General features: G+C 44.9%; 1 protein-coding gene and 1 long non-coding RNA gene across 4 annotated transcripts; one reads left to right on the top strand and one right to left on the bottom strand.

Moving 5' to 3' along the window:
* Positions 1-12,637: 12,637 nt before the first annotated feature.
* SLC38A1 (solute carrier family 38 member 1) lies at positions 12,638-54,294 on the bottom strand. 3 transcript variants are annotated; one of them, XR_008235451.1, is made up of 17 exons: positions 54,115-54,294; positions 45,448-45,660; positions 38,089-38,164; positions 37,400-37,515; positions 32,339-32,412; positions 30,630-30,722; positions 30,271-30,352; positions 28,986-29,068; positions 28,021-28,079; positions 27,763-27,888; positions 25,494-25,573; positions 24,210-24,310; positions 20,887-21,005; positions 20,198-20,339; positions 19,992-20,089; positions 18,813-18,995; positions 12,638-15,575 (listed from the first exon to the last, which is right to left on the bottom strand). XR_008235451.1 is itself a non-coding variant. In XM_052788742.1 (16 exons), exons 2-16 carry the CDS (start codon positions 45,564-45,566, stop codon positions 18,894-18,896), a joined length of 1,470 nt encoding a protein of 489 aa, XP_052644702.1. In that variant the 5' UTR covers positions 45,567-45,660; positions 54,115-54,294; the 3' UTR covers positions 12,638-18,893. The 3 variants fall into 3 exon arrangements, 2 of the variants coding, with proteins under 2 accessions (XP_052644702.1, XP_052644703.1); XM_052788742.1 differs by having other exon boundaries at positions 12,638-18,995; XM_052788743.1 differs by lacking the exon at positions 54,115-54,294 and adding an exon at positions 53,924-53,943 and having other exon boundaries at positions 12,638-18,995.
* LOC128142605 (uncharacterized) lies at positions 53,905-64,601 on the top strand. The gene is made up of 3 exons (XR_008235452.1): positions 53,905-54,183; positions 54,649-62,387; positions 64,040-64,601. It is a non-coding gene; the product is annotated as an uncharacterized LOC128142605 (long non-coding RNA).
* Positions 64,602-71,361: the final 6,760 nt, after the last annotated feature.

Below are 71,361 nucleotides of genomic sequence, written 5' to 3'. Positions count from 1 at the left end.
TTTAATTTTCTAGATGCTTGAACATTGTGGCTAATTTCCACCTGAAAAAGTATTTCATCAGGATCTCAAACACAGCTTGTGACTCGGAATAAGGCTGTGATTATTTCTGCGGACACTACTAGCTGCGAATGGGAAATGTAACTGAACAGCGGCATCCTGTATTTCCAGCAGAAAAAAAAAGATTGCTGCAATAACTCCTTTCAGACAACTTTCCTGGTCACTGCGATGAAACCGGTTCAAAATTAATTATCAAGCAAGTATTGATTAGCCACATCATTTGAAGGAGGTGCTGGGATTTATTGCTCCCGATGGGTCTTCCCACTAGCCGGGCAGGAGAACCCGGCGAGCCGCTGCCCGCCGGGCCCCAAAGCAGTAGGTTGCAGCACATCACCCTTTGAGAGGACGGTTTGGTGGCTGGGAACTCCGATTCATAACCGAGCTGGTTAGGAGAGACCACAGGCTCTGCAGAGACGCCGCTTTTATGTCACATTGCGATCTCCCTCCCTCCAGCAGTCCTGTCCTCTACGGGCTATAAATTACCTGCCCCTGGCTTTCGCCGCCAGATAACCACTTATTCGCCCCCTTCCTTCCCGCCCCCTCACAAACACCTCATTGTACGGCAGCAACAGCATTTGGTTTTGCTGTAATTTTATCCCAGTTATCCTTTTTAGAGAGGGCTAAAGGCGGCAAGCTGTGATTGAGCACCATGACTGTCCCTTAGGGAATGGGATGGCCAGAGATGTTAGTTCCTATTAAGCGGCGATGCCAGAACTTCACAGGATCAGGCTTTATATGACCGGACATATTTAGCATTTTAGCAGTACTGTAAGTGAGGATGTGCATCGTTTCCTGGGATTGTCAAGCCTTTGATGGAACTCTTGGTATGCAGTGAATAATATTATTACAATACTGTACTTTCTTAAACATAGCGGGCGTAATTAAAGTCCCACCCGCAGAGGTCAGATCCATCTGACTCACTATTGTTAAGAGTTAAGAGACTTCCATTTATTTTAACAATGGCTTGTTTAGAATATGAAGTCAATGAATTTCTTGTCTTTGTGGAAGGTGTCATTTTACTGTGCCAGGGACAATGTGGAGTTCTGGAGTAAAGCTAAAACCAGAGGACCGATACTGTTGGGTCTGTTTGTTTGTCACTTAACGAAAATTAAAGCCGCTTTGATTAAATCAGTGAAATTATTATTTGCATCAGTGTACCGTCTGATCCTGTATGTTTAAAAATGGGTCTATACCTTTAAAGGTAGGATTGCTAAACCAATAATATTGTAGATTATATGAAGCAATAACACTTTTAAAAATTCAGTATTTTTAGCTATTCTGCTTGCTCGTTTTATCACAGTGAACTAGTTCAGACAAAAAATTATATTTCTTATTTTTATGTTAGTTTTACCACCTGGAGCTTTTGCAGAAGCACAGAACCAGTGCACTGTATTTGTAGCGAGCATTGCGTTGGAACATTTAAGGGGATCCCATCAGGAGAAAAATAGTTTGAAGTACTGTCACCAATTACAGCAAAATAATCATTAATGAAAGCAATTTGCAAAAAGCAATCTCTGGTTTTTTTAGCTGATTAGTCTATGCATTTGATAGCCCTCTGTGTATAATTAGTTTCGTGGTTTTACTGATATGGCCTCTTAGACCCAGATCTTCAGAGGCATTTCAGTTTGGAAATCTAGGGCAAGCCTGGCACCCGTGTTTATTATCAGGAGCCTAAATAACTTTGTGGAGTCAGACATTAGTCCTGATAACGGAAACACATTAATCTATACCTAAATCTGTTACTGTGAACAGTCTGGTTGTCAAGCTCGGAAAGAAAAACAATGAGAAATGAAACTTCTTTCTCACTCTTTCAATAAGGAAAGCAGGCAGAAAGCTTACATCCAGCAGCGGGGGAGATGCCAGCTGAGTCCCTGGTGGGTGGCTTTCTGCACGGCAGCTCCCGCTGCCGCGGATCCTTTCCGAGGGCAGCCTGCCCGAGGCGTGGGGAAGGGCAGGACGGCCGGCAGCGGGCAGCCCTCCTCGCCTCTCGGTGAGAGGAGCGTGCTGGAACCACCTCACGAAGCGGCGAGACGGGATTGCGATTCCAGGCAATGCCTCTTCTGCCTTTCTTAAGGCGAACAACCGGCGTACCGCAGAGGACCGGCATCTCTGAAGGAGACGTCTCTGCAACGCTGCAAGCCCAGCCTGCTCCGCTTCCCACCGTGTGCCACCCCCATGGTCACCCCGGGAGAGCTTAGGGCTGGGTGCGCTTGTCCCCGTGGTCACCACGTGCTCGGTGGGCAAACCATCACCTTGCCCGAGTCCAGATTTCCTCATCACTGGAGCGGACTTAATCGGCTGGGGCTGCAAGTGTACGTTGTACTACTTTTCTTTCATACTTGCATGAGAGAAACACATCGGCACGCATTGCTGCATGTGGTACTGATGAATGTGCTGGATAACCGAAGCAAAAGTTGCCGGCAGCATCTGGCAGCGTGAACAGCCGAGCTGGAAAGGAGTAGGAGGGACAGTGCCTGAAAGCCGCTTCTCAAATCATTGTACAGATCTCCGCAATTTTTCTCCTCAAGCTCAAGGGGAGAGGGCAGGGTTCAACACAGCACTGGAATGAGTCTAAATTTTGTTCGTGATTGATTTTGCTGTCTTGCTTACATAACCCACCTAATCCTGCCTCTCAGCTTGGTAAATTGCAGCCCTCTGCCCTCTTCTTAGGCATCAACCCAGAGGATCATGATGAAAAGCAAATCTCGTTACCCATCAGCCGTGCAAGCCATAGAGAATGGAAAGTAAAGAGAATTATAATGTTGCCACCTAGATTGAATCAGTTTTATCTTCATTTTTATCCAGTATTAATTCTTAGACACACAAAAACCGTTGTGCCAGGGGGTTGGGGAATGAAGTAGGAATTAGACTACAGGATTGTCCGTGACCAGAGGAGTCTGGATCTCATGCTGAAGGTGTGGGATTAGGGAGTCAGGGACCATGCTTATTCCAGCATCCCCAGTTAAGCCCTCAAATGAGTAGTCAGGATTTACAACGAGATACTGAACTCTCTAGAAAAGCGCTCTCACTGAGTTATCCTGGCCAGTAATAGCAATGTGAGGCACTTCTTAAAAATATGCTCTTATTTGTTGACCTAAGCAGGAGCTGAGCAATTCTGGCAGTTTATCCCCAGTGGGGAGACCGAGCGTCTGGGATATCTGACCTTGCACACCCTCCCTTGGTACCAGGGAGGTGCAGTTTTGTCTTTCGTTCTTCATGTGCAAAACCTAGGGCAGTGCTGAAAGTATTCGGGGAGGGCAAGGGTGACCCCTAATTCAGTCACTGCCACCTTGAAAAAGGTTGGGGTTTTACATGAGTAACTTGGGTCTTGTTTCTTCAGATGGTTGTTTTTTTCTTAAGGTAAATTTGCTCTTTGCTGAGCCTGAAATAAGAAGGTATGGTCAACGGGCACACCGGGAGGAAGGGGAAGGGGGAGCAGAAGGAGGCATTAGTGGGGCAGTCATTCGCAGGGGTCTTTATTCCTCGGAGTGTTTGGGGAAGTGGTGCTAGCTAGATATCTGCTGTCCTCCAACCGTCTGCGCCTGGAAAACTGTTCTCCTGGGGGAAGGGCCAAGCTCGGTGTTCAAACCAGCGCCTGCAGACTTCAAGGATGAAGTAAAGGAGGGTCTCCTGGTGAGACGGCACCGTCTTTCCTAAGCCATCCTTCACCGAGAGCTTAATCCAGCCCCCGGCAGAGCAGGGACACGGGATCATTGCTCCAGCCCGCAAATGGCGGATGGAGGCGATGCTGTCAGAGTGCGCACGGCCCCGTCTCTCTTTGACCAGCTCTGGTTAGGAACCTTGTGTTTTGCAGCGGTAGCAGAACACATGCAATCAGGAAGGCCACGTGAAATCAATTTCTGTTTAATTATTCATTGCGTATCTCTACCCTGTACTGAGGAAATCATTCCAAACCCTATAGTACCCAGCTACTTTCAACTGCCTTCCTGAAGGTAAGTGTGTGACTCTGGTTTCGATTGCTACTGTAAATATACAATTATTTATAAACTGCCTCACAGGGACCATATGGTCCCCTTTTGAATAAAAATGCACAGACAGAACTGGAAAAAAAATCTGTGAAAGAGAGGCATAGTAAATTGATACATAGCATACCATCTGCTTCCATGTGCGAGTGATGTTATAACAAACTGCAGGAGGCACAGCTAAGACAACTGTAGAGAGCCAACTCCTTCGTGGTGTTTGCAGATCTTCTGCTGGTCTTCTAGTATCAATTTTGTGTTGTCGTTTGCTGCAGCAATATACCAGGAAAGCCATATTAGCTAACTAACTTCCACATGCTTGGGACTAACAGCCCTCTGTGGTTTCCCCTGCATATCCCTATCCAGTGAACACCCCTTAATTTGATTTCAATTGCTTTGAGTTTTGCTAGGTTTATGAAACACATTGAGTATCACCAGTCAACAGGGCTAAAGTTAAAATGCTTCTGACACGGTTTGTTTTGTAAAACAGCAAGAAAACTGATGTAGAACTTCTCATTTATTGAAATATTTTCCATACAGGACCAAAACTTACTACAGATTTGCTTGGATGATGTTAGAATAATGTTTGTGTTAGTTCTCAGTTATTAAAAAGGAGCTGTGAAAACTGCAGAGATCTGTTTTTTATTATTGTTGTTGTAATATCAGGATGCTGTAAGTAAGGGTGCCAAGTGGAAGCATCGTTGATGCCACTCAGGTTACGGCACAGCGGTGCGAACCCTTGAACGGGTCGCTGGCTCCGCGGGGAGAGGGTTGCTCCGTACCGGCAAAAGGGCAGCGTAGGTGGTTATGGGTGTGAGCACGTTGTCCCCGTGCTTTGCTCCGTTCAGCGTTACAGGAGCCAGGCTGCCGGCGGTCCCTCGAAAGCACAAAAGGCAATGACTGAAAAAAATTACGGGTTTATTATGGCAAGAAAAGAATGGGCTGGATGAGAGGTGGGACGGCCAGTCCTAGCACCGACCCCATGAGCTTGGGAATGGTTCAGCGAGCCTGTCTGGCACACGCGGTGAGTTACTTTTGCTCTCCCGTGGTTTGGCAACTCGGCCGGGGGCCAAGAAGGCGGCTCTGCCCTTCCTGCCCGGCCCCTAAGAGCAGGCAGGCAGAGAGCGAGGGTCCCCGGGTCGCCCGGTGCGTGGGGAAGGGGAGCCTCGGGTCTGAGCTGCCCCCGCACGAAAATCCAGCTGTGGCTACACCGCCTGGGCGAGGGGCAGAGGGGAGGCAGGATCTTTGTAAAAACTCAAGGAAAAGATAATTTTCAATAAAAAGGCAGAGGGAATGCACATTTTAAGGATATAAACTGCGCATTTTCTGAATTATTATAATTATAATAATGTAACAATATTATGAATAGTACTACTACTAATATTATTAAAATGCATTCAAATTGCTCATGTTTTGACACTGAAATTCCAACCACAGGGCAGAGGCTGAATCAGGCAGAAAAGGACAGAAGCAGCAAAAAGGGAGTTATAAATAACTGAGCTGCCTTGTTGTCCTCCCCTGTCCTCCTGGAGCCCCTCAAATGCAGGACAGCAGCGAACAGACCTTCTGGCCAGCGTCTCCTCGCAGGGCCAGCTCTGCGGGGGTGTTGGGTCTCTTGTGTGCACTTTCTTCCCTTGCGGCTTGTTTTGTGCCTTTCTGCAGAATACACTGCACAGAGACTTCACCATCTCGACTGGTTGTGCGCTGGGGGCAGTTTGAGACTCTCTCCTGAGAAACAGCGGGATAAAATGCTGAGATGAGAGAGTAGCACATTACTAAAAATGAAAGCATGGCTCATCGAGGGACCTGTGTTTTCACACAAAGCTTTCTGACCCTCTGTCAGTCTTTCCTTTAACCAGTATTGAGGTTATGTGTGCAACCTTTTCCTTTTACTCCCCTTCAAGGCTTCCCAGGTGCCCTGCAGCTTGCTGGAGCATCGCTTTATGGGGCTTACCCAACTCCTTTGGCTTTAAATCAGCCAAGATGAAGACAGTCCTTCCCAAAGCACCATCTGCTGACTTGAAACAGAAAAAGCAGCAGGCACCCAGTGTCTTGCAGATAGGTTAAGGCTGTCACAAGCAACGTGAGCTGGGCTGCTGAACGACACGTACGCATTAGCATCGTGGTATGACTATTTTTTTTCAGGTGTTGAAACAAAACGTGAGGTATCTGTCTTTATCCCAAACCTAACCCTGTGAAAAATGCTGTGAGTCCCAGTAAGGCTTGTGGTTGCCCTTCGTTTCCTTGCCGGGTGAGGTGGATTTGTTTCACGGGTCATCAGGAGCTTGTACACTGGAGTAACACTTCAGTTTCTGTGTGTCCAGATATAAAACAACAGTGCAGGAGGAAATATTTTTGGTGACCCAGTTTCACCAGAGTTGAGAGCAGATGTATTTTCTATAGCATGCAGTTCTGCTGCAGAGCCTGTTGGTTTAGTGCTAAACGGCTGGTGTCCATGCTGATTTACCTCTTGACTTGGATAAGAATGATAAATTTGTATCAGGAATTAGTCTGCACATGTAGCCCACAAAGAGAAATCACATAGCTAATGATGTTATTGCTCAACTGACTATGGAGATGAGGAAAAAGAGCAGCAACAGCTAAAGACACACTTAGAAATACAAATGCCTATGCAAACTAATGTTGCCACAGGAGCAGAGAAGACTCTGGTGCCCAGCTGTGCCATTCTCAATAGCCATCACTAGCCATGTTGGCTAGCTCCTCACAGCGTGGGCCTCCCGCATTAGATGGGGTTTCGCTGAGCTTTACACCCACACTTGCACTTGCCTTTCATTTTTTTTATTCTCAGCTGAGATTTGCAATAATGTTGCCCTAAAAACCTGGAGCTCCTGCAACTCCAATGCGGTAGTTTTCATTCCTTAAAATGTTTTCCTTGGCAGTGCAACACTGGCATCCTTTGCTGTTTATTTTCCTGGGGTTTTATTGTTTCTCCACATCTTTTACGGAGTTTGTTTAGATAATTTTTCATTTCTTACCAAGGTTGGAACCAATAAGATATAAATCCTATATCAGCAATAAAAGACATAGAGACTTGAAGCCTACCTAGCATTTCTCTTGTCCCCTTCACCCCCCCAAAGCAATTCACGAATAACTTAGTATCTTAGTAGAGCCCCATTAAGGCAGTTCTTCAGCTTGTGAAAGTCTAAGACATTTTATCAGATTATATAAATCTAAGGCTAATTCCATTGACCACAGTGGACCTCAACCATTTCACAGCAGGCTGTGAACCTTGGGAAGTCTGTGGAAGTAATGCCTGGGAATAGCTCTGTGTATCTAATTAGTAAATTAGTCTGGTCCTTTTCAGTAGTGTTCCCACCACTTAGCGGTGGCTGCTAGTGACCTTTGTTGAAATAAGCTCTGTACCAACTCAAGATCTTTGTGCCTAAATTTCTTTGCTTCTAAAACTTGGCACTCTAAATGGCATCCTTGTGAGCCATTAATTAACTCTTAATTCTTCGAAAATGCACAGCATTTGTATATGGGTGCTGTCTGGCTAATCTGGTCTGTTGTAACTGGACTGTGGGTTTTCTGCCTTGGGCTCATCCAGATCTTCCTGGAAGGTCCCTGGGATTGAAAATTTGCTGGGGAGATCCATGGCAAGGACACATGAAATCTCTTTTGCAGCTTTGAGCCATAGGACATCCCAAAGTTAGTACTTCCCCAGTGAGGTAGCAGAGGTGTCACCAGCTGTGTGCTGGGACAATACTGCCTTTGGTGGAGCACTTGGGGAGGTCCACTGAGCCAGCACTTGTAAAGTAGCAGGGCTGGAAACACTGCATGTTCTTCTTGTGGGTAAAAATGCCCTCGTCCCGTCTGTGACCTTGTGAAAAGTACACCTCTCAGAGCCAGCTTCGATGAATCCTGCTCTTTGTGAGTGTTGTTTTCATTGCTCAGCTGTGCTAACCATGGTGTTTCCTCAGAGGTAGGTGGGTAGGTAAAGATCGTGTTGCAAGAGTTGTTTTCTAGCTATTAGTTTTGACCTATTTTGTTTACTGGCATCTGGACTGTTTGTAACTACCAAAATAAAAAAAAGCTTTCCAATTTTAGACAACTGTCCTGAGCCCTTACAGTGGTGTTCAGATGCCCTCAGAGGAAGTATGGGTTATTTCTGCAGCAAACAGGACTATGGTCTCTTGTGCTTGATAGTTGTAAAGATAGACATGTTCTTACTTGAATGAACTGATTTATAATTGTCCTCTCTTTTAGGATAATGAGATGGTCCCCAGAGAAGTCAAGGTGTCGGTGATGTGTTTGCCTGGGGTGTCGTAGTGTCACCCCACTCGCTCGGTGCTTTAGCTGCCTGCATGGGGTTTGCAAACTGCGTGGGGTGCATCTTGTGCTTGGTGGGACTCATGCTCTGGTCAGCCATGAGGACGAGCTTCCTCTTCCCACCAAGAGCTGAGTTTGCCGCCGTGTAATCTGGAGCAGGCAGGGACGTGCTGGAACACTGGGCAAAGGAAGATAATTAGATAGCACACGTGTGTCTGAGCACACTTTCCACTCCCGAGAGAGTACTCTGCATCTTGGTGGGCACTGGCAGCCCCGTACAAAAGATTTCAGGCCATTCTTTACTCCTCGACCCAGAGCAGAGGCGAGAGTATCATCCCCTGTCTGGGTTAGGTTGGTCCTAAACAGTACAGTCACATCTTACACTAGGAAATCAGCATCCCCTGTGAAGATGACACATCTGCTTTTGTAGTGATACTGAGTGTGTGTTGAAGCCATCAGCATAGCTAGGAGTCAGTTATTCAGGCTTTTTTGTCAACCGGGTTTTATTGTTTTCACTACCAGAACTCTTGAAGAAAATTAACAATTCCTGCATCTCTTAGTAGCCACATTCCTGGGTTTTATTCCATTAACTGCAGGGACTGCGGATTCTGGTTAAAATAATCTGCCTCTGAAAAGCGGAGAAGTTGACCCTGTTTGTTCTGCCCGGAAAGATGCCAATTAGTGCTCCACTCGAGTCAAAATTTAACAAAGGCTTGAATGTTCCTGTGCCTGTTGCTCAACAAGATTGTTTATCAATTTACAGGGAGGCCACGCTGCCTTTTCAGAAGTGCTGCTGGAGGCCTGCCAGCGGTAGTAACAGAGACTGCACTCATTGTTTAAATGCCACTGGATGTGAGAATGGCAGACTGATGCCTGTTTTCCTTTCATTTTATGATGATCTAATTGCAAGAGATATATAATTCCTCGTTATGTCAGGGAAGTTGTTTCTCCAGCATCTGGTACTTCTCTGATTATCTACAAACGGTATCTGAAAATTAATAGGAGATCCAGCTTTCATGTGAGAAATACAAGTGGGAACCGTTGCCTGCACCAAGCCCGAGGAGACTTCAGAGTCTGCAGGAACTGGCTTTGTCAGTGAACGTATAATCTTCTTTCTTTTCTTTTCTTTTTTTTTTTTAACATCCTAGTAAATTACAGGCTTTGGTTATGGTTTGAAGAAATGTATTCTACAAATGTTGTAGCATCTGTATGCTGCTGTTTTTACTGCAGCCGTTGTACAGGTCATTAATCTGATCTCACGTCGTAAAAATTTCTCCACCCTCTTCATGAGTTTCTTTGTTATCATAACACTTTCCAATACCTTGGCGCCTAACTCCACTACGCTCCCTTATAATTACCCGGGGTAGAACAACTGCTTTTTTATCCTCGATGTGCTCGGCTCCTGTGGCGGTGCTGCCGAGCCCCGCGCTCGCCGCATCTCTGCGGTGGACTGCGCATCCAGGAGCTCTCGAGGGCTGGTCCTGGGCACCAGGAAGACATCTGGCCAACAGACCCTCTCCTCTCATCCTCATCGGCTGCTCGCCACCGCAAGCTCATGGCACGAGCCTGGAGAAGGGAAACAGCAGCCACGGATGGTCCTGCATCCGAGACTTGGTTTTCACCTCTCTAATCACTGTCAGACACCTCTGCGCAAGGGTTGTTGCCGTCCAGTGCTGTGCAAGGGGAATGGTTGAGCAAACCCCTCCTAAGCGAGGTGAGGGGAGCCAGCAGCTTTGCCTGGGCTATGGGGCAGGTTTTTGTAACAGGCAATAACGGGGATGCTCCAGCTGTTGCAAAGCTTACGTGACGTGAGCACTGCTGGGAAAACAACGGGGTTTGGAAAGAACCGCTTTTGGGCGCTTAGCTGAGCATGGGTCCCAGAAGGTGTCTGGGAAGGAAGAGCTCATGGGAGCGTGTCATGGGCACGGGCAGGGCCTGGTACATTCAAAGTGTGTAGTCTGAAGTAACGATCGCCACCAAAACCGAGGTGAATTTTGCCAGCTTTTCGTAACCGGCAAGAGGACAGTGCTTCAGGTTTGCTGCCCACTGGGCAAACAGAGACTTGGGAGACCCAAGGGGACGTAGCAGGCAGGAGGAGGGGGGTCTGGTTACCTCTGGGAAAAGGACCCGAACCTTTAAGCCAGGTGGCATTTTCCAAGGAGGGGATGTGGATTTTGTCTCCGGAGTACATGCCGACTCCTGTTGATGATAGTCTTCCCTCTATTTTTCCAGGGTGGCAGGCTCCGTGGGGCCATAGCACGGGGATCTCAAAGAGGGCGGCAGTCCACCAGGCACCCCCATCAGCCTCACAAGGTGGCTTTGCTCTGCAGGTTGGCTCTCAGACAGGGCTGGCCTGTGCCACCCCGGCCCATCGCAGTTTACTTTCCTAGCCCTATTGTCTAAGCCTCGGCCGAACTACAGCTTTTTCCAAGAATCCAAATAACCTCATGTTTTTCAAGCAGTGAGCCATGGCAAGGCTGAAGCGCACTAAGCCAGCAGCACCGGCCCTTGCCAGCACTGTGGCATTTAGCAGTGCAACACCAACAGCTTTTAAGAGTCTCCATTTTCTGTAAGTTGAAAGAGAAATGCATGGCACTTAATATTTGCAAAACACAGATACCTAGCTGCCTAAAAACTTCTGTCTAACCGCACTGGGATCTGTGTTAAGAAGTATTTCAGCGAGAGATTGCTAACACAACCGACTGTAAAGCAAGTGGTGCTGCTGCCCTGCATGGGTCTGAGGAGAACAGGGTGTAAGAAGCGAAGACCACGTTCAGTTTACCGTGGGTTTGTGGTTAGAAAGGCTTGGAAATGGACTTACCATTTCTCCCTGCTCCTACCGTCTCCACTTACTCCACACTTCTTAAAGTTGACATGAGTCCTTACTTCCAGCTCTTGGTGTAGTGGGTAATGAGACGTCTTAACAGTGACCTGAATTTGGGCTTCAGCCTGAAGACTAACTGCTATTTCACATGAACTTAAGTCAAGCCAAGACCCCACTTGAACCATATGGGGGAATCTCTTCCTTCAGACAGTGCTGCATCCCTTGCCCTGGGAAATAGTAATTTTCCTTTTCTTTCTACCCCAAGGTAGGGACTGGTCAGATGAACTCAGAGATCTGGCTGACTTTGGGGATACAAGAAGACCATGCCAAGCCAAAGGTAGAAGTGTGTAGCTGGAAAGGAGGTTGGTGGTTTTCCCTTTGGCTGTGTGGTTTTAGGTGAGCTTCGGTTTTAGGTGAAGCTGTCAGACTGCACTGCAGAAGGCGACAGATGTTTGTTGTCACGGAAAAAAAGAACTATAGCTTCTCCTCTTTTTTCCCCCACTCCACAACCCATGTTTCTATGTCTTAAGGTATGGCTGTGAGATGATTAAACTTGGCTGGGTAGAGAAGTGGGTGCAAATGGTATGCCAAACAGGAGAGACTATTAGACCACGTCAGTGCAGAAGCTTGTACCTCTGTGCTCCCAGGATTATGGCTTTGAGACATTTCCCTGGGCTTGGGGACTGGACAAAGGCTTGCCAAGGACCCTCTGGTACATAAATCCTCCCCATCACTTCTCCTGCAGAGGGGCCCGGGGAGCTGTGCCACCGAGGTGTTGGCTGTACTCATCCTGTTCATCAGGTGAGTTCTTCGGTCATATGGCTGGGACTCTAGCCAAGAGGTCTTTCTGTAAGTGGTTACTACAACCTGAGCACTGGTAAAATCAGTGGTCGAAGGCAAAAAATTCACATTTTCCTCAAAGCCCTCTAAGGCTTTGACAGAGGCACTTTGGCAGATTGAGCTGGGAATGCTTAAGACATTACTGTCTTTGGGTATCCTCCTTATCCATCTGCTAATGGCTTCTGCTCCCATAGCAGAGAAGGTCCGGCAGGAGTTTAGCCACTCCAGGCACCAGTTTGGCATCTGAACTCAAACCCAACTCTTAACAGCAGCCCTTAAAGCTAAACTGCCTGACTTGACCCTGAAACAGACTGGCAGGCACTGGGATGCTCTTCAAGGAGCAGCCAGAAACAAGCACTGTGCTTGAGAAACACTGTCATCTTCAGCAACCCCAGCCTGTGGTGACCATATGACCTGGCTTCAGGTCCCTCTAAAACTGTATCAGAAACTTTAACATTAATGCTCCCTAGCCATTTATTGATGTTTTGCTCTATATACTGCACCGAGTCTAGTATAGTTGGCTTTGCAAGAGCTGCATGCCCCGAGTTCTGTGAAAATAATTGCATAAGAGCAGGGAGCACGTGCTGTTTAAGGCATTATAATGATATATAGTCATCCCTTTGAAAGAATGAGTATGGCCCCAACATTAGTTTAGATCACAATTTTAATGTTTAAAAACTATAGAGGTAACAGAGAGATTATAGAACTTAATACATTTTTTTTTTTTATTTACACACAGAAACTGAAAAACTGCATCGTTTATTTGGATATGAGCAGCACAAAGTATGGTGATGTTAGCAGGAGCAAAATATTACCAATGACTCACTTCGACAATCTATTAGAGATGAGCTCGTATCAAGCATACATCATTCAAACAGTATTGTTTATACTAGATCGGGGTGAGCCTTAACATACCTTGGGACACTAAAAACAGGTTTCTATAAAGAAGTTAAAGTTCAAGTCTTGTGGAAAAATACCTTTACAGTTTATATTTTGTTGGCTATAACACTGAAAACAAAATGTACACTTGTATTAATTTGAAAAGCTCTGTAGAAGTGACTGCATGTAGTTTTTTTCCCTCAAATTTGTGCTCACGGTGAAAGCAAATGTTATTTCAAGTTTCATTTTCATCCAAGACCATAAAGTAAACATGGAAAAAAAATACAATTATTTTTAGATCCATTTTTCAACCTCCGTTTTTCAGCAATCCTGAAAAAACATGTTTTCGGGCTTTACCAGCAAGAAAGTCTAGGCAAGGCTCTTGCCAGAGGCACTCTCAGGACGTATACAACCCTCCCCTCCCGTCATCCTCACCCCAGCCACGCAGCTATCCCACGACAAAAACTAGTGGCCTCTGCCCGTTCAGAGGGTGGGATGCGCACGCAGTCCCCGTTCGGGGATGCTCTCGTCAGCCTCGGGTGCTCGCGTTTTGGTCGTAGGATAGCGGCGTGCTGGGATCTGCGTCGGAGGAGCAGCCGCGGGACTCTGCAGGAAGGGAGTGGGCTAGAAATGGCACGAATTGCTCCGGTTGCTGCCCGCCCCTGGCTTGTAGCGCTTTTTTTCTGAACTATGGGCATTTCTGGTGGCTGCAAATGGAAATGCGGAAGTCCTGCCCTGACTTCTGTTTGTACTAGTTAGGTAAATAGGTGCCTGGATACAACATGGCATAATGCTGGGTCAGATTGCTAGCTGCAGTTTGCTCTGGTTTCTGCATAAAGCCTTTTCGGCATTTTACTACCACCTGACCTCGGCTGAGGAGGTAAGAGGTGTCTGGGTACCAAAGGGGCCCTTTACAAGGGAGATGTTTTACCCAGCAGGAAGACTGGCTAACTTGCTGTTGAGAAAACAGGGAGTCACGCACTGGAATTAATCCTAGCAATTTCACTGGACCTTTTGTTTCTTTTTTTCTTGTTACATTAGCGATGTAATTATAATTTCAAGTTTAGGATTTAACTGTTGAACTCTTGGGAGAAAGGAAAGGATATACATTTTGCTAAGTCAGAAGCTAAAGTATTTGTATTTCTATTAAAATTATTCTTAATATGCAGAGCCTATCTCAACACTTCTATATCATAGGGGATAAACAACTGCAAAAATATACAGCATCCTATTTATTTACAATATATATATGTACATAAAAATGAAATTTCCTACAATACAACACAACTGCATAGATTTGTCTTCAGAAACATAGGCATGTGTACAATTTGTGAATTCTAGACCTTTCCAGCCCTGTACTTTTTATTAATTCATTATCTTTTTTTTTTTCACAGTTTGTTACAGAAATCCTTACATTAGATACAAATAAAACATTCTTTGTGTAAGTTACAGGAAATAAGGATTTTCCTGACACCAAGGGCTCTGGGGAATTGTTTAAGAAAGGACCCTGGTGCCAGGTGATAAAGCCATCTCGTGGAGCTGCTGATGGAGCTGAGTACATTCTGCTGTGCCTTTCTCCTACAGGCACTGGGGTGGGACAGTAGGACTGGAGGTGGGACACCACCACGTGGAAAGAGTTTTGTTTTGACCAAGATGCTCTTTAGCCTTAATGTAAGGTTCAAGCAAAGAAATGTATTCATTTAAAGATAAGCTAGAGATACTGTTAATTGTTACTGTTAATACTCAATATCAGAGAGAGCTCTGGTGCTTATGCATTGTAAGGCAGATGTACAGACACAACCCATATATCATCCAACCTGCATTTGCACGTGTGACCTATTGCAAGTGGAGCACAGGCTCGGTCGGTGTGTGGCTCGGGAAAAAGCAGCCCTCGGGAGCGGACAGGCATCCCCATCCCTGACCTTGCAGGATGAGACCGGCCGTTCTGCCCTGGGCCGGTACACGGGCCGGGCACCACTCAGTCCCTATCAGCCCTACAAAAGGTCCGTGCTGGTGCGCGGATTTGGCATCGGCCCTCTGACCAGGAGCAAGCATCATCCAGAGAGGTCACTGCTCCCGAGCTACTGTTCCCGAATAACAATTTACTGTGTTTTACTTACTAGGCATGTTTGCCGTCGGACAGAGAAGGGCAGCTGTATTCTGCAACTGTAAGGGTGCTTTAAGCTCATGACTATTTTCTTTGCAATGTGCTGTGGACCAGGAGAGGCAGCAAGGCCGTCTTTTAAGTGTAGGATTAACTCCTACGATCTTATTAGGAGCCCCTGCTTCTAATTAGTCCTTCCTTGTCCCTCATCACTCAATTGTTGCTATTACACAAATGAGAATTTTAAAGTATTTTGTTGTAGTTATTAGGAGCAATTTTGCATCCAGTCTATGACATTTGCAGTGCTCACAATAGTGATAAACTCTCTATGAAAAGAAAGCACGCTACCACCTACTAAGTAGATACGGTACTCTGGATCCTATTAATTTAACAACAGAGAAACTCCTACAGCATTTCACTGTGCTCTTAAAATCCTAGCTAAAATGTGGGACTCGTACATCGTTGGCTACAAGTTCACTATTCCAAATGAACTGAATAACAGCAGTACATTTTACAGATAACCTCATACAAATATTGTCATCCATCACTGATGTTGACAGTTACAGCAGGGTCTATTGCATTCTGTTAAGAATGTATAAACCTGATGAGAAAACAAAAAGCACGTTATTTCACGTTCATTACCACAGACATCAATAAACACATGATTCCTTTCCATAAATATCTATAAATATGATGCCAGTAAATCAGTCTAAGCAAAATTCCCTCTTTTTTTTTTTTTTTTTTTTTTTTTTCCAGAGACCCAGAAACAAAGTCTGTTTAAAGACTCAATATTTTGGGTATCTATTTTTCAGTATCTAAGATGTGCTTTGATGGTCCAGTACCTCGGGTAATTTCACTCTGTGCACACACCCAGCTCATTCTTCTCCCTATTTATCCAGTAAAACTCCAGTATACAAACAAACTGGGAAAAAGAAGGCAGCAGAATAGCAAAGAGGAGGGAGAGGGGTAGTGATGGAGGAGATCTGGGAAGATGCAAGGAGCAATCAGTCACCCAACAGCCCTTCAAGTCGAAGGAAGCTGGGTGCCAAAACTCAACGGTTGGTATTTTAAACACGAGACTACTGACTATTTGGGGGTCTGGGGGGGGGGGGAGGGAGATGTCGCAGTTGTGACCTTGCTGGGACCCCATGCAGCAGATCCGACCTCTAGCTCATACCCGGGTACTTGAAAGTGGCTCCCAGGATCCCCTGTCTCACAACCCCCCGATGCACAGAGCCACACTGCTCAGAAATCGGTAGCAGAAGGATAAAGCGGGGAGGAAAGCAGGAGAGCCCTGGAGCATCTTGAGAATAACACTGTACAGCATTCTCAGGTCTGAGTTAGGTTTTTTAGGATAAGATCCAGAGAGATTATAAGGCACCTCAAAACCTGAAATGCCATCCCAGCAAGCTGAGTCAGAGAACGGAGTGAGATGCTGGGCTCCTGCTGCAGTGACCGGGGAGGGCTGGGTGCCTGCAAAAGGCGAGCCACAAACTTACATCCCGAGCTGGGAAGATGCCTGGAATGAGCTGCGAGGAGTTAGGAACCAAGCATAGGTTCTTCTCCAGTTAGAGCTTGACTAACACCTGGGCTTGTAGGCTGTGGTATGGACTTTTCCGTGAGCAAGGGAAGGGATCAGTCTCGCGAAGAGATGGCACGGAGAGAACTGGTGACCCGCGCCATCACAGGCAAAGGTTTGAGACCACCCGCAGGAAAGCATGAGTGAGCTCAGCCCGGGGGTCCTGGGTCGCTCAGCGGTTCTTGTGTTAAATGCTGGGCTGGGGGATACTGGGCAGGAAGGAGGCTGCACTGGAGACCTTGCTGGGAGCCTGTGAGTGAAGGTCTGAGGGGCCAGGAGGAAGACAGAATAAAGGAACCCCGCTCTGCAGTCTAGCAGGTCGTGTTGCCCAGTGGGAGGAGGCTTCCCATTTTGTTCTTGCTGCTGGGCTACTCCGAGGACTTGGACAGCTGGCGCATTCCACTCTGCCTTGGTTCTGGATCACAGTGGAGTATCGGCAGAGCCGGGTACCTCACTGCCTAGGCTGAGGTACAGGTCCAGAAGTCTGGGTTTAGTAGGCTTGGTTTCTGCAGCATGAATGCTCTGCACCTCGATGCCCAAATTCTGGGGAAGGCCCCAAACTAATCTCTCTGGATGTTACCCTTAGAAACCAACTCTCAAGGTCCTGAGAAATGCTCTGGGGTCTCCACTCTCAGTGACTTCAAGCCGTGTGGGACAAGGCAATGGCAACTGAGGCCATTCCATAGCTCACAGAAATCCCACGATCCCGAATTCTCCATCCCTAACCTTAAAAAGAGCAAGCTGCAGTGGCAGGTTCCCCACCGCTGGTGACAGTCTCCTTCCACAGTTACAACGGGGAGTCGGCGATGAACCGGCTACTGGGAACAAGAGGGTCGCTGCTTACTGACAGGTATGGCTCGAGCATACCGAGGGCATCACTCAGCCCTTGGCCGTGAAGCGGGGCTCCCTTTAGCCATCGGTTCTTTCGGTGGGAGCCGGGTTCGTATTTTGAGATGCTTTTTAGCTCACATGGTGAATGACACAAAGTGAACATGTTTATGCTGCTGGCAATGCACTAATAGAAGATGTCTGCTCAGGATGGTTAACGATCACCTGCTTAGCGTTTTGAGTCTCTACAAGTAGTTCTCTACACCAGCTATAAGGCATTAGGCAAATGCTTGTTTTGTGGACAACAGATGCAAGTTACAGTGTTTCTGCTAGTAGTAATTGAATGTCTTTTCTTTCACTGTCATGGAGAATTGATGGGAAATGTAAATGAACCATGTTAAATATCAAAAGTGTTTCTGTTTGTTTAAAGACATGTTACAGATTTCGATTTCTATTAGAAATCCAGTAGTTTGGCAGGGTGAGTCAAATCCTGCTCCCACTGCTGTCCAAAACCCCGCTGACTTCAGTGGGAGGAGGATAAGACACAAGAGAGGAGCCGGTCTCTACAAGGTATGTACAAATAAACCCCAGAATGGAAAAGGCATGAGGTATGATTAAATGCTTAGGTTTTGATAAAACTGGAGCTTGGGTTTTTTTTTAATGAGAGAAGTGGGCCATTAGTAAACAGTTTAACGCTGAAGAAAACGCAGACTTCCTACGGAAATCCCCAAGCGTCTGCTTCTCTTCAGGCTCAAGTACTCATGGTTTGGGGTCAAGTCTAGTTCTGGTCGGGCACCAACTGAAATGTGCCAGGGGAACGGCGGCTGGTGGTAGTGGCCGTCCTTCTCCTGCTCTCTGGGGCTGGCTTCTCCACCAGAACATCAGAGAGAAGCACCACATTTAGGACCTACGCTTCTACAACACTCATTTAAGCTCTCACGGTGCTTTTCGTGCCTGTATCCAGAATGCTACACTTAAACCAGTGAGGCAAATGGTGCACAAAACAGCAACAGAACAAACAAACAAAACAACAAGCCGGATGCGTACAACTGGAGAACAGAGTTTTGGCTAAAAGACGGGGAGGAGGAAGGGTGTGGACTGACATCACTCCAGTCGGGGTTGATAACAACAGGCGCTGCTGCCCTAAAGGAGCAGAGCTTACGGTTGAAGGGCTAAGGATAATAACGGAACAATGCAATTCATGGGTGGAAGAGGGGAAACAAATTAATTGTGATGAATTCCTATGAGCAACACTCTATATAGTCTCACAGACAAATAACACAGTCTTAGCGCTGATCTGATAACTCAGTATCGGGGGACAGAGTGATTTCCTGTTGGAAAAATGAGTCTGTTTTCTGCAAGAAAATACACCCATAACAGTATTTTCAGTACTGGATAATCATTATTTGGATTTGATTTGAGTAAACTCACAAAAGATGGAACAGATAACAGAACGGATGGTTGCGATTTTGGTGTGTAGCAAACAGGGGTGTCTTCAGAAGGAGGTGAACTTCAGTGGCCTTCGGCACTGCCTCCTGATTGTACCCAGTCATAGATGACCAAGGGAATGCTCACTAGGGAAAACATTATCCCCAGTGCCAAGAAAAGAGAAGCCTGGAACAAAAAGGAGAGAAAATTAATGAATAAGAAGAAAACACAATTAATTCAAGTATGCTAACTTCTCCTCTTAAGGAGATTTACGAGGTGATGTATCAAAGTTATCAGCTAAAACGGGATAGCACTTCTGGTAAAGACAAGACCCATAGATAATTAAACAGATTAGCGTCATTAATAATTACGCGCTGAACACCAAAACCAATTTTTTTCTCCTTTCAATTCACTTCTTAAACACTGATCATCCCTAAAGAGGATTAAGTGAGTGTGTTTTTAGGACCAATCGGGTTTGCTCTTTTCAAAGCCTCACGGAAATAAGTATACTCTTCCCATCAGATACGTGTCCATCGAAGTTCAGCCCTTTCGTCTCGGGGCCTGTGGATGGAGCCACAAATGAAACACGGGTTTCCCGCCTCTCTGCTCAGAGCAGGAAAGTCTGACCTTACAATGCTTCCAGCGCACACCCCGTCAGACTGGGAATACACAGGAGTGTTGCATCTTTTCAGCTGCAGCTCTTTCTGGGGCTCACTGAAAATCTTTCCAAGGCCCATTCCCATCTGCTCACGCATGCCAAAGGGCTAACATTTCAGCTGGCTGCTTCTGGCAGAAGCACCCTAAATCTGACTCGGGCCCATTAAAACCACGAGGAATACTGCAAACGGAGCGCTTTGCACGCTTTCTGGATCAACGTGCTGAAACGGAGAAAGTTTGCTGGGCTGAAAGGTTTGCTGAAGCCAGCCAGGGGAAGAGCCCCTCGCCCCGCAGAGAAGGGCACCCCCAAACACAAGGTGCCCTGCGTGGTACGGCCCCTCCACCCCGAGACCCCCAGGGTAAGCAAAGGAGAAGGGCAAGCACGGCTGCCGACTAACTGAAGCAAGGAGGGAAAGCAACGTAAAGAAGCTCACACACGCGTTCAGATTGGGTACACTTCGCATCTAGCGCATTGTAAGGAATGACAAGATGAAAGTGTTGCACGGGTGGGAAAGGAATGCATACCCAAATCCTCTGAGTCAACTTTGATCCATCCTGCTGTGTAATTTTTAAATACAGCGATGAAGGAAGAATGAAAATCAGCATGTTGGCAGAAGTGACCCCTGCAAAATTCAAATAAATGAGTTTTGTTAGCTGTCAGCAACAGCTAATTATTGTGTTGCTGATTAGCAACAGTCTTTTATTAGCAGTACAAAACCAGGATACTGTACCTACAACTCCAAAAATATCCTTCATGGACGGGATAAAAATGACTAACAGGTTGATGATAACCAAAAGAACAAAAGTAACCAAAACATGACGGCATAAGTCAAATTTTGTTTTTTTAGCCAGCTCAAATAACGATGAACGCACCTGGAGGAAGAGAGAGAGTTCTCTGTCAGGAATAGTCTATAATCCAATTCAAAGCTTCCCATGTTTATTTTAACCGGCTCTTTATGTGACAACAAGCACTGTATAGATCTGTCAGAAATTTTGGGGTCTTTGATGTAATGGCCTTTGAAATAATCCTTCAAATTGATTTTGATATTTCAAAACTGTAGGTATACATGCATCTGCAGTAGGATATTCCTCTCTTTCTAACATGCCTTTTGGGATCCTTCTGCACTTAAAAATGAACTTCACCTCTGAGCCTGCTCCAGTGAAATAATGTGAAGAAAGAGAGGGCCCTTGTGGATTCAATTTAAAACAGATTTAAGACCAAAAGCGATTAATTTATTTCCTGCAGGGAGAACTTCTCCAGAAGTTAGTGGGAGTCTGGTGTGGGAAAAGACCGATCCAAGCTCAAGGGCTTTTTGTAGCTGCAACATCACTGTCTTGGCGACTGCTGGACTGTGGTTTGAAGAAACGTGCCACGTCCAGCTGTTACTGACTTCCAAACCGTGGGGAGCAGTTTACTTACGGTGAAAAACAGCACCGGCACCGTGAGTATCACTGCAACGATCACAGCCAAGCGCACGGTCAGGATGAGGATGTCATCTTTGCTCTGGTACTTGTGAAGCAGATCCGACTGCACATTGTCTATGGAAAAGACAGTAAGATAAGTGTTCTGGCAAACAGGCAATTCGTTCACAAAAATTATTGCTTAACAACAGCCTTCTTGAACAACAAGTGATTTATCTGCAAACAAAAGAGTATGGAATGAAACATTCTTGAGTTAAAACAGCGCTTTGAACCAAATCCTAATGATCCCATTATTCCAGATTAATCCTTTGGAGGCCTGATTTAGGAATGCATCCTAATTCAAGAGAGCACATGCCTAAGTCTAAGGTAATTTTCACTGTAGGAAAGACAACAGTGAGACATGCATGAAAGCTTGCTTACATATATATAAAAAAATAAGTAAAGTGAAATAAGCTATTTCTAATTGGTTCCGTGGGCTTTTTTTTTTTTTAAAAAGTTTCAAATGATATAAAAATAACCATATGCACTGCAATGGCTGAACTTAATATAAACGACAAGGTTTTGAGCTAAATTGGTTTAAAGAGCAAATAAACTTCCAGCAAAAAGCAGTGCCCCTGTTCTCAACCAAGAACAAAGCCTATCTTGGGTCAGCTCTCAGTGGGACGCTCTGACATTTGCACTCAAATCCCTCGGCAGCTCCTCCGAGGGCTGCCCTGATGGTTTTTTCTCTTGAACCTGCCACCCCCCAGGCAGTGCCTGCAGCTTGGCCCCACGCCGGCCGCGGCCCCGGCAGCCAAGACAAATCACTGGGGGGTGCCTAACGGGGAGGCAGGCACTGGCCGTATTTTAAGACAACCTCCTGCAAAAGTGTTTCCTTGAAGCTGTGATAAATAGCGCAGAGCGGGTCTGCCTGTGCTAACCAACAGGAAAACCGAGTTGCTGAGGGACCTACGTGTTTGCTTTGCAACTTTTAAATATCTAGGAGCAATAACCTAAGGGGGTGGCTGATTAAGCGCACCACAAAACGTACTCGCTGCCCCTTTTTAGGCTCATGTTTTGTTTCTGCCTGCTAATCTTAGAAAGCTGGTGGTAAAACGTTAACAGCTCCTAAACCAAAGTCCTTAAAGGGAACTCTGCAGCCACATCTAATTTAAAATCTTTGGCACTTGGTAAAACCTCGTATATTCCTGGAGGCAGAGGGATCTGTCCTGCGGCGAAATGCCTGCGCTCCCCCCAGGACACCCTTCTGGGGAGAGACCACGGGTCAACACCACCTCCGCAGTGCTTGAATCCCCACCAGGAGAAAGAAAACGCTCTCCCACCTCCCTGCAGATTAGGAGTGGGGTTTTCAAGCCGGGCACATGCACAGCTTCTGCGACACAGAGCTTACTCTGCTCCTGCAAGCACAGACTGCAACTTCTGTACCGCTCACGGACTGCAGCCAGGTAGGAAGTGAAGGGCAAGGCTTACAGTTGAAGGTCTGTTTTCCTTTCAGCTAGATACACCACAGAGCCCAACCACAGTGTGACCTTTTAGGGGAAGAAAAACACCTCTTTTCTGTAATTCTGCAATGTAAATATAGTCATCACTGCAACACTTTCGAGAACACAGCAAACAGACAAGTACTATTGGTGTAAAGAAGAAATGGCCACAATACAAACGCTGTTCTTACCCAGGTAAGGGTAGCGAAGAGGGTTAGAAAACTCTGAGCGAACATAGGAAAGGTGAGGTTTTGTCAGTCTCAAGGGGAAGAAGGATCAAAGTGGAGGAATTCTGTATTCTCTCAGTGTCCCTTTTGCTGCCTGTCACGGCACTGACCCTTGCAGGAGCCCCGGCAGAGCCACACAGCTTCCACCCGCGGGCTCTTGGCGCCGGGGAGCAGGGACGCCTGACGTGGGGAGAAGGCACACGAGACACCCCAGGGATTCCTCCGCCATTCCCCCTCGGGAGGGCCAGAAGGACGCAGCCCCTACCTCCTCCATGGACTCCAGACCCTCGTCCTTGAGGGGTGTGGGAGATTCCCAGAGAGGAGCGCCACGGATCTGCCTCCTCAGATCCCTGGGGCAATCACATCAGAATCTCCTCCCTGCCAAAGCGAAGGGGTCCGTGCTGATTTACACCCACTTGCTCCCTGGGGCTGCTAGTCTGATGCATTTCTATGAAAATGTGTTAGACGGGAGCAGTTGGATGAGAACGGCTGTTGCTGTTGTCACTTGCAGCGTATTGGCGGTTTTATTGGGAAAATGGGAACAGGTGACCTCAAGTTACTTCAACACATGCAGACTCAAGGCCTCATAATCTGAATGAGTGCCTGAGAAAACAAATATGAGATAGGTGCACCTTTGGAAAAAAAAAAATGCCACATTTCATATTTACTTATTTTCTTTCTCTTGCAATACATGGCATACAGGGAATGGTATCGTGAATGAGGAGACTGTAACAAAAAGGTCACTTGGAATAGGGTGGAGAAGACCAATGACCTTTTGGTGGCTGAGGTAAAAGGCAAACATCAGTTTTGTCATCTGTCTTGTAACCCCTTAATGGTCCATGGAAAAAGACACTACTTTTCAGCATTCCCGTTATACCGGAACATGGGAGTAGCTTCCTGGGCAACATTCATATTTTATCCTACTTTACTTAATAATTGTGCCTTTAGGGCACACGTGTTGTATCCTTTAGCGATACAGCATAGTTTGTTTGTTTGTTTAAGTGAACTGTTGTGCATGAAAAGAGACAGGGTGCAAGTCTCAAACACTGAAATAACCATCCTTTGGCGGCTGAGCTGGGACAACACGCGAAGCTTCCCCACCTTCACTGCCACTTTACTTAACTGAGACCTGAAGAGGTCAGCTCTAGGGACACAGGGAAAACATTTGGTCCTTCGCCTCTATGATGAAAGCATCAATAAGAAAATGAAAAAGCTGCGATGGCTGATTTGATACTCATTTCCTAGGACCTGCTCTCAAATCTGTCTCATTTTATGCAGATATGCACACTTCAGTCATTACTAATGTACACAACATTCAGGTGAGGACCTTGGAATGCAAATCTTAGTGGGGCCCAGCTAATCCCCAATTCAGTTAAACAAATATCTCCCTCATATTTTGAATATGCCTTTTGCAAATAATACTTTCACTTGTGCTTTTCATCCACAGGGGAAAAGGAGGAAAGGATTTGTACCTTCCATATGAAAACATTAAGCAAAATTACTTGAAAAATTATTTTAATATAAGTGGATGGGACTTTCCTTTCCAGCTGGGATACGCTATTGATTTCACATGTATTCCCTTTCTACTTTGATCAGTAAAACTGCATACTTACCATAGAAAGTCAAATAGCCAAATATGGCAGTCATAAAGTACATCACAAACATGGCAAAAAATGAGATATTTGAAACCAACTGCATTTTTTTCTGTGAACGGCTGGAGAAAGAAGAAAAAAAGAACACATAAAAATGGTTGGGCGGGATTTTTCAATAGCTGTTTAAAAATGTATTAAGTCTTTGCATAAACATAGTAATTCTGGGGAGGCTCATGAATGCATTTTCATTTAGAACAGGAATTCATTGACAGCTGCACAAAGAAGAGAAGGACTGGGGAAACAGACCCTACTTGGGGCTTAGGTCAAGAAGTGGTGGGTCTGCCCCATGGGTCTGCTCCCTGGCCATACCCGCGTAAACAGAGTGAAGGGTGAAGCCGAGTGGAGAGGGGCGGCCCTTAAACACTTCAGTAACTTATTTAAAAGGTCAAAATAAAGGAAGAGTGAAATTACACAAAGGGAAAAAAAACCCCAAACGTTCTGAACGTTTGCAGAGAAACATTTGTGTCCCCGTGGGTGGAAAATAATGAAGGTATGCAGACCACTATAGACCTGTAAAATAGGTTCAGTGTAAACATTTCATTTTTAGATATTTGATCTGAAATATTCACACTCCGGTACCTAAACTTAGACTTTGTAAATCCGCACGGGGATGCCCTAAATAGGCACCTGGGAACCTGCTGAAGTCGCTTAAAACTCAAAGCACCCAGCAAGTGGCCGGGACCTGAGGGCACCCATGGGTCTGACCGACCCCGACCTCTCCCCTGGGTCTCCCCCCATGGCCCAGGACCCCATTGCGGCCCCCGGGGGCCACCAGCCATGTGGCAGCAGGGCTGGTCTCCAGCTCCCCACAGCCCTGCCCAGCCAGAGGCGTCAGCAAAACAGCAAAGGTCTTTTAGTACAGGCGAGGCTGAAAGTACTTTTTTTCCTGGTACCGCAACAGATTTTTAGTTGCACTGGAACAAATGCCGTTAGCTGAACACACGCCCCTCTCCTATGCCAAATAACGAACGGCACAGTTTGGCTCTCCCCAGGCTGCCGTGTACTTCCAGAGAAAACTCCCCAAGTATTGCATTATCCTCAACCTCCCTCACCCCCGCCCCAGCGGCATGCCTGGGAGGCCAGATTTCCTAGCTGACAGCCATGCTCGTTGGCTTGTTGGGTGTTATTAAAGCACATCTCCTCTGAATGGCACGAATGACTCAGAGCACCTCTGCACTAACATTTTCCATGTAAGGCAGTTCAAAACAATCGACTGGGAAAAAAAAAAAAAAGAGAAAGGCTTACTCTTTAAGTTCGCTGTAAATCGGGAGGACTGACGGGTGGCACACAAACGCAAAAGCAATGGTGGGCAAAGCGTACACGGTCTGTTCGGAGAGAATTTCAGGAAAGAAGTTAAGAAGACATATTTCCCCCAGCGGCATGAAGAAATGATCCGTGTTCAACTACCTCAGCTCCCAACTCTCTGGACTTTTCAACCGAACGTTGAGAGCCTTCAGAGAAGGCAGACGACCTGTCAATTAGCACGTACTTAATGAAATATGGAGAGCAGCGCTCTTTCAACAGGAGGACAAAGTCTTCGCGTTGGTCACGCGAGCACAGCCCTGACTCTGCTCGCAGAGCGCAGCTGCTGGTTTTGCTCCCTGGGATGGGTTTCCCTGCCCAGCTACTGCACACTGTCACGCGTAAAAGGGACGTGTGGTGGGTCACCGCTACGCTACCCTGCCTCGGCATGGAGAGGGGTGCGCACCCATGGCGCTAAGGCTGAAGTCCTGAAGAGGAAGCCCATATCCAGACTGTAAGAAAAGAGAAGAGGAATGCAGAACTTACAAATAAATGGATATTTCAAGGTACCAGACTGAGTCCCTTCATTTCCCAGGCCAACAAAAGGGCTAGGAGGGCTGTGGAGGGAGCATGCTTTTCCTTGGGGAAAGAGAGAGACCGTTACGTCACCAGGAAGCGCAGGAGGCCTCCGGGGGGGACCTCACCCCCTTCTCCACCAAAACCCTGAGTGGGTTTCAGTCCTCAGCGTACAGCCAATCTTCACAAATGATCTCATCGCCCAAGCACTTCCGTTCTCCCCAGGGAACGGGTATGAGCAGAGATCGCACAAAAAAACCCAGGTCCTCCTGCGAGGACAAAATGAGTCCATCCCTACATGCAGCTCTCCCCGGCCCGCTGAGATCTCCTCGCTCTGGCCACAGGCATCCCCTTCCCACAGAAGCCGTCCTGGGGTATGCCCCAGGCCCAACAGATTCAGTAAATATACTGGTTGCTCTCCAGCGGTCCTTCCTCACCCAGGCCTGTGCGGCCTCTTCTCCCTCACTCACAGCATGCTACTGTTGTGGAGTCTCCATCCATGGATATTTATTCAGAAATTGCCCGCACACAGTGCTGGGCAACCAGCCCAGGGTGGCCCTGCTTGAGCATGAGGGTTGGACCAGATGACCTCCAGAGGACCCTGCCAACGTCAGCCATCCTCCCGTTCTGTGAAACTGTCTCTCCACTCGCATACCAAAGTTGCTAAAATGATTGGCAAACTGTTGGCCCTGGGGGCAAATCACTAGAGTTCAGCTCCAGCGTGCCTAGTTTGGATGGATTGATCCTTCCGATCTGCCTCCATCGACTCTTGAGGCAAATGCTGACATTTACTGTAGGAGAAGATGACTGCCCTTCAGCGCTATCTAAAATATACCTACACCTAAGCTGCTATTGCACACCAAGTTAACTAATTCTTGGTGCGTCACACCAGATCTGGGCTGATGGCTACTCCCAACTAAAGACAAGTGCTTGGATTGGCTTCTTCAACTGAAGCTGGTAGGATGAATTTAAAAAAAATTTAATTTTTGCATGCATGTGCTATACACGCGCATTCCCTATGAATGCGACTGCGACACCCTGCGGACCCTGCCCTGCTGGATAAGGTGCTGTTTAACGAGCACTGCACCCCAGCACAGCTGATGGGAGCAATCCTGCTCCCACAGCTACAGCCAGTTGCTCTTTTGCATTCTCTTGGCACAACTTTCCCTGCAGCTGTGTGGCGATGGAGGAAAGCATCCAGCTGAAAGGCAATCGAATTTTTGCTGGATTAGCTTTCAACTGTATCCTTTTCACAATCCAGTTCACCATATGGCTACAGAAACACGTACCCTGTCACAAAGAAGTGGTTTGTGTGCAGGACAGAGGGATTACTTCTGGGCTTTGGATACAGGAACGGCTTACTCGGGAACTACAGCCTAAAGGCGCAGTTGCAGCACGGATAGTAAGAAGCAGTGGAAAGGAAAACTCTCCCAAAGAAAGCTTTAGTTGTCTGGTAGTAGCTCGGGCTCACAGCCTTAGCACATCTACTACCGGGGCAGAGCAAGACCGCAAGGAGGTACGTTCAGCACGGCATCTCCATAAGACTGGGCAAGGAGACCCGTTGTGCGTTCACCATTGGAGCACGAGTGGAAGCATGGAGAATCAGGGCCTACGTGGTGCTGATCGGATTAAGAACACGGGGTGTAGGTGCATATATTATGTGAATTAAAAATAAGTATTATAAAAAGAAACATACCTTGGAATTAAAGATAACATACTTTGGCTTACACATATGTTCATGTGCTGAGCTATTTGATAGGATAGGTGATGTTGTATTTAGCTCCGGTCCGCCACAGGGAATTTGAAACTTCTTGTAAATCACCTAGAATAGGAGTGGAAGACAGCTAATTGCTAACAATAATAATAAAAAGCAAATTAAAATGAAAACATCAGAGAAATGGTGAATATCCTATCAAGTGACTCTCATCCAACAAAGCAAGCAAGCTGAACTTACCACTACCAGGAAAAATACCATGCAGCTTAATGAGAATCCACTGGTATAGCCAAGATACCCTGAAAGAAATTAAACAGAAATCTCATACAAAATTATTTTATTGCCATATCTTGTTTTTTACTTCTTTTTGCTGCTTCGTGAAAAGTTTGAATGTATTATACATTTAATCTGTATCATGAGCTTCTGGGTAGGACGAAAGCCTGTCCTGTTGGTGTGGGAGTCTCCCACGTCGCAAGCCTCCTGGCTTTCAGACAGTCCTGAGCTTTGCCCTGACCGGTTTCACTTCCCGAGGGTCACCTTTACGGCAGTTTAACTAATTTTACTTTTGAAGGAGGCTGTGATAACTGAAGCAAACCTGAAAATGTGCAATTACAATCAGAACATGACCCAGATTCCCTGATACACTTCAGCTGAGTATGGGTTATTTTCTCAAAAGGAAGATCCCAATAGGACTTCAGTGCCCAAACTTGTAATATGGTTTTAAAAAATACATTGTGTACCTACTGGCATCTCTGGGGACTTAAACACATTTGAAAATGCAATCCTCTATACACGCCTTACTTTGAAGTCCAATACCTCCAATTAACCTCATCACTAAAAATTTTGATGCTGATAGAAAAATAAGTTATTTTTTGTAATCTCACAATTTGTGAACTTATTTTTACAGGCTACACATAAGACAGAATTACCTTATGAAGTGAAAACCCTCTTAACTATAATTTTTTAAATCAATTTCCACAATTGTTTGGATGAAGCTGGTTCATACTGAGTTCAACTGCTGTGACAATTTAGGCCTACTTGTTCCAAGATGCTCAAAACACAGCTTAGTCCTGGACCAGGGAGGCTGCTTAGATTACAACGACAGCACATTTTTTTTTGTTATAGTTGAGTTGCCAGTGTGGCTGTCAGTGGCATGATGTCTGGGCCCCTTTATTTTGTTCCCACAATGGCCATTTGCATCTTACCTAAGTTCTTAAGGAGACATAAAGGGAGGATTATACCAAACGTCACTGTGACAACAAGAATCCGCCCATCCACGTACCATGCCCTGTATAAAACATTAAAAAAAACAAACCAGCGTGAGCACACCTTAAACCCTTTCTGGTTTTCCTCACACTCAGTCATCCTCTTTGATTGCTGCAGTTACAGAACTATATTTGGTCTCCTTACCCTACAAGCTTCTACAAAAGGAGAGATGGGGGCCACATCTAAACTCTGTAGACTCTTGAATATCCAGCCCTTAAAACACAGCACTGCTCTGACTCAGATACGGCACATTTTCATAGTCACTAGACAAAATATCACCCTACTGCTGAGATCAGTGAGTGGGACAGAGAGGCAGAGCAACACCCTCCATAACCTGATATAACCACCCTGCCAGGACAAGGAAAGATCATGCAAAGGGCCACACATGCAGCACAGTGGGGCGGGGAGGGGGGGCACCACGATTTGTTTGCTAAAACACCTGGGCACATGCCTGGAGCGGCAAACCAGGCTCCTGCAGGCTGGCACGCACTAGCCAGCCCAGGGTTGTATCTCCTTCTAGCAAGGTGCTTTGAATCCTGCTGGAAAGCAAGAAAGGGGAGAAGGGACAGCATTAGTGATGTTCTGTAGGACCTATTTCCACTGCTCGGTCCAATTTAGTATGAAAGCCTGAGGAACGGGATCTCTACATTTTTCTCATGCACTACTGCACACCATATAACCCAGTGCAAAGGACATTTACCACTATAAAGAAATACTACTCCTCTATTAAAGAAGCTGGTTAAATGTCAAGGAGTGATAAGTGGCAGAAATCTAAGTATAATACTCTGCTGTTGTCATAAGCTAGATCAAAGAACTTCATACTACGGACAGTGCTTTAGGACCAAAATCCTGTAAGATGCTAAGAACGCAGGGAAATACATAATATCTTAAACTTGCACTGTTCCCAGTATCTTCAAGTGTTGTCTGACACTGTAAAAGACTGCATGCTATGATAAAAGGTTTGTATAAATGACAATTCTTCATGAAAATCTGGTGTGTGAAGAGAGTAACTACTGATGGCTTAACCTTTCATTTCATATCCATCCTCTTTTCCTTCCCAAAGTTGTCTTGGTTTTTATTAACCACCTGAGATATTCCTGTGAAAATGTACTTTGACAAACCTGAAGAGTATCCAATACTTAAAAGCTTTTATAAACATACACTTAAGCTTATCTACACAACGTTAAATTCTATAACCTAATCACCAAAATTAATTCAACTTACGAAAAAGATTCTTCTTTTCCCATTAGAAACTTTATGGCAGAAGGCAGCTCGTTTTTGACTATGAAGAGATAGCTCAACATTGCTGGAGGAAAAAGAAGATCAGTTTAGAAAATGGGTAAGATATTTTGCGGAACAAGTACAGAGAAGCATCCTGAACCTTTTCCCACATCAGCATCTGATGATAGAAGATCCCGAACTATAATTGACTCTAAGCTACTGATCATTCAGTAATACAGCATTTCTAAAGGGCTGTATGCGAAGTGTTAGCCACAGCTATACTGAGGAGCATGAAGATCCCAAGATGTCACCGGGAGAGATGTTCCTGGGTTTTATTTTGCAATACCCCTCATCTCCTTTACCTCCAACGTTCTGGAGAGATGTGGATCCGAAGACTATCATTTTCCCTGGGGTACCAAAGACCTGCTCACCCAGCTTTTCATACACCATGCAGCCTGCATGAAAAGAAACAAGGAGAAAGGTAACAAATACACCAGCGAAAGCCGTTGAGTCAAAACACTTACGATTCCTTTTCAGCTAACCACCCATCTGTGCAGCCATATCTGCCCTTTGCAAGTAAACAGAGAGCTCTCTTGTAATTACTAGAGCTGAAACTTATGTAGGAATGTTTGCTTGACGTCTATAAATGTTATCGTTGGCTACCAGTCACTTCTGAAATTGAAGCTCCTAATGAGGCTATTACACCCCTCTAATGAGTCTGTCTATACCCCTAGTGACACGTTAAGTTCTGGTATTCCCACCCTGGCATATTAGGTGTGCGCCCGCAATGAGAGTGACGTAGAAAGCCTCATCCCCAGACAAAACTCACTACAGCAGGATCCACAAGGAGCACTGGCAGCCTGGCCACAGCAGACACAGTACTGCGATCCTGCAATTTTACTTACTTTAACTAAACGATCCAAATGAGGGCAGCCACTGACTTACAGGATGATTTACAATTTCTAATGATGAAGCCTTAACTTCTGAATTCTCCATCTGGTATGGTTTTGGTAAAAGCAGGGAAAGGTGTGAATTATAACTAAAACTTCTTTTAAATATCTGTCAAGCTTGAGAAACTCCTCTATTAATTGGTTCGTGTTTCTGTTAAATGTTTTTTTCCTTGGCTGTGATTTAAGCCGTGAAAAAGACTGGACATTGTAAAGATGGTGAGATATGTGAGAACAGAAAGAGAAGATGTACAGATGATTTTTAAAATGCATCCCATTGTTTGGTTTTCTCTATATTTCCTTATAGCTGACATTTCTGCTGTGAAGCTTGTATAAACAGTAAGTTTGAGCTTAAATGTACCAGCAGCATAGAAACCAGGGCTTAGATTTTGGGAACTAACAGGGCACAAATGTGTCCACAATTAGGCATACGTACCTAATTTAAATAGGCAGTTGCTGCCATTATACATGCTATAACAGTAACTCACGTGTGTCCAAATTACATATTAAAATATCACAGTGTTCTTGTGCACAGATAATTTTAAAAATCTGCCTTCAGAGACTGCTACCCAAGGAAAGAGACTCTTGGGACTTCAGAGCACAGTGACATTTAACACTGTAGGTAACTTCTAATTTCTGTGGTTAGAATATATTTTGCTTACAGTTACACTTCTCTCTTATATTTTCTTCTAGGAAACCTCCTACTACACCACAAAGGCTATCAGGAATTTCACACTAACCATTAAAGCCAAACTGTGTTTCCAGGTAAGCTTCACCACAGGCAAAGATTCATTATATTTCATTTGCAATTAGTTTTGTAGTGCAAAGAAACTATATGAGCTGTTCCTTCTAGCTCACTGAAGACAACATTTCATGGCAGCAGAATTCACTCTTTGTCATAAGTTTTTTTTCTTTATAGTGATGGTCAGATGCTGTTCTCCATTGCCATGTCATAAATTCTTGTTAATTCTGGGCTTCTGACCCAAAATGTCTTAGGCCTTTCTCTTGTGTCAGCAAAGTGACAGTAACTACATTTTACACAAAGCACTTGGCCTTATTTGAGCACTTTTCACCTCTTGTTCTTTACAATTCTACTGAAATGGTATAACAACATCTTAAATTACCTGTTTCCTTTGAACACACCAACAGGAGATATATTGAATAAATAGACAGCAGCGTCACTGAAACCAAAAGCAGCCTACAAAAGAATGGAAAATAAAGCTTACTGTAAGAGCTGAGCTTTAACATTGCAATATTTCATGTCAGGTCATATTCCTGTTGATTCCGAGATAATTTTTATACATTTCTGGCAATGCAAAAAGCCCTGAAAATACATGTAATACACATGCTGTTTGCAGTTCCATCACACCACCACGGAGGTAGAAAGCCCTGCATGTAGAGGGATTCAATCAAGTAAAACTCAGCAGAGCTGCAGAGCACAGCCTGTTAGTGAGTTACACCTCCCCATATTGAAAGAAGCAAGAATAAAGATGTCTTATCAGATAGGAATTATGATTTAATCAGAGCAAGGATGAGCCAGGTATGTCCCTCACCACCCACTCTAAAGGTTTTTTTCTGGAAGCAGAGTAAAAATGTCAAAGGGAAGTCCTCTATTTAAGGACTTCCATAACAAATGGAAGCATCTTTTCCCAGGACATGTTTCATATGCTACCAAAGGGGTGCCCAGATGGCTTTTTATGTGCCTCCCAGTGCCCAAGGGGGAGGGCACAGGGAAGAGGAGGGAAGTTAAGGCTTGACTGGCTTCCCTTGGGAATAAAGGCAGAAACCAAAGGTTTATACTTTGTCCAGGTGGGAACTGGTGTTCCCTCACTGATGTCACTCCTGGTCTGCCGTGATCCATAATTTGACTTCACGTAGAAGAATTGCAGGAAGTAATGACCAAACTGTTTGTGTAGGAAACTTGCTGGCACAAATGATAATTAGTCAGTGCCGGAGGCTAAGTGCATAAAAACACATTTGCTCATTGCTCTATGTCTTTAAGCCAAGCACCATGTGCGCCTTCCCCTCCAACACTCTGACACACAAAGACCTGATGATGTTTTCATGATGTGTGTGAAGAGCATTCAGACAATCTGCTGGCAATTCCTCTCTTTATTATGACAACTACCCTCAGGACACCGAGAAAAACAAGCCTAGAATTTAACAGAAAACAAGCTGCTGCCATACATAGGCAGCAACACATCTTCTTCATAGGAATACATAGAAAGAACGGGATGAGAAGCCTCCTCCCCCCACTTTTTTAGTATTTTAGACTAGAAATTCTTGAGCGCCAAATAACGACCCACAAGTTTCTTGGGGCCGGAGCAGCAGGGAGAAACATAAAGAGGCGATAGGAGGAACTGTTCTTTTGCCAGAATGATGGTTGACAATAACACACGCTCTTTGTACAGCCCAAAGGGTGTTCCTCCTCGAGAAGGTGGGGAAGGGAAGGGAGATTGTGCTGGCTGAGGTCACTCTGCTCCATTTTTTACAGATTTGCTAAGCCCTGCTCCTGCCCGTGTTCCCTGCAGAGCTGTTACGCCCCTGCCTGCCTGCAGGCACGGTGCTCACAGCCCCTGGTGCTCGGCTGCTGGGCTGACTCACTTCCAGCCCCAAATGGCTCTGGCTCTGCATGCCAGCATCAAGTCTATTTTAATATTAAAAGCTCCCGTTTTTCAGGCACTGAGCTCATGGAGCCTTTGCAGCGGTAAAAATAACACTCCCAAGCAGCCAGGTATTTATCTGATCTGTTGTCCTTAGCTCCCCATAGGGTTCTTACAGAGACACTTGGCATTTTCATTAGCGCTGTATGAAAAACTTGTTTGTGTCAGGACTGTGGTATGGACAGGGATATTTGCGCCAGAACCACCCCTTGGAAAGGAATGAAAATGTCCATGCCACTCGCTCTGCACAAATTCAAAACAGAAGCAGGGGAGCTTGCACTGCAGTCCCAAATGCACTCCCCTACTTTTTATTTTGCCTGCTTTTAAAGAAGCAACCGGCACATGCACAAGTTACCTCCCCCCCCAACAAATCCAGAACAAACAGTTTAGGGCAGGGGATTGATACAGTGCTGGGAAGAACAAACTGCTCCTGCAATGCCACTGCTGTTTGCTCCCAGCTGCCACATTACCAGGTCAGCTGAAACCTGTCCTGTCCCCAGCCCTCTCTGGGGGGGCCAGAAGAACCAGTGAGGCTCCTGCAGTCACCTGCCTTATTGCACAGAATAGCTCTGAACTCTCATAAGGAATCGGGTGCAGGAAAGCACGGCAGAGCACGGGGTTTGCCACCGTATGGGCTCCCAGAGGGCTGGTCCGCCAGCCTGCCCTAAACCTGTGGAGGAGTTAGGCTGCAGCTTCGTGACTGTTTCCAGCCAAGCCTAGCAGGAGTGGCTGCAGAAAGCAGTGTGAAACTTCAGCTGTAGTCTCGTACTATACCTCATCTAACAAGCCCCTGTGCCTCAGCAGGGTTTTTCAGTTCACGTGCAGTGCCGGGCTAAATGCAGGCTGAAGGCACCTTGCACTTGGCCAGCCTGTATGTCTGTGCAACGCGATCCATCACTCTGGTCCTGGCTGTCCGCGATGAAACCACAGGCAGCGACACATGCTCCTGCCATCCCTCAGTGGCCTGGCCCATGTCTAACTTCCCAAACTTTTTGTGCCGTCTTTCTGCAGCAAGGTTTTCTCCCCTTTTGCATACAGGAAAGGATGCTCTTTGATCTAGGCTGTAGTTATCAACAATACCGGGATTAAGTTCCTCTGAGTTCCTACCTCAGTTATTTTGCCTAGAAAGCATGATACTTTGCTATGGCACTAAGTTACGCAAATAGGATGTGAGAGTATATACTCAGTGCCATGTTTATTTTGCATGTCTTATGCCAAGAATATAGGATCTGAACTGATCCAGGTGTACATGGCAGCGCACACTTCACGTTGCAGGAGCCTGAAAGCTGCGAGAGTGGAAATCAGGCTGGGTCTGCTTTGTTAGTGCTGAAAATGCTGCTTTAATTTTTCAGCCTCTGCTTTCTACTTTTCAGGGATTGTGCATGCCAATACTGGATAAAGCAACCTAGAAACATTTCAGAACTGTGCTACTCAAGAGCAATGAATTTAAGTGCTTCCTCATGTGCAAAAAGCAATGAAAGTATTGCTAGGACTCTATCTTTAATCGCTTGTAAAGCAGAAATGGTTCTAAGATCTACCTGTGATAGCAACAGCAGAACTATACATTTATGGGAAAAATGCACTGAATGAGAGTGTGAGAAAAAAATCTAATGGACTAGGTTTAACTCTGGGATTATTGCATGATAAAAGAACATTTAAAGCAGTTCAACTTTCAGGCGTAACTAGAGACACCACATTAGGATCCTGTATCTCCAAGCTTCAAAGGGGAAAGCTCTGCTAGCCTGGTCAGGTAGGTCCTGCTAGCTTCCTTACCTTTGATCTCAGCGGGCTGGTCTATCTCTAGGCCAACAGATCTAAAGGTATTATAAAGCTAACAAAAACAATTACCACTTTTAAATACACACAGTTAATTCTGTAGAGAATAATGTTGTTATTTACTTCATAAAATCTCTACATTCAGTTCAGGTTTGGCAGTTTTTTGTACAATGTGGTGGTACAGATCTACACACTCACTACTCCATACACTCACTACTCTGGCCAAGACGAGCCCAGTCACCATCAGACATTGTTAGAAGTTTCTCTGGTGTTCACATCACTGGTCTGATCTACTTCACTTAAAAGAAAGTGCGTTTTTACATCCTTTAGAGCAAACACATTTCACATTTCACTTAACTGTCATGAAAAACTGCTGAAAGAATGAGACAAGGATGAGATTAGAGAAAACTAAAGCATTAAGGAGAAATTGAGGGTGTTCCTTAGCTGAGACACTATTATCACAGAAGAGGTAACAAGGCTGAAGAGAAGTAACTTTTTTTTTTTCTGGTTACACCAGTTTTTGCAACTACCAGTCTGTACCCTCAGAGGTGTGCTTGTCAGAGCATGGGTAGAGTATCACATACAGGTTAGAGTACTAGGTAAAAAAAGCAGCAAAAATAAAATAAGTCACTCTGCATAACAAAGAGTTAAATTAGAGTCCAGCTACTTTATAGCCTAGCTTAGTGACAACACAATTATGAGACTTTGTACATTCTTAATGTAAATGGATTAACTCCTTGGATTATTCCTAGATTTTACCCAACCACAGCAAATTGTAAGCTGGCAGCGTGGATGTAGCTATCCTGGCACAAAACCCCAGAGCAGATGGCTATATGTACCGCTTTGGCCATCCACTCTGCTACATACAGGGCTCATATTATATATTTCCCAAAAACCTAAGAAATAACAAAAGTTCTAGATTTTTAGATTTGACATTCAAGAAATGACACCTCTTTAATCTGTAAACTCAATAACAGTGTTGAACAGTTCTCAAAGACTGTAAATTATTGTATTTCTTCCCTCAATGAACATTTATCACTGAAATCTTAACAATCACTTTTCACAATGAAACGTCTCATACTGCGATCCAGAATAACACAGAATAACACTGTGTCTTGCTCATTCACTGGCACCATTTCATTTTTAAACTATAAAATTCTCCTTTACAAAATGCCTCTTTTTTTGCTGGAGCTAAGCACTCTACCTCAATTCTTTTTTTATACTAAAATCTTGGCTATATTTATGTTGGCTCTGAAGGACTCTCACATAAGAAACTGAAGAAACTGTGGGAGTGAGATGAAAATATTATATGTAACATATAAAGGAATATAAATATTCTTTTTCTTGGTTAAAAAAAAAAGTAGTTATTGCACCATGCTTTGATGAAAGCTCTGGAGATCCTGTGACACAAATAAGAACGAGGTACTATCCCACTGCACCTATTACTACTGAATATTTCCGATGTATGTGTAGCTTGTGGACCATAGGAAAAATCCCTGGCTAGGCTCAGGTCTGTAGTAAATAACAGGGACTTAATTTGCTCTAGCATTACAAGTAGTGGCTTTTCCCCCCCAAAAAAATCTGACTGAAAAAAAATGTCTGAAACTTGCAGCTAACATTTTCAGGCTTGAATGCTGTACTTGATTACAGATGGACTATAAATTCCTCCGCTTGCTGGCAGCACACACATTCTTCAAACGCAGTGAAACTGCACAGAGATCAGCTACTCACCACGCGAATACTTACAGAAAAAGAAGAATTCCCGTGTTGGCCAAGGCAAAAGCAAGACCCAAAATCCCACTGCCCATAATAGCATTGCTGAGGTTGAAGACAGACATCCCCAGCGAAGTAGTTCCTGGGATCTGGAGAAGTAAAGACAGATGCATCAGCAACAGCTTGGAACAGAGCAGGGAAATGCATCTGTGCTTCAAAATCCACGTTTTGCGATATATCAGGTATAAGTAACTACTGCTCTAGAAACAACTTAATAAAAACTGGTTTGAAAGAGGAAAAAGTGTCGCTGAACCCTGCCACAGCTACACTCTGATTGCTGTCCTGTAGATTTTGTAAACTGATGTAAATGGTATAGGCAACACACAACTGATACCACACTTTCAGTATTAAACCCCATCTTTCACGCAACCCACGAAACATCTTAGGCCCATGATTTATATATTGTAAGGCCAATAAGGAACCACCAGGACTTCCTGCCTAACACAGGCCAAAGGGATTCCCTTGCCTCAACTTGACCAAAATGCTTGGGCTTTTTGGTTTTGGGGTTTTTTTTTAAGTGCTGAGCACAGGCAGTTCCTATTAGAACCTGAATTTCATTTATAATTGTGTGTGCCCACCGCTTTTGAAGACCATGTCTAAGGCCCTTCATATACATAACATACAGTTCATTTTGACAGGGAAAAGAACAGCAAGAGTCTTACATATTCATCGCATTTCTTCTTCTCCAGGTGGCTGTTTGTGAGACTTCTTCTGCTTTCTCGATCCGAAATAAACTTGCTGAAAGAAGTCAGAGGATTTATTTCCAGCAAGTGTTTAGAAAATGCGACCACATTAATTCCATGAGCAGCAAGTGATTACAAAATAGGCAACGTATAAAAACTGTATGCAAAAAGAGGTCAAACTCATAACTTTAATGAGCCAGGCTATGCTTCACTGATACCAGCGTGCATTGGGCATCAATAAAGGTAACATGAGCACAAGATCAGAATAAATGTATATATACAGAATGGTCTTTTAGGAGATTTAGTAAAGCAGCATAAATGTATATATACAGAATGGTCTTTTAGGAGATTTAGTAAAGCAGCAGCACCGATTTTGTGGACGGGAAAGTAATTTGTTTGCACAGACACTGAGAGGAGATACTTCTCTAGGTGTCCTGCAAGGTGTGACCGGTACCCCCTGCTCCCGACCCCTGCTCATGTGCTTAGCATAACTAACACCATTTTATCAGGCAAGCAGCCATTCTTCGTGACTGAGCGGGCCATGCATCCATTCCCTTTCCCTCGTTATCAGGCCCTGAAGGTCCTGTGAACCAAGCAGACAAACCAAACAGATTTCTCCTTTCCCTCCCTATTGGCCTCAAGACTCCTGGGTGCCAGCCCAATTACTCCCCTCCATGCCAGCCTGGAAGGTCCCAGGTACCCTGCCCACCCGCTGATTCTGTGCCACACTAATCGTAATATCCTGGTAAGAAAATAAAGCTTTAGTTGTAACTACAATTTAGTGCCGTCATTATTCTGCCAAGGATCCCTAAAAGAACCTGTCTGTCCCCTCAGTGCCGGGTGACAGTGCGGCACCCTACAAAACCCTAAATTGCCACCGTAGGGTGGGTACGGCTGGAGTTCAGAGGAGGAAGAGGAGCTGCACGCAGCCAGCACTGCCCGGACCATCGTGAACCGGGCGACCTGCTCTGTTGGTGCATCGTTCTGTGCTACTGGATTTTCATTTAAGTGTCTTCAAAATTCAATACTGAATTCACCATACTGCAAAATTAAACACTTCTGTGCAAGGAAACATGGAGTAAACAGCTTTTCTTTCTCTGCACCCTTTACTTGTTCTGTGTCCTTGATATAGCCACATTTAGGAACTTTCCGTCACCAGAACAAGATTTGCCTCCCGTGGCTGCGTCGGTAACCTTGGGATTTACGACACTTCTGATTTGGATGAGCTGTTATCTTCTCCCAGATCCTCTCTTCAGCAAACATTTTAGTTTGTGTAAAGCATTCTTTCAGATTTTCATCTTTTGAAGGTTTATGCACAATTACATCCCTGGCATCTTCGTTAATCCACAGATGGTTCTTAGGCTGCACTGGCTAATGCATCAGCCATCGTACGTGTTATGTACCTAACCAGGGGCTGTCACCAAGTGTCAGAGACCCTTTTTGCTGTAGGTAAATTCAGGTGGCCCTTCTTAAATTCAGACAAACAATATGCTGAACACAAAGAGCAGCACCGCTGGCCTTTCCCCACAGCTGGGAACATCTACTGGCCGGGGATGAGTAGCTCAAACCGTGACTCAAGACTGTGCATCGCTTAGGTACATCCAGCGGTATTTAGGCTGGTAATATAACCGTGAACTCATAAAGACAGAGCTCTATCAAACTTCCCTGCTACCCTGGTTGTGGCCTAATTACTAGCGATATATGCTAACACAGCTTCTAAGCGTATGCCAAAATCACGCAATTGTAATGCTGCTGACTTGGCTTCCACAGCTGGCGCTCTGGGCCCTGTGTCTTTAACATTTTGTGTACTACATACACATTCTGAGTCTATCCCTTAAATCTGGGCATAGCTGGCAAAAAGTATGTAGTATTTTTGACGGTTTTGTTGCAACTTTGACTCCTACCCGTTGGTCTGCTTTGACTTCCTTTATAACAATAAAAACCAACTACAGGCTTCTCTTATACTTTTTAAACTACTAACTTCAGCAACTAATTTGCTGCAAAACAGAGACACTGTGCCAGGTTTACCAGCCCTAACGCAGTTGGAATAGGTGGCTGAACCTCTCCCACTGTTTTAGGAAGTGAAAAGCAATCACTTCTAAGATAGACTGATCCAAAATTAACTTTCCAAAGCTCACCGTGTACGTATTTCATCCTCATGGAATAAAATCTCAACCTGATTCAGAGCATGTGCTTTTTTTCATGTCTGTTTAAAGCCCATCTCTTGAACGCAGGCAGCAGAGTGTGAACGGTTTGAAAAAGACATTCCAGCTCTCTCTCGAAACACCCCGCAGGCAATTTGTACGGGCAGGAGCACAGAGAAGAGTTTTGTCTCTTTTGGATTTGTAAGTGCTGCTGGGAACATCTGTGGACTTTGCCTTCTTCTGTCATTTATGGAGATCATGTGTCATTTTAGATTTTGTCAGAGTTATGATAGAAGTAACTAGTCTGCTCCCCCCACTTCTCCTTATCCCTCTGCAGCCAGTCCCCCCCTTAATAATTACAAAAATAACAAATTTGTAGATACTATTATTATTGCCACCTGGTATTAAAAGTTTGATGAAAATTATTGTGAAAGAACCAATGCACGATAAAGACAATACTTGAGTAATATTGCTTGAATATAAAGTGACCATGGGACTTTCCATTAGAATACTTTTGACAGAGGAAACAGCTTCTGCAGACCTGGCACCTTCTGTGGCCAACAAACACATTATTTCCTTCTGGATGGGACTTAAGAAAACTAGTCTGATTTGATAAATTGATCCAAACTACTTTCTTTTGAGTTAGTCCTACATTAAAATGGACTGGGATTGTTGTCCAGCCTCTCATCTCCTATTGCAAGCTCGGCTCCTCATCCACCCCACATTTACCTCACACTGCACATTTTTCTCCATCTATGCTGTGTGATGTGTACGGGAGGGCAAAGTCACACATGGGGCTCCCAAATCACGGGGTTCGTTGCATTGAGCCCAGCTTTTTTACGGGGTGCTTCCCAGTACCTGCCTCCCAACACCAGGACAGCTTGCCCAGAAAGCTCCGCAGTGATGTGGTGGTGGGAGATGGGGGGGTCTGCCTGATCCGGAGGCTGTGCTGCATTTGCTGTTGCAGGCAACTTAACCTGCAAGTCCAGACAAGAAGGTTGCCTCGGGACCACGCTCAGTAGGTCGTACAGACGTACCATATAACAGCCTAAGTTTTCCATAAATGGAATGTATTACTGAACTGAAATTAAAAAAAAAAAAAAAAGTAGGGGGAATGTAATCCAATGGATTCAGCAGAAACAAATTTTCCCAAGATTTTGCTTTTTATAACATTTTTTTTGTTTCAGAGTGGTTTTTTTCCCCTATAGCATATGAGAGGAAACATATGTTGGAATACTGGAATTTCTAGTTAAACCATGACATGCATCTGCTCTGCTTAATAGAAGTGCTTAGAAAACGAGCTATTCATTGTCACAGAATGTTGTATGTTTGACCTCTATAAATATGACACGAATGAAGTGAAATGACTGTTTACTCCAGCCTCTCCCAGCCCTCCCAAGGACTAGAGGCCACTGTGACAGGTGCTGTGGAAATGCGCAGTCGGATCGTCTGTGCCATCAAAGCCTTCTGACTCCCTGACAAGCATGAAATCCATTTGTGCTGTTTGTTGTCTTCATTTCAAATACTTTACTCATCGTTAAAAGACATAACCTGTTCTTATATGTTTCTGCTTTCCTGCTGTGTTTCCTACATCACAGCTGATTATGAACAGCTTATACACAACTTTTCAGATACACTAATAAAATACCCTGGCCAAAAAATAATCAGCTCATCCTTGCGATGCATGAAGCCTCATGGTTGGCTTGGAAAGAATTTCTTCATCTAATTCTTTTCCTGGTTTGATTTAGTGCAAAGTAGAAACTTAGTCTTATTGATAAAGTGGTTTTAAAAGGACCATATTTAACTATGGTTTCCAAATTTAATTTATTAAAGGACTTAAATGAAAAATGTTTGATGAGGGTGAGCTAACCATTTTGGCTAAGCAGAGTTATCCAAAAACCATTTAGCCATCTCACAGATACGTTTAAACATAATTCAATTAAAGTAATATTTGACAATGCCTTAAACATTTGTTAGGGAAAGCTAGTTTTGCCAAGATGACAGAACTTTATCCTTAGGCAGCTTCTGAAACAGAGCGCTAACTTGAGCAATGGCAAAGATTTCCAGGGCAGGCAGGAACAAGACGTGCAGAAGAAACCTTGGTCTGACTTACACTGTGAACTTGGACCAGATCTGGGTATACCTACTAACAACCTTGTCAACCGAACAAGGGGTGCTGATAACTTACTAGTAGCTGTAAACCAAGACAGGCATTCAGCCAGCAGCTTCCCAAGAGCACTGTCATAGTTACAGGTAAGGAGTAAGTCATCTAAATACTGGTTTACAGTTATGTGCAGAGGTGGCAAAGTTTTATAGCCAGGATAGATGGTTAAAAGTCACCAAATCCCTGTCCGGATTTGGTGCAAGTCTCTTTATTGATATTCCCAGAAGAATTTCAACATCTGCATTAAAGAAAAACCCCTCCCAATACAGCCCCTTCCAAACAACATCCCCTCCCTCCCTACAACTGCATATATAAATGCATATTTAGGCCCAGAAAAGGCTGGAAGTCCAAATGAAACTAGAGAATTCTTTTCCAAGATGAAAAAATACTTGGAGTTTACAACCAGACCTGGAATCAGCCTCTCCCCTGTCTACCTTCTCCAAAAGACCCTTAAAAACTCTGCTCTAGCTGAGCTTGAAAAATTATGCACTGGGAGAAAAAAATGTTTAAAATGAAATAGAGAGTGCAAAATCAAACAGGTGGAAACAACAACAAAAAAATTAGTTGAAAATTGCAGATCTAATCTAAAGCTCAAGTGAAATCAACAGAAAAAGTCGCACTGATTTTGATGGACTTTGGAGTTTCACAAGGCCTCGCATCATGTGCCAAGCAGCACAAAATGTGTTCTTCTGTATGCCTGTTAACCTCTTATTCCATGGAGACAGGGCGTTTGCCAAAATAGCTACAGGAAGGGAATAACCACATCCTTTCGGGATGCGTTTGGCAGGGTCTGCCCGCCTGCTCATCCCCCATGCCGGTGTGGAGGTGCTTGCACCGGGCAGTGGCCTCGGGTGGCTCAGCCCCAGGGGATGCCAAGCACCAGTGCCAACGTGCTGCTGCACTGGAAGCTGTGGTCAGCATGAGCTGCCTTGAAACTCTTTGTTTTAGACATGGATGGGAACATGAACACACCGGGATATAGAGGGGGAAAAATACTCATGCACGGGATGGATGAAAAAGTGGCTGTCCCGTGAGCACCTCGGCAGAGGGATAATAGACAACCGTAATGGGCTGCATCCTACAACCAAATGATGCTCTGCAGAGGAAAAAAAGTTCTCCAGAAAGGAATGGAGAATTGTGGAATATGTTCATCTGCCCTAAGAGCCAGAACAGTAATCAGAAATTCTGCCTCTGAGTTTCTGATGCTCTTTCCTCACCCCGCTTTTCTTCTTCCCTTTGCAGGCAGTCTGCATCTGACCCTGACCTTGCCACGCTTATGATGCTCTAACTCCACAAAGCACATTGTGACCACAGAGGATCAGGCACATACGGCACGCTCCTTCCCCACCCTCCATCAACATTCACTGAAAGATAAAGCGCTAACAGGGTTTTTTCCCCATAACAGTTACTGGTGGCACCAGCCAAAGCGCTGGGGAGGCACAACCAGCTCGGTACAGCCACTCCTTCCCTCAAGGACATAAATGCTCGGCAGGCTCCGGGAAGCAAATTTACCACTGTCAGCCCCTGAGCTCCTCGCCTTATGAAGTGAGCCAGCAGGAAAGCAAGCAGGTTCATACTGGAACTGTTTTGTTTTGGCAAAGTTGGAGGGTTTGGTTTTTTTTCTTGCTCTTGCCTTTTCTTCTCCCTTTTTTTTTCTTTTTTTTTTTTTTTTTTTACACAGAAGTGGTTTGCATTTTGTTTTGGCACTTTCCATCAAAGCAGTTGCATCAGAAAATTCCTGACCAGCTCTAATCTTCAACAGTGCAGCTGTACTGCGGTCGCACCGCTACACGGTGCAGCTGGTGACCGCCCCAGGACTTCCCCCGGGGGGGGAAGGCCCCTGCTCCGTCCCAGGGTTTGGCTGGCTGCTTTTGCTATGTGCACGGTATGGCCAACGTTGGGTGCCGATTCCTGCACGACGTGCCACCAAGCTCCCTGTCTGCCCGCACGGCCGCGAGAGCCACACGACTTTACCCTCACATGGGAAAAACCAGCTCTTACTTCTGTTTTTACACTAGAAAGTGTGAGTTTGTCCAGGCAGGCGGAGAAGCTGCTGCCAAAAGGAAGACAAAAAGGCAAGAGAAGAGGTTTTTAAAGACCATAAACACAGGCGACGGCAGCCCAGCAGTAAAGGAGCAGGATGATATGCCGGCAGAGGCTTCCCAGCAGCACCAGTGCCGGGCAGGACTGGATCCCCACACGAGCACCAGCTGACCAGTGTGCTCCACCTTGGTTTGCGATATTTGAACAGGAAGTTTGATCGAAAAACAGCTTCTTGTTTTACAGCTCACAAAACCCAGACAGGGTCCGTCAGCAGGTCTCTGCTGTGAACAGGGCAGCTCGGCACCTGTTGGGGGCTGGTGGAACAGGCTGCTCTTTGGAAATGACTGTACAGCTCATAGGAAAAGCCGACAGCCTAATAATTTAAGCAAACCTAATGATTTTCACCCATACTGATAAATAGATGCATTTTTTTAAACTTGACATGAGTTATGTATAAGTCTCTGTTTTACCATCTTCTTGCCATCCCTGCCTCAGGGAGCGACAGCCGCTGCCTGGTTTATCTTGCCGAATTGTGAAAGTGGTCGGGGACTACGTTTGCTGCCAACCACACCAGCTGTAAATCCCCAGGAGCTTGGGTGCACAGAGGTGGCCAGGCAGGTTAAAATTGTCATATCAGAGATCAAAGGTCAACAAATTATGCCGTTGGCCTCATTATATTAATTATTATTGCTTCTTTGCTGTATCCAAGCAGACATTTCAAAATGTTGGCTTTTTGCTACATTATATGTTTGTGCATTTTATTAGACTAATTTGAAAGATTCAAAACGATGAATAAATTGCCACTCTGTTTGCTTTATCTGCTGTTGCAGCCTATGCCCAACAGATGTCACATATGAAATTCAAATTACATCTTCAAATGGAGCATGACTTGGTAATGAATAATTCAAGACATATACTGAAAATTAGAATGCTGTTTTTAAACAGCGTGTTTCTTAGCACAGGCAGCGTCAGTGGAAAAATACTCACCTATTTATCTGGCCATTTTCCACCTCTGTGAAATCATTTGAATCATTGCTGATGTTATCATCTTCAGGGACAGTCATATTCTGCAATTCAGTCAGTTCTAATCCAGCTTTGAAAGGCATCCTGGGTGAGGAACTGTACCTATCCAAGTGTTTCTCCAAATATTAGTGTTTGGTTGGTATCTCGTGAGTAAACTGCAGCCAGACTGTCAGCAACCTAAATAAAACACAAGAAAAAAACCCAAGATGTATACCACCAATAGCAGGCAATATCACCAGAAGAAACGAGTGAAACCTGGACAAGAGGGACCGTCCTCAGCAACCAATTTTGTATTGTTAGAAGGACCTCAGGTTATATCCTAAATGCATTGCACAACGGTAGTAACCTTATACGCCTGAATGAGATCAACTTCACTAACCTTATAAATATACCTGGTCCCGCAACCAACTGCTGAAGACAGTACTTGTATTTATAAACTAGTGAGCGAACCAATCCTATTTGTTTCAGGAAAAAAGGTTAACCACCTACAAACTGAGGAATAAAACTGATTTGCTTGTCCAAGTCCCTTTTTGATACTCTGTGTTTGTCTTCTGTATGTTCTCCATTCCTACTTAAAAGTATAAAATATATTGTGTCCGTGGTGTTGCTAAGTGGATGGAAGGGATAGAGTTATCCCAGTGCTCTGTTCTACTAATAGCTGTAGTCCAGGTATTTGAATATGTTCAAGTTTTTTGGTAAAGAGGATGTGCAGAGGATGCTTTGTGTATGGTTAAACTTACCCTGAACAAGGACAGAAACAGACAAAACCAAATCCCTAAGCTCATGTATCATAGGAAGAAAGAGTAATGTATATCTTGTGTCAAGCAGTTATTATCTAGAGATCGGGTCATCTCTCCTCTGATAGGTGTGTTGCATAAGAGCACCAAGAATAACACCAAAGGCAGATCAGCCGAGTCTGCTACAGTGACATATTTCCTCATCAGCAATGCAAATCAACCGAAAGACCAATATTTTCCAGAGTCCAATCACTCTTCGGCTGAGCTACAACTCCAGCGTGGTGCTGAGGCAACAGGATGTTACTCACGAACGAGCTCCTGCACCACAACTCTCTCAGTTCCCGTTTTGTGAATGAATCTCCTGCAGTATTGCCAAACGACTATTCACCCAGGGGTACTTGGTGAATGCTCAGATGCCAGATTAATTTGGGGATATTTTTAAACTCCCAGGGCTACCTCAAACCCATCCAACTGCTCGCATGCAACCAAAGAAGCAGGAGCATCCCTGGCTTTTGCAGGGCACTACGCCGAGGCAGGAGGATGTAGTTCACTCGTTCAGTTATGACATCTGCCTGTTTCAAATTAAGTTTACAGGATCCAATACTTCTGGTTTATACCACATCCCCACCACGCAGAAAAGGCCTTTGCAAATGAGCAATTTTTCTTCCCCTGTAAATACTTTCTCAGAAATGTAGTTTTAAGGTTTACGTGTGCCCTTAACATTTCCTCAAGAGCCCAAACCATCCAAATTTCAGGTGCAAAGTTTAAAGGCTAGCCTCGAGGCTTACAGTAGGGCCGGATCTGCTCTTTTCTGCTGAAGGAGCAACTAAGCACGTGGTTACGGTGGCAGACGGGGCCTGGTACAGCCTGGTGCGAGGATGGTGTTGGCGGGGATGCGAGCTGGGTCCTTTTCAGCTCCTCTGCGGAAGAGATTTCCACTACAGATACCAGGAGAGCGACCGCTCAGGTGTTAAAATGTTGGCACAATTAAAAAAAAAAAAGTGGATTTAGGCTGCTGATAAATAAATGCAGACTGGCAAGCAGAGGGTGGTTTTAGCAGTGACATTCTGGAACAGTCTTCCCGGAGGCTGCGGGGATAAAATAGTCTACCTATTTTGGAAGAGAAGCACGATCTTTTTATAAAAGGATAAAGCCACAGGAGATGGCGACTGCTGAGGTGGCAAGGACCGAGCCCGCTGAATCCTGAAGCTTCTTGTGACCATGAGTTCCTAAAATAAATAATTCCTTAATAGACCTGACAACCTCTGTACCGAGATCTGTATCCCCTGACATTTAAAAACCCGTGTAAAAAAGTGCATGTAAGATTCAAGCAGAGAAGCTTTCCCTTTGGGCGCCATTTTGCGTCATGGTCCCCCAGGAGGATTTTCAGAAAATGACATCGCCTGTGCTCAAGAAAATGACATTGCCTGTGCTCAGTAGATTCCCCGTTAAGTGTTGCAAAAGCAGGTGCTGAAATTAGCACTCCTGTGAGGTAAATGGCGTGCTGGGGAGCAGACTTCGCGGCTCGCTGACGTGCAGCTCCCGCTTCGCCCTTCTGCCCCTCTGTAGCTGAAATGCTGCAAGGCCGGACCGGCAGGAGAACGGCTGGCTGGTTTATCTACAAGGAATCTTTGCGGTGAGAAAGTGACACCCTTTTTTTGTCTTAACCAAAACTCTGATTCTACAGAAAATGGATTGAATGAAGACGCAGGGAAGCCTCAGTGCAAGGAGTGCCAGCTGAAGCACCACAATCATTTCAGCAGATCCCAGGTTTCGGGCAGATGAGTTGCTCCTGAAGCAGCGTGACACCAGGCACACCTCTGAATCTGCCTCGGAGTCTCGCTAGGTTAAGTGATTTACTAAAAAAAACCAAACCAAACACCAAACAAACCCCTGAAACCAAAAAATTGTTGAGTGAAATAACACACTGCACCTCCAAGTATGAGAAAACCTGATCTCGGCACCAAAACAGAAGGAGGGTGAAGAGAGAGCGGTGGGGCTGGGGACTGAAACTTTGACTGTCACAGCATGAACTCATCGCAAATCTTTGGCACAGGATAACCACCTCATCCTTAGCACCTCCAGCTGTAAAATTAGGATGGTAATAGCGACAATAACACTCAGTTTGTGAAGCGCTTGCAGATTCAGAGGGAAAGGGCGATGGAAGTGTGATACCTGGAAAAAAACCACTATGCAAACTGCAAATTTTTTGCCAAGATAACTTTACCTTAGATATATACAGAGCAAGCCCTTTGTCGCTGCGCATCACTCTAGGCACCCTCCACAGTCAGCGGAGCACAGGTGGTGGCATGAATTTCACCCCCAAATCACCTACTTTAAATTTCAAGTTCATGGATGCGACAAATTGCGGCGTCTAAATAAAATCTACGGTCCCAAAGGGTAGGGTTCACGTCAACCAGCTTTATTCCCTACAAGTCGAGCATCACTTGGCCTCTTGGTGCTGCCAGAGGACAATCTGCCCTGGCCCACGGGAGGGGTTTGCAGCCACGCTGTGCTGCTCTCTGGAAATGCAATAGCTTTGCTCCCAAAGGGAGCTTCGACGCTGGGGATAGCCGAGCTAAGCAAGTCGCCACCTCAGGTGTAGGTGCCACTAATGCCGTGGGAAGAAAAAAAAAAATTTGCTTCGACTGATAAGAGTTCACCATATGTTGATGCTGAGCTACCTTGGAAGCAGCATGGTAATGTTTGTACTTTTAAGGCCTTTTCATTCAAGAAATGTCATGAAATAAATGCAAATAAGAATGCTACATTGGCAAAAGTTCCTAGACTGAGCTTTATTCCTAACTCACATTGAAAGGCAGTAAATAATCATCTGAAGAGTGACTGTAGCAACCCCAATGACTTCCAGTCACTGTGCCTACTACTCTGCCCAGCCTTCAACCTCCCAAAAAGGAAACTTCCAGAGACCTGCCATCAAACCTCTCTCTCCAGACACACACACAGTAAATCAACAAGAAGAAACAAGAATTTTGTTCTTACTTCAAACTTGTCTACTCGGATGGGCAAACGCTCCTTCCTGAAGCAGGAATCATCCTGAGAGAAAACCAGGAAAGAGCTAATGACCCTTCTAAAGGAACCTCAAAGGTCTGTGTCTGGTAGCTGATCTAGCGCTTCCGTTTAGCAGAAAAAGCACTGCTCTGGCCTAGGAGCTTGGCTTTCTCTTTAAACATCCCATGACACGTCTTGTAAAAACCATTATGCATAATTTATTCATCGTGTGTTCCTTGCAGAATATGGGAAAGATTACAACTGGTCAGAGACTTCAGAAGGAGGACTGTGAGATGACACAAGAAGATAAAATGAGTTTATTTTTCTCAAGGACATTGAGACCTTCACAAGCCATTAAAACACATTCCAAGAACTGGGGTCATTTTCTCTGTTGCCTTCTGAAACATCCAAAAAAAAAAAAAAAAAAAAAAATCCCTGCAACTCCAGTTTTCTGGACTGTTAAAATTCCACAACGGTAGTAATGGGCTCAGAAAGTTTGTATTTGAAAAAATATGGTAATACAGACAGTCTAACTTTATTTATTCTGCTGGCTCAAGCATAAATCCTTTCTGGGCAGTACCTGGAAGAGGTGTAATCGCAGAAAACACTTCGCTAGAAGTTGTGTTTTTAACAGTAACATTATCACTCCCAGTGGTAATGGTGATGGCTTAATTCACGGGCCATTTTTTTTTTTTTCATATCCTGTAAATGACATCATTCTAAAAGTGCCACCTTAAGACACGTGGCTGCCCAAAAGCTGACCGAGTAGGCGAGAGGCGTTTGGGTAAGTGGTCGGGTTGGACACCATCTCGCCCGTCTCTGGGTATGGTTTTTGTCATGAGCCCTTGCACACTCACCAGGCACTTCATTCACTGCGCGCTTCCCGCAATCAAACGGTTGTGGGGATGACAAATATCCAAGACACGCTAGGCAATTTTAACTATGGAATTCAAGATAATATGCTTAAAAGCTGAAATATGACTCAACTTTTTTCTCAAAGGAAGTTTTGCCAAAAACTCCTCTTGGTCCTTTACGAGTCATCAGAATCCAGCGCTTGAGTTTCACACAAGCTGGTTTTATTCCTGCAAAGCCTGAGATGTGATACGTCTTTCTGTGCTCATACTTTTGAAAGTTCTTTCAAAGAAGAAGAATACAACCAGTAAGACGCCACAGATATAAATAATGAAACACTGAGCCTGAAACTCTGTGTACGGACTATTCACTTAACTGACAAAAAGCAATAACGGGCTTTCTACGTAACAGTATCACGTTGGGCGGCGGGGAGGCAACGATCTCCTTTTTTTAAGCATCAGTGACACCTGACATGTGGAACATAAAGCTCCCGATTTACTCCTCGTCTACAGGAAGGACAAAATGGAGAGATTAGAGAAGAGCCACCGAGATAACAAAGAGCTTGGAAATTAAAGACTGACTCACATCCACTGAGCAAACATCTGCAGTGCTTGAAATGTCATTGCCTCCAGCTCCTCGGTACTGCCCCTCTGCAGCAGGCTGCAGCCGCAGGAGCGGCGGGACGAAGGGGCTTCACCCTGGCCCCACCGGCTCACGGAGAACCACCGAGGTGCCGGCATGTGCCTGTCCTGCCCACTGGCAACGCCGAGGGCCGTGCGGCGGCTGGAAGGCCTTCCAGCTGCTGCAGCTGTTTGCTTGGCAGCGGCGAGCCATCACCTTTCGTTTCCAGGTTCCTTCTCGCTCACACAGCCCCCACGGCACAAGGGATGGAAAGAGTTAAAAGATTAGGTTGGGGGGGGGGAAACAAACAAGTGACAGAAGGCTTGAGAAGCAAACTCAGGAAAGGATGCTCTAAAAAAGAAGTGATGAGCACAAATATGGTTTCTCAACCTATCTCTCGGTACTGCGCAACCTTGTGCTGCAACAGGAAAATGTTCCTGCTCTGCCCCGTCGCTCTCCACGCTGCCATAAAGAAAGGGAAGACAGTCCCAAATTAAGTCTCGACAGGCTACTCAGCTGATCAAAGGCAGGCAAATAAGAAATCATAAAAACCCAGTCTGATTCACCCAGTGATTCATTACTTTAGGCAAAACACTTAAAGATGAGCCATAAAGGAAAATGGTTTTAAGTACATTTTTGTTTTGAGCCCTTCCCAGTCAATTTAGGGAAGGCATTTGGCAGAGGAATATAGTCACATTTTTTCCTAATTATATTTCTCTGTGAAATTCTCTCAACAGTCTCCGTTTTTGCTCCAGAGATCCCAGAACGCACCGCCACGAATAAACGAACTGTTGTCTTCCACAGAAAGTGGAAGCGCTGGACGAGTGGGGCTTTATAGGTTACAGCAACGAAACAGACTATCCAGATGTGTTTGTAAGGGCTAAATAGCAGCTCTGAAATTCTTATTTAAAATAATTTTTTTGCTACAGAAGGAAGAACCCTTTGCATAAATTCACACGTAACTCACCTTTCTTTCTGCTCCAGTTTACAAGTAGTTTGTTTGCTTCAGTTTTCTTGACTGTAAGAGACTCAGAGTGATATTTACCTGATAAGCTCACACAAATATTATGGGAATTAACCGCAAAAGGGCCATGAAACACTTTCAACACGAAAAAGCTGCCATTTTTTCCCAAGCGTGACCGCTCAAACTTCTTGGATTGGATTAAGAGCACAAGAATAAGTACCTATCAGAAAGGAAACTGAATTCAGGCTTAGAATATTTAAATATTCTCACAACATCTTGTTTGCCTTCACAATACAAACTTTCAAAGCGGTGGTTATTGTCACGCCATGTGCTAAGCATGTTTCTACAGAAATGAGCAAGCTGAGAAAAAGACAGGGGAGAGCACGGGGGGAAGGAGAGCCCCATTTCTGCTCAGTCACCACTCTTCCCCCGGTAAAGAACAAACCCCCAGATCCAGAAAACCCCAACGAAATGTAGGACAGAGACCCAGGATGAGCAGCCTGCAAGCAGACCAGCTTGAGAGAGCCCTGCCTCCCCTTCTAGCCTTTAAAAGCCTTTAAAAAGCAGGATTTGGAGGCGAAGGAGAATTGATCCTCCATGTTCTACAGCAGTCTGCGGAAAGCCCCGGACGACTCGGAGGACAATCCTCTGCACAGGGGTGCGCGGAGCGCGGCGCTCGTTGCCAACACGTCTCCCGTCCTCATCTGGGCAGGAGAGCCCAGTTGGTCTAACTACAGCGTAAATGGTCTCAAGTGACAAGCCAGAGGATGCTGCAGTGTGCTTCAGTGAAGTGCTCTCTCTATGGTGCCTCTTAAAAAGAAAAAAACCTTCCAAAAAAAGGGCAAAGTCAAATAGGAGTCGTTCAGTACGACAGTGAAGCAGATCCCATTTTAGTCAGTGAATTCCCACCAAGCCACAGCAGAAGGCCTCTGCTCACCGGCAATATGGCAGTTCCTAGATTTCAGACAGGTTTTGCCAGTCGATTTCAGTGCAATTTTGGCATGGGCTCCTAGCCTGAAAAGGGCAGTTATTGATACTCTGTATCCTTCAGCAACAGATGGAATTTCCTTTTAGAGGCTTTTTAAAGGACGTTGGTACTTTGGTGGCAAATCAAGTAAAAGTTAGGTGGAAAGATGCTCTTTCTTTCTCACCCTGTAGCCGTTTTTACTTCTGATCTAAGATGGTTAGACTCAGAATGGCTTTTTTTTTTTTCTTCCAGAATGTATTTTATCAATTAGCAAGGATCTTTTTCTAATTCTTTACTTTTAGAACAATGGCCTGTCCATGTTACGTTGCCTTTCAAGCACGTGTAAAACCCAAACAAACCTAAAGGTGGATGAAGTGCCACAAAGCACAGGTTACTCTCATTTGGAAGGGAGGTTAGCAGAAATGCCCCAAACGCAGAATAGCCTAAGGAATACGTGGTGGGTTCAGCTGGTGGCACAAGCGGACCGTAGCTTTGCCTTCCACGAAACCTGCTGCCAAACACGGGGTTTGCGTCGGTCCCTCTAATGTCACCTAAACAAAGCACGGGTTTACACACCTCCTGGTCTCCTCTTGCACAAGGAGATACATCCTAGCTACAGGTTGCACTGCAAACTCTGCAAACCAAGGGAGCAAACCCTCTGTCGTAAGAGAGAGCTGGATGTATATACACGTGAGCAAATGTATACCCAGGCATTGAAACCTGCCCTTTTTTGTTCTCGCCTTTGGCTCATTAAAAGCGAGCAGCTTAGCTGTTACTATGCCTTTACGGGCAAACACACACACACACACAGACACACGCGCCGTGGGCCCAGCCTGCATTTTCTGAATACCGTAAAACTTCCACTGACCCGATGGCAGCGTTGGATTTAAGCGAAAGGTCGGATTTAGCCAGGCAGGGCTGAACCCGCGGCCGCGCATCCTGCGGGGGCTGCGGCACACGCGGCCCAGCCGCGCAGCTCCAGCCATCACGCTTGCCAGCGTGAAACTCATTTATGGGGGTTTTTTTTGGGTTTTTTTTTAGCGCTGCCAGCGAAAGCGCGTAGCTGCCGGCCGCCGGGTTTTTCTGGGTGATGTTTTTTTGTTTGTTTGTTTTGTTTAAAGGCACGCCGCAGCGGCTCGCTACGGCAGCATCCCGGCGGCCAGCCCTCCCCCCCCCCCCCGCGCCGCGGGGAGATGCCGCATGGCGGGCTCCTTGCCCCCCCCCTCCAAAAAAAACCACCCCAAACCCCATCCTCCTGGGCTCCCCCCATCCCCTCCCCGACTGGCTGACCTTAAAACCCATTTTTAAGGTTTGAAATCCCTCCTCGCCAGGGCGGTTGGCCGGGTGGTGGGGGGGGGGGTGTTGGGCACACGGCGGAGACAAAGCGCGGCCGGGCTGCGCGGAGACAAAGGGCTGCGCGGGGAGACGCGGCCCCGGTATCCCCACCCCTCCCCCCCACGATTGCATCAGCTGCTGCCTACCTTCCCGAGGAGCCGCGGGGATCCCCCGAGGAATAATCCACCCTCTCCGGCGGGAGAGCACCCCGACAGGTAATTACAGGGAAAATAATAAAATGAAATTAAAAAAAAAAATTAAAAAAAAAAAAGAGAAGAAGGGACGAGAACGGGGTGTGTGTGGGGGGGTGCGTGTGTGGGGAAATGAAAGTGGCGAAATAAAGGCGGCGAGGAAGATGCCGCTCCTCCTCCTCCCGCCGCGGGTGTGTGCATGTGGAGGTGGGCGGGAGGGAGGGGAGGCGGGAGGCGGGAGCGCGCCGGGCGCGCCCCCGCGCCGCGCCGGGGCCGCGCTGCCAGGGGCCGCAGGGCGCGGACCCTCCGCGGTCACTCGTGGGGCCAGGCTGGGGACCCCCGGCACCCCCCGCTCCCCGGCGGCGCGGACGTTCAGCACCTTCCTTTCTTTAATTTTAATTTTTTTTAAAAAAAAACAACCCACAATTTTTCACTCTTTTTACACCACCACCACAATCATTTTTCTCTCTTTTTTTTTCTTGCCCACAGGAGAACCCCTCCTGGCAGGCAGGCCGAATTCTTGCGGCGTTTTCCCTGAAACGGCCGCGGAAGATCTGGCATCATCATGTTACCCGATTTCCTGTTTCATCACGCAAGAAGCTATAAATGCTGCCATTTGTGTGAGAAGTGAGAGCGCTTTCCACTGGGGCAAGACACGCTCTTCCAATCCAGAGGGGGATTTGAGGCACTGATGGTTTGCCGTAGCTTGTTATTTCCGTACTAATCTCTAGAAAGCGTCGTATGAGCTTTTCGGCTTGGAAAAAAAAATTCTTTTTAAGAACAAACCTGAAGCGAGATGGCATTGCGGCTGGCAATTTTGAGACCGCAGCCCTTGGTTTCACCCCACGCAATGCATGACTTGCACGGGATGTCGCAAGGCACGGAGTGAAAGGATGCTGGAGCGTGCCGGGGTTGGGAGCAGTTTGCCTGGCCCTCCGCGGAGCGGGGCCGGCTGCTGGGAAGCTCTCGTGGTAGCTCTGCCAGCAGCTGCTGGAGGTGTTTGCTCTGGAAGTTCCCCTACTGGGTCTTCTAAATGTCAGGCCAAAAAGACGGATGACACACACGAAGAACTGTGGTTTTCAAATTACCATCTTTGCGTGGACGAGTTGGATTCCCATTTTGGTGCTTGTACTGCATTTCTGTGTTTTTTTTCCACTAGGGTAGCTCTTTGAATGTGGAGCGCTGTGCAAACAGTAATTTAATTAATACCCATCGCACCCCACTAGCCTGAGAGCCGTATCGTCCCAGTCATGAGAGTGAAGCCAGAGGAAGAGCTAACTAACCAAGGTCGTTAAGCCAAGGGCTGCTCTTTCAACACTTCCTCACGTGAATGAATAAACCTCTCTGGGGCTCGCACCAGCACCCTGCACAGCCCCACAGACATTTCAGATGGACAAAGGAGGTGGGATGGATTCCAAGTCAGGGCCTGGACTCCTCATCCAGCCCTACGTGCAAGGCACCGTGCCCGAAAGCAGAGAAGAAAGTATTCACAATTCACTCTTACTCAGTTAGACTTATTTCTCTTAAACTGACAATCACACCCCCCCCCCCACATTACTAAATAAAAAAGTGTATTATGTAGTGGATGTGGTCAGGTGGCATTGCTGTAGGGAATAAGAAGAAACTCTACTTTGTTTCTTTAAAACAAAAGTTGTATCAGGCTGACTATCAGGTGAATGGTCATTGATTCGATGCATTCTGTTACCACCATTCCTTTTATACCTGTAAAGGCAGGCCTTTTCTACCTGACAGATAATTTGATTCTTACCTTGTCATGCACATTCTTAGAATCAAGGTAAGTATTTTTCATAGAATTTGGAAAAAAATCTTTTTAACATATCTTAACAGAGCTCTACAAAATCGATAGCACTTCTCAGAAATGAAAACTATTTCACTTTGCACTTTTAGTCTTTCAAATTTCTCCATTCTCCCTCTCAATAACTTTCTGATTTTTTAGCACTGTTGGTTCTGTTTGCCTTGATCTGCTGTGAAACCTTGATGCTTGTGACCAGCTTCTTCTAGTTCTAGCTTTTATGATTTCTTGTAAGCTTTTTTTCAATAGGTTTTCATGGCATTCACTCCTTATTGACCTTATTCACTCCTCCCGGGCCTTTCTCTTTATCCTTTTCACTCATATTCTCATTCCTATATCTGGTTTCAGATATACCGAAGATTCAGGAATTTGCTTTTATATTTCAGGCCCATTATTTTTCTTCCTCTTGTCCGTCTAGGACTGGCAGTTCTCTTCTTGGATGCCTTTCAGTGCACTTTTATCTAGTCAAAATGGATCCTCCTCTCTTTCCTCTGAAATAGCCCTGAGCCTTTCTCTGTCTGCGATAACACCATTCCCATCTTTCTTTTGTTCAGACCTGCAACTTCCAAATCTTCTTTAGATTATATTTTGGCTGCCTAAAACGCATCAACAGCCATGTTCATTTTCAGAACTACACTCCGAAGTGCAATGTTCTTCCAGAGTCTGGAAAATTTCCTTCTGAACTGTCCTTCAAAGATTTGTGCTTATTGACTAACTTAAACTGTCTAATGGAAACTGCAGGTATGCAACAAAAAATATGCCTATATAATGAAAGTGAACTTAAATCAAAAGATACCAGATACTGCTTTGGTTGACTACATTATCACACGTGTGAGCACTTGGCAAGCTTCTCCACACACGATTTCTGAATGCTGTTTGATTTCGGGTGCATTTTATTGAAAATGGGGCTTGGTTGGCTTCTTTGCTGTCTTTTGCTTCCAAATTGCAGTGAAGCCTACGAGAGATTCGAAGGACAGTTCTTGCACCTGGCACAAAGCTGATGACAGAGGGTCATTAAATTTGGATGATTACCCGTTCAAACCTTTTACCCTTGGGCAAATATATGGCTACAGCCCAGGGGAAAGCAGTTGCTGGAGTTGAGGGTAGCAGTGCCTGGGGCGGGGGGGTTCACGGCTGACGTGACAAGCCTGACAGGAGGAGCTGGAGGTGCTTACAGAGTTCTCTCTATTTTAGTACATCCGTCATTGGCACGTTTGGACTTACGTGTTAGTGCTTGTGTGAAAGAGAGGGGAATGAAAGAGAACAGATCAGAAGCAGAAAGCCAGCTGAAGGAGAAAAATCCTGTGTTTTGCAGAGAAGCTGCTTGCTGCCAGAGAGCGACCTTGAACATCTCTGAAGGCTCTGACTGGCCTTCAAGAACGGCCAAGAGTGATGAGGAAGCACAGGATGTCGGCGATGGCCTTTTTTGCACCTCAGTGCTACATCTACATCTTGTGCTAGTTGAAATAAAACGCACATAGACTTTGGGGGCTTTTTTTGTTTGGTTTTGGTTTTTTGGAATGAAAACTTTGTGTCCATTTGCTGCAGAGAGCCCACAACTTAGGTTTGATAAGGCAGCATCTGAGCTATGGGGCTGCTCACAGGAGGGGGCAGTACTGGTCCTCTTTTAGGAATTAGGCAGTGAGATCCTCTTCCCACCAAGGCTTCACAGAGACTGTGGGCTCAAAAAGTGTCGCAGATGTGCTGCAAGGAGCAACAAAGTGCTAGTACCTACTTGGGCTGAGGGTGGTTCAAGTCCAAACATACTGCGGGCCCTGCTGAGGTGGATGAACTCTTCCGGGGTGGTACAGTGAGCAATTGCACTGCCCAGTGCAACTTTCTTCTTGGAAATAAAGTAAAATTTTCAGCAAATATCTATGGTTTCTCTAGTCTGCCATGCCAGGCTTTGCTATCAGACACAAATAAAGGTTTCTTGGAAATCTACTGCCGTGTTAAAAGCCTGCTGGTGCTAGCAGGGTCCCGACATTGATTCTGTGGCATTAGCTGAGAAAGATATTTTGCCTAGCAGCTGAGCAAGGAAAAACATCATTGACTACGATGCATAATGTACGATCTGTACATGACTGGTCTTGCACGATACTTTGAAAAGAACTGCCCACACTTGTCACAGATTTCGTGAACACTGATAGCATCAACTGTGTCTAAACATGTGTTCAGCCGCCTCCAACTCTGCATGTTGAGACAATCAGGTTTGGAGGGCTGCAAAATCTTGCATGCATGTCTGTGACTCTGTGATCATGAGATGTTATCATTTGTTCATTTCCTGGCCAAAGTGTGGTATACAACTAGGATGACTAATCCTGGTTTAATAGGAGGACTTGTCCTCTGCTCTTCATCTTTAGATTCAGGAATTCATGCAACGAACCAGGTAGCTGTGCTTTTTCTCCTTACCTTCTGATCATCTGCTCTAACTCTTTTCTTTGGTCAGAACAAGTGTTTTACTGGAATACAAAGGTTTCAAGCTTCTTGTACGAGGCTAAGGAAATAGCAGTGACTAAAACAAAGATTTGCAAGTGTGATAGATGCCTGTAGTGATAGTAAAAGCTTCATTTAAACACACTTTAAAAGTATGTGTAGCAAAATTCTGTTTTGTTTAATCGCTTTTAAGGTGTTGGTTCTTACCATCAATTTATAGCGCTCTAGACCAATTTATATGGTCTGAATAGACCAGAAAACTTTGATCTTTCTGAAATGAGTAAATTCAGACATTGACGTAACCATGATGCCGAGTTGTGTTACAACGCAAAGAGGAGATCCTCTCTCCTTTTCCCCAGAAAAGGATATTTTTTGCCATTCCATTTGTATAGAGTAACTTTAAAGGCTTGCTCAGAATTTGAGGGATAGTACCTGCTATATTGGGTTGCCAGAAATGGTCCTGGCAACTTGCAGTTCCTAGTCCCAGCATAAGGCATAGCTATGGAAGATGGGATGTGTCTAGAAACATGAAATTATTGATAACTGTTGTGAATTAAATTATACTAAAGACAATTTCTTTAATCCAGGACTGGCCTGCTAGTGTACAGCCCATTAATTGAATTCTCCTCTGTTAAAAAAAGATAGATTAAAAGATACATATATAAAAGAAAAGAATATGAAAGTTTAATTCAGAGTTTGGGTGCCAAATACTTTATATCTGAATCCTTATCATTAATTAGAAGCATTCAAAGTTGCTGAGTGTCTCTCACTGCTGCTTAAATCCATGGCAGTCAAGGGAACTCAGTATCTCCAGAAATCAGAGTGCTCATTTACCTGACTATATAAAGAAATTAGATGCTAACCTGTAAGTATCCAGGTTGCACATGCTGACCTTATTGTAATCCAACAATAATGTATCCTGGAGAAGTTATGGGATCGTGAAACACCATTAAATGAGTGAATTCGAAAAAAAAGGAGTGAATTCTTGTTTTTGACAACTCCCATCTAGTAAGATGACATAAGCTTTTCAGGAGGGTGGTGAAACGATGAACTCTAAATCAGCACAGGAAACAACCAACCAGTAAAGATTAGCTTTACACACAAGAAATTCATCCTCAAGAAGTAGAGGACTAGGTTAAAATCCTTTAAGAACACCTTGATGGCTATTATTTTTTAAAAGAATAAACCAAAATAAAGCTATTGATGTGCCCAAGGGCATGTCGGGAAGTATGGCTGAAATACAGTAGGAATAGTAAGCTTATGTAAAAGCTGAGGTTGTTAACACGTCTGTAAGACCGGGCAGGTGCCTCATGTGGTGGCTGGTACCCATCCCATTGTTCCTCTGGTATTTACATTAGCTTTTGCAATTCTTCAAAATGCAAACAAATTCCGTTATCAATAGAGCTAAATGAAATTGGCGAAAGCAAAATTTAATCCATAATTTACAAGGCTTTGGGTATCGTGTATTCCGTGAAAGTCCTTCCCTAGACACCGTGACAGTGCTGTAGGGCAAAGCAGTGCTCTGTCCGTGCGTGTTCGGTGGTTGTTAAATGTGCGTGCATTTATTAATGTGTTTATGAAGGAGTCAAGTTCTGTAGGAAAAACATTAAACTGATAAAATTAAGCTAACTGGAACCTCATGTTATAAATATAGCAAAACTTCCTGATCTGCTTGAGACAGGGAAGTCTCCAGCACTGCTGGTGTGGCTGCTTCCCCCGAGCCTCCCTTGCAGCACGGAGCTGGTCAATGCCAGTCGCACATCCCTGACATGCTATTGAGCTCAAGCTGCAAATCAGGAAAAAAGGCAAATAGCAGACAAAAAATGTCAAGGTATACAGCTCTACTAGAAGTTGTGCTTAAAAACCTTCTGAGGTACCTGTGCAGTAACCTCTTCTCTCTCTGGTTTTGGACTTCATAGAGCAGCTGTCGTTACAGTAATGAAGTGATTAGATCTGCTCTGTTGCCTAATTACAGGACTAGAAATAGCATGCATTCCTGCAATCTAGTTAAGTACTCCATATCTGAATCCTCTGATTTCAAGGATAGTCTTTGGGAAATTATCTTTAGAGCACATTTTTTTTTTTTAAAGTGCACTTGATTGAAGTGAGGAGTCTATCATATTGTAGAATTATTGATTATGGTAAGTACTTTGAACTTACACAGTGTTTTTCATCTCAGAATCTCCTAGTATTTTGCTACAAGGGACAAGTATTATTAGTCCCATTGCAGATTAAAATCTTGGAGGAAAAATGAGAGAACACGTTATTTATTTAGGATTCCCGTCAAATGGTGGAGCAAGACTAGCTAGTTCAAGACTAGGTACCCTTTCCTTTAATGTCCTTGAGGGGATCCTACAAGCAAAAGACCTTTTGTTGCATTTCTTTAGGATGGAATAGTCTTCTATGCAGGTCCTGGTGCTACAGATTTTGGGAACAAAATGAGACTGGTTGCAGCCTCCAGTTGGATACAGCACCTGCAAGTTTTCTTTCCCAGAGCAGCTCCCCTCTCTTTGTACAATAACCAGGAAGTTCTGTGTGGTCATATTAATGATAGGAGCACAGTATTACAAGAGAAGAGACATCTTAAAAGACTATGTGTCTGCCTTAATTATTGGTATATGCCTCTACAGAGTAGGACTGCCTTCATGCCAGCTCCTGACATCTTTGGAGATGGAAAGCTGAACCTGCTTCCTACCAGCACCTGTTTTATTGTCTTCCAGCAGCTGTATATTTGCCTACCTAAAATGCATTGCAGAGCTATGAGCTTCCATCCCTCTCCTATCTGGGTTTACATCCCTATAGTGTCCTATCTGGGACGCTCGGCGTGACCAGAAGTTGAACATCCCAGTGAACACCACCTGCCTTGTCCTACAGCCTCTTCTGCTAAACGGCGGTTGGCAGAAGATGCTGTTCACTTAGCAATGCATACAACTAATTGTGTACATTCTTACAGCAAACAAGATCATGATTATCAGTGGAACAAACACAACTCAAACATTGTTAGAGGCTCTTCACACCAGAAAAGGGATTCGGTAGTTTTGATTCCCACTGCTTTATCTCATCTACAAGTCCATCCCGTTTTTCCATCTGTTTCACATTGCTTAATCAGAAGATGAAGAAGACAGGTAACATTTTAACAAAGCTGGGTCAGAGGAAAAGTGCAATAACATTTCTAAGACCCATTTAAAAGTCTAAAAGTTGGTTTAAAAGAAATTATCCTGAGATAAGGGATAGTAGAAAATATTCTTACAAGATCAGAGCGCAACACATGCTTTACCAGTAGACCTGGTGTATAAAGCTCTGGGTAACCAGAAGGCAGAAGATATTTTACAATATGTAGTACATATAAATTTACATATATTACTATTTTATAGCTAAAATTTACAGATATATGTATTGTATATTATATATTAGCAGATGTCGACTGTATCTCTTACAATAAATAAATGTAAAAAACCCCTGCAGATGGGTTCAGAACTTGTATTTGATGCATGAACTTGACTGTAGTTTGTTAGAGTGTTCTTAGTCCAAAATGGCCATTAGAAAATGCTGTCGTCCTAAAGCCTAGCCTTGCAGCAAATCATAGCCTGATCCTGCAAATTTTGTGCACTCAAGTACTGAACTCGCATTGGAAATGTTGTTATGGACCAGCGTACACAAAGCTCCCTGACGCAGTAGGTTTTTACTATTACAATCATGGCCTAATGCAGTCGTAAAAGGGAAGAGTAAGTGCATTTTGTAAATGTGTTCTGGAATATTCATGTTCATTGCAAATGCTATCTGGTTCAGGTTGTGGATGTTTTTCTAAAAGATTGTCATCTAAAAATGCATTTTTTCAGAGTCGTGGTGCTGGTTTCGTAGAGTCCATCACCCTGCTTCACTCCCCGTGTGCGGGGGGCTGTGGGAAGTCGCGTCTTTGGCAATCTCAGGCACCGTCAGGGCTGACTGGAAGATCGTTGAAGTCAATGAAGACAGACAGGTACATAAAACATAGCTCGTGCTGAAGCACTTTCCCAAATTTGGTCCGTAATGGGGAGTCCAGGATATAATGATGTAAATAATTGCTCAGAAGTTACAAGGGTCCAGGGGAAAGGAGCAGTCCGGGGAGGAGCACAGCCGTCTCTTTTGCTTTGTGCCAGGCTGGGACATACATGCAGGTTAAGAACAACACCCTCCCAAGCCTTGAGCTCAGATCAGTTCACAGAAGGACCAGTGCAGGGGCAGAAACAGGCAGGTGGTGCACAGGTGGCTTTGCTTCTCTGAAGCCTGAGCTAGCAATTTTGACCCATGTGAGCTGTCCACAAGAACTTGTCTGGGACCTGACTTCCTACTGCTGGACAAGAAACTTTTTCTCCCTCCCTTTCATGTCCCCTTCCTAGTCTGGGTGCTCAAGAGTCCCCACTGCGGTGCCATTTCCCTTCACCAGAGCAGGTCCCTTACTGGGATCCAGGCAGCCTCAGTGGGGGCACGCCAATGCGAGGTGGCAGGGACAGGACCGGGGTGATTGGGACCAGAGCAGGGTCACAGTATTGTCAGACCTGGTGAGGGCTGCCTGAAAATACGGGGGAAGGGGCTGGTGATGCAAACCTCCGGTAAGACTGAGAAAGGATGCTCCATATGTCAGCCCGGAGGGAGCGCCGGAGCTTGTTCCAGCTCCTCGCAGCAGGGAGCACAGCCTTACAGGAGCTGCACAGCTCTCTGGGTTACAAAACTGCATTTATTCCTACATCCCGGGTAAATGGAACAGTTCTGCAATTTTCCTTGGGTTTTGCCCTTTTTTGGCTTTTGCACTAAAGCCTGTGGTTTAGCGCAAAGGTGAGAGGTGTGAAAAACCTGGCGTTGAGTGGCAGATCTGCGGCGGCAACAGCCAAAAGTAGCCGAGCTCAGCCACGGACTCCCCTCCTGTCTTTTTGGCTGAGACGGGACAAATCCAGCCCCACAATTCCCCGCAAACTTGGAGAATGCCTGGCATAGGAAATGTCAAGATTTTGACTGTGGTTTTCAGAAACCCAACTCAGGACCTTAAATGAAAGAGCAATCAGACTTTGGGGCATGCCGAATGCCTGCAGTGAGAAAAACCCAACCCAAACCAGCAGCCTATGCTACAGGGAACTAGGAAACTGAAAATATGGTATATCAGAACTTGCTTCACTTGTATAATTCTGTTTGAAAATGTTCTGGGTTTAACCAGGGGAGTGACTGATAGTAAATTGCTGGGAACCTCACCCCACTCCGTAAATATTCAGCAAGCAGAGAGGCAGCGTCCCTAAACGATCAAGAAGCTCTTGAAGTTTACAGCACTATGCAATTATTACAATCTGAGCATTTTTTAAGCAGAGCAAATATTTGCTTTCAATTTCATGGCTAGCTGTTGCCGGTGACGTACGCAGCCTCTATGGGCAGAAGCATTCACTTGCTCCTTGTTTGCCTTTTGGTTTTCACGCAGGAGGAGGGTTTGGTGCCTGCGTGTAGTATTACATGTATAAAGCTATTTGCTTTTCTCTGATGTTCAGCTAGTTTGAAATGGCTACTGGTGCTTTTCATTTAATTTCTCATGTGGATTAAACAAACATGTGCCGCTCACAACAAACACTGCTACTCCTGACTCATTAAGTTGTGTTTCCTAACCAGGTAATCAATTGCCTGAAAATGCTGCGACAACAGAGTTGATGAGCTGTGTAATGCGAAGAGGATGGGAACGCAACCAGAGGCTGCCTTCTTCAGGCCTTTTGCATGCAACTGTGCTGCATTGGGACTTCTAAAAATGGAGGGATTTTTCCTCATCATTTTAATCTCATGTTTGGAAAATTTCCAAATGAAAATTCATGGTTTTTCCCCTGCCTTTTTCCTTACCTTTTTTCCCTTTATTAAGGCTAGGTTGTATCATAGATAACATTATATTGTGTTACACCATGGAAAGGGTGGAGCACCAATGTCAGTAGTTAAGGACAGACAAAACTTCCTCTTTCCACTACCTTCAGGGCATAACACTTTGCTAATTAAAATACCCCACGGCCAGTTCACCTGCATGGCCCAGTGCACTGGGTCTCCAGAGCTGATCCAGACCTTACCCCGCTATGCCCGATGGGACAGCAAGTGCATGCTGCACCCTTCCTCATCTTGGTGACGATACGCAAAACCTAGGTGGTCCATGTGGGGCTGTTTGAGTATGGATATTTATTTGCATGCTCTCTTAGAGGTTTGGAGTCCGTGCTGAATATTTGGAGAGTGAAATAAAACTTTTAAAAATAACTTTTCAATCTAGTGTTGAACTGCTTGCTCTTGGAAAATATTCAGCTGCTAACAAAAATAACCAACTCCCCCTGCATTTGCCCAGTTTAAAAATACTGTGCCATACAGAATTCGCTCATATTTCATTCACAAGCCTGTCATTTTCCCTGAGAAATTATTTCTTACCGTGAAAGTGTTTATTTTCTCTTATGCCAGTGACACGAGGCTATTAATGTCATGACGCTAATGCTTGAACTGTTCATATCGTTATGCTGCTGCAGTAACACTTGCCCTCTGGTTTCTTCTTCAGGTAAGACGTAGAAGCAAACGTCAAAGCTCGGCAGAAGCAGAGGGAAGCTGCTCTAAGCCAGGTCAGGGGTGTGTAAGTTAGGCCACCTGACAGAAAAGGTAGCTGGTACTTGCGCAGCAAAGTGGAGAGGTTTGGTAAATTTATCGCCTGAAGTGTGGGGAGGGGTGATGCAGCACTCGCCTGACGTGAGGGTGGGAAAGGAGCAGACTGTGATGTGCAATGAAACTTAGTTTCATAGCAAACTTAGGTTTGCTGCTTCTATTTCAGGCCCGCACAAGAGCTTGTGCTCCTGCAAGCTTTTCTTTGTAATTATTTTTATTTTTTTAAATTAGACCAGTTCATCTAATAAAAGATATAATCTCTACCTACAAAACTCGTCTGGTTTATGTCCTTATGCCTTTTTGGCTACAATAATGCTACGTCTTTTGATACAAATATGCATTGAATAAAACTTACTTCGATATATATAATAGCATATTCTCATTTTTCATTTTACAGCATGTGAAGGAGATAGTATGTTCTTGTGACAAAGTTCACGGAAGGAAGTAACAAAATCAAATCATGATTCTTATGGGACACTCCAGGTTTTATAATGGACTTTTCTGTGAATATGAGTTCCTCTGCTACACTGCAGTTTTTCTGCAGTCCTGTTTAAGATGTATAGGAAGATATCAGTGTTAGTCCTTTGATGTCCAAATTGAAAATTCTTTAGTTTATTTCTGTTTTCCACATCAGTTTTGATATGCATTTGGTTTGGGATATATAGTTTTGTCTCTTTTCCTTTTTGATGTTCTGGGAGATAGGTGTACACCTTTCAGACGAGCAGGAAGTGCTTTATCTCTAATAGAAATGTGTTATGACACATAATGCTCTTATTGATCTATCGTGGTGGTGTCCTCAGATACACTTTCCTTGCAGAGCTTTTTTCAGGGCCCAGAGTTAAAGAAATGAGCAGCTGAAGTTCTGATAATCCCAAGCTAATTCTAAATCACACTCATAAGTCTAAATATAAAGCTAATAGCAAGATGTGATCAGGGTTTGCATATGTCAGCTTCATTTGCAAAATCAAATTCTGACAGGAAATGGAAAACAAGAAAATCATTCTCAAGAGGATCCTAATAACTCCAAAATTTGAGTATTTTTATCTTTTTTCGTTTCATCCTCTTTAAGGATTAATACAATGTGCCAGGACGATGCTCCCTACACAGGAAACTTAACAGACAGAAAATAACGTTAAAAGGTCATATATCACAGCAGAATGAAAAAATGTTTGCCACAACAGGAGAATGAAAAGTGAATTTAAAGGAAATGATTGCTTTTTCATAACTTGACTATTTAACAGCAGCAGGCAGGAATTGTCCTGATTTTCTCTGAGGTATCAGATTGGCCACTAATTAGTCAGCGGGAAGGAAACACAGCAATATTGTTCTGCGCGCTGTCGTATGACCTCACCCAACGGATAACGGTGGCTTTGCCAGCCTGCATGAGGGGCTCAGGGAAGGCCCGGCGCACACAGCATGGCGGCTGCCCGCCTCCTTGGCGGCCATTTTGTGCGCGGGCGCCTGCACGGCGCGGCGGTGGTGGCAGGGTGGCACCGGCGTTTAAATAAGATGTTCACCCAGCAGCCACGTGGAGGTGGTCCTCTTCCTAATTCCCCCGCTGAGAAGCCTCCTTCCAAAAGTGGCCGTGTCTTCCCTGAAATACCTTCAGGTCCATTATCTGAGAAGTTCCTCGAAACATTTACTGTGAAAGGGCATCTGTGAGAAATTGCTTGACTGGTACAGCTGGAGCAACGTCTGGGAATATTTGTAAGAGCCCGTAAAACTGAAAAGACGGTTCGTTCAAAGGCCAAAGTCCTGGTAAATGCATCCCAGAAGCACAGCTTGTTTTACCACCATTGGCCTGCCCGGCTGCGCCAACACCGTGCCCTCTCGTCCGGGTGCCATGCCCAGTGCCGTGAAACACACGCAGGTGTTTCAGCCTTGAGATGGAAAATATCATGAGAACAGTTTTGGTAACGATCCAGGCACGATCTGTAATAGGATTAGGTATCAGCAGCAGGCCCGGGAGCTGGGGTAACTCTTCTCATGCCGCAGGGCTTTTCCTGTTGTCTTTCTCAGCATGTGCCCAAGTTACTTGCTTGTTTCGGTGCAAAGTTTGAGCTCCGTTTTCTTTTTCGGTTTCCAAATTAATTCTGTATAGGAGGACTTGAGTGTGAAAATAACTTATTTTAGGCTCGAGTCCAAAGTTACTTTAAAATAAGCGTTAAAGTTAGTGGGACCATTCAAGCTGCTTAAAGCATATACTTAATTTGGACCCCCAGAGCCCCAAGCACAGTGCAGTGAACGCAAACTTTGCCTTTAAGTTCTGGTCCTCTCTCAAGTGCTGCTGGTCTCCTTGCTCCGTCATTGTACTTGGAGTACAAATGCTTATGTTCCAGCAAAAAAACCCAACCCTGGGACTGTTATAATGATGCTGTCAGATTTGAAGATGTTTTTAACAAGCCCTGGCGCCTCTTCTGCGTAGAAAAGTTTATTAGAAGATGAGTGAGCACCTTCACTGGGTTTTGGAGGGGATTTGCATCTCTGTTTCTGTTATTGCCTCAATTAATCTTTGTTAACTTTGTGGTAGGTTTAAAAAAAGTGAGCCGGGGTAAATGTGTGACAGCTAATACCAACATTACATGAGATCGCCACTGTTAAGACTGAAATCTCTTCAGAGCAAAGAATTTATCCATTTTTGTGTCTTCTAGATAAGCGAACAGCTTGACAACAGCAACATAACCCAAATTAATTATTCAAAATCTAACCATCTTTCAATTTCTATGTTGCTATGCTTTTTAAAATAATTCACCACTGTTGTCTGCCTTTGGTGCAGCCAGCTATAAAGAAAAATGAAAACGCCCTCACATTCCATTAAAATACTTCTTCACCTTCTTGTTCTTTTCAATAGGCAAAGTTATCCTTCCTCGAAACACGGGCATAGTTCAGGCCATCTATTTTGTTCCACAAAGGCTGTTTTTAAATCCCGGAGAACAAAGATATTTCCTATGAGTCAAGGCAAATTCCTCCCTTCAAATGTGAATATCACCATCAATCTCTTGGCCAGAAGAAAATACTTACCCTCTTTTCCTTCCTGGCTGGTTCCTGGAAAATTGCGTCAAACCTACCGTTTTCTGTTGATTTATTTTCAGGAAGTGAAGTTACTAACTCAAGGTCAGAATCTTGTTTGTGACTTTGCAATTTTTGCGTGATCCTTGTGATTCAGAATGTTGTAATTGACCGCGAGTAGAAAAGTGTACAGCATCACTGGTATGGTTTGGTATAGAGTGACAGTCCTGGGGTCCCTCAAGGCTATGGCCCAGGCCAATCACTTCCCTAGGGAATAAGTAAGTTTTACGTCTTATATTTGTCGCACCAAAACTCGTCACTGCAAAAGCTTTCCATAACAAGAACGAACGTTTTTCTGGAGATGGGGACACAGACATATGCTTGTGTATTTGATCTGTGACTGTTTAGAAGAAGGAGGAATGACCTGCCGGCCGTTTGCCTGTAAAGGCTGTTGCGGGGCTGCGCCGGCTGCTGCATGGCCCACGGCTGCTGCACCAGCCGTTGCTGCCCACCACTTCTCGGCTGCCCTGGGATGCTTTGCCGTGCCAGAAGCCAGTGCTCCTTTGTTTTCCAGGATGAGTTTGCTCATTGTCAGCTTGAAAACAAGGACAGGGAAAGGGTTATGTACCTCTGGCTAAGAGTCAGAAACAAGTGGAGTCTGAAAAAACTTATTCATTCCTTTTTGGCTTATTTCTAATGGCTATTCACTCTAAAAATCCGTGTTCAGATGGTGATCTGGACCTCCATACTACCTAGATGAGTTATCTCCTTGATTTCACTGAGCATATAAATGCTAGCAATTGCTCACAGTCAGCAGGAAAGGGTTCTGGCTTACAGTGATTTATTTTATTCCTTATGTTAATGTGGCGGTGGGATAGCTTTGTGGGCACTAAGTAACAAGACTGAAGTAATGACTCAGGTTTCCCTTGGAGACTGTCAACACGTACGGTTTCTCCAACCTTTTTTCACATGATTTCAAAATAATTTCAAATTATTATGAATATTTATTAATTGAGCTGCTTTATGGGCTGGGCTGGCTGGTGTTCAGTTCTTCACACATTCAGTTATACGTACCTTGTCCAGGATTATTTCCACAAATTCCTTCCTCCCCTCCTGTTCAGGGAAAAGCAAGGAGGCAAACAAATAATGATGAAATCACTTTGGGATTTCTGATGTTTTGCACAGACGTTCTTCTCATGTCCCTTCTTATTTATCAGTGGGTCTACTTTTTCCCTTCTTCACAAGCATGAAATCATTCTCTTTTTCTGTTCCTCTCCTGGCCTTTTTTTCCTTCTGTGTCTTTTCTGGCTTGCTTTCCTCCCCCATGGCTTGTGGCTTCAGTGAGCCCCATTGCCACATGACGGCTCCTTTCCTTGTGCAGGATAACTGGCTGCCGGCAGCTCTCACTCCCACCCTTCAGGTACCACCAGGCAGGCACCTTTGATCAAGCATCCCTTTCGTTAGCACACACTCGAGTTTTTGTCTTGGACACCTTTCTCTTTTGGGCCGCTCAGCCAGTTCAGTGACCTGCCCACCCCTTCGCCTCTGCATCATCTTTCCGCATCTGCCATCTCCCTGCGAGGCTGCAGGGTGAGTGGGCTCACAGACATAACACCGGCTAAAGGAAAAAAGCACAAATCCCAAAGATTTGCAAGCCAGGTCAGTGTGCAGGGTAGCAGGTAAGCATGGCCGAGCTGCAGCGGGAAGATGCAGAGAAAACTTTGTGCAGTTATATTTTCAGTTACGCTCTCCAGTGTTGAAGGCAAACCATAGTTTAGTAGCATTAATGCATCAGTTGGCTGTCATACTCACTGCCAAGATATCATAATATTTCTCACTGTTTTTTTATCACTGAGTCTTTAAAAAATTCCCCCTCTTTTATAGTTTCATAAAATATGGTAGTCAATTTGCTAGACTGGGTGAAAAGGACCTGGGTACTTCTTTGGAATCAGTTCATCTTCACAGTCTATGAGAAGATCATATGGGAAATTCTACAAAGCAAATGAAAAGCAAAAAGACATTTATTTGTGGGAAAAATTAAGTGCTAAGAAGTTTGTAAAACCCTGTGAGAATTTGAAAAGTGAATGTTTCTGGGTGCCTGTGGTGGGAGGGAGAAGGGAAAGCTACAGTGCAATGTCTGAAGAAGAGCGAAAGAAGTGAAAGCAGAAAAGATTTTGCAGAGGAACTTCTGTAGTTTCAGTTCTGTGTTATTGGACTATTTTCCCTGTGCACAGACAGGGAAAGCACCATGTCTAGTCACTTCAGCAAGGCAAAAGTCTGAATCACAGGCAACTTGACTCAGATAACAGCAGCACTGACAGAAACAAAATCATCTGTAAAAGTACTTTAGGTTCCATGTGTTTAAATCTTCTCAGTATTTATAAAAATAAGAAGGCAATCAAAGTAGTTACTCCAAGTAGTTGCTGATGCCTTTTTCAGAAGGATTTCATGGTTGTCCAAAGTTTCTGGATGACAGCGATAGGATCTGATTCTTTCCCACACTTATCCATATGCAAGTAAGAATGGAAATACTTCAGAGGTTTAGTTTTGGTCAAGTTGCTGCTACAAAATGCAGAAGAGGGCTGCTGTGCCCTGCCAAACTAAAATTTGCGTGGGAGGACAGATGGATATTTTAGCAGTTAGCCACGCTCAGACATAATAACCATCATAGGACTTCTCCACTGGGACTCAGGGATAAACAGTGTGTTGATCCAAGATATGGATTGTCTAAATGGCTTGAGAAATTTAACCACAAGATGGAAACTGGCTCTGTTAAGTGCAGGAGTAGTGAAGTGCTGCATTTGACCTACCACAATGGCTGGAAATCTGTGGCAGCAAAAAACCCCCAAACATTTGTTTTATGTCAAACTATTGACTTGGTTTTGAAACACAGCTCATACGCTAGTGTGGCCAGGCTGGTGACATGGCCTGTATTTTCTTTGGTAGTTTAGAGGAGCTCACTGCAGAGCTTGGGACTTGGTCCTGGGAAAGGAAAGTCTGCTCCATTTATGCCTTATAATCCATTTGGCGTTGAAGTTGACTGTTTAAGGTCTGAAGGAGCCACGTATGTGAAATATGGCATACCTGAAATGAATGCTCTCGCAGAAGGAACAGAGATTAAAGGCCAGCTTGCTGCAGCTACCAGAGTGACTATAGGCTTCAAAAGTACAATGTGCAAGAGGAATTTGGAAAATCCTGGATCTTCCTGGGACCGAGAAAAATAAAGTAGGTGTGGAAGTCAATATTGGTTCTTGTCTGCTTTGCTGGAAGAGGGACTTGTGGGCTTCACTTCCCCATTTGAC

Source organism: Harpia harpyja, chromosome 6 (genome assembly GCF_026419915.1).
Source record: "Harpia harpyja isolate bHarHar1 chromosome 6, bHarHar1 primary haplotype, whole genome shotgun sequence".
NCBI lineage: Eukaryota > Metazoa > Chordata > Aves > Accipitriformes > Accipitridae > Harpia > Harpia harpyja.
The sequence above is the reverse complement of the archived record's forward strand: the minus strand, read 5'-3'. Positions and strand labels throughout refer to the sequence as shown.

What these genes read in the sequence shown, in the direction of transcription:
- SLC38A1 (XM_052788742.1), bottom strand. Translation starts at nt 45,566, where the DNA reads ATGCCTTTCAAAGCTGGATTAGAACTGACTGAATTGCAGAATATGACT. An exon ending in TGGTATTTTTCCTGGTAGTG is followed by an intron (nt 27,889 to 28,020) that starts GTAAGTTCAGCT and finishes CTCCTATTCTAG; the next exon opens with GTGATTTACAAGAAGTTTCA. An exon ending in GGATATTTTTGGAGTTGTAG is followed by an intron (nt 20,090 to 20,197) that starts GTACAGTATCCT and finishes TGAATTTTGCAG; the next exon opens with GGGTCACTTCTGCCAACATG.